This window comes from Rana temporaria, chromosome 3 (genome assembly GCF_905171775.1).
Source record: "Rana temporaria chromosome 3, aRanTem1.1, whole genome shotgun sequence".
Classification (NCBI taxonomy): Eukaryota; Metazoa; Chordata; class Amphibia; order Anura; family Ranidae; genus Rana; species Rana temporaria.
In genome coordinates, this window is record NC_053491.1 from 435,904,856 (window position 1) to 435,967,325 (window position 62,470).

A 62,470-nucleotide genomic window follows, 5' to 3' on the forward strand; every position below is an offset into this window, starting at 1 on the left:
AACCACAGTGTGATGCCATGTTGCTAAAGGAACCCTCAAGTTCACTTGGGAATATGGAGTCACACAGACATGTTTCAACCAATATTCAGAGGTTTATTTTTTCTTTCATTCATATATATGGACAGAAAGTTGGAGATGATCTTTAACCAATAAGATAATAGCATAAACAACATGGTTGTGCAATATGATTTTTTAACAAATATAATAATAATAATACTTGCAAAACTCATACATCTGGAATAATCACATTAGTCTAGACCAGGGGTAGGCAACCTCGGCCCACCAGCTGTGGTGAAACTACAAGTCCCATGAGACATTGCAAGACCCTGACAATCACAGGGCATATATTTTTGTATTTAAAGTTTTTCTGGTACATTGTACGAGTATACGATATCTCAATATAGAGTTAAAAAAAATAAGTGACTATATGGCCTGAGGCTGAAGGGTCCTACATATATTGGCCATTCCCTGTTACCTCCAGGAAAGCTGCTATTGGAAGATTAGAGAGAAGTGTGTCTACCTATTTTTGCTATTAATTGGTTTGGAGTATCCCGTGACCCTACATCTCACTCCTGTTAAAGTTTTTCCCAATAAATAATAAAAAGACATCCCCAAGACTGAGTCTCAATTGTTGGTTTGGCAGCCTCTTTACTACATTTGGAGACCTGGGTATATTCTCAGTGGCCCCTTTGGGGATAGTCAGTAGATAGACTTCTGTTCAACTACAGTGGTCACACATGGATTGAAACTTGGCCGTTCTTTACTGAACCAGACAAATTTCAATCCCCCTATGGCCACCTTTAGGCCTAGTGATCTCTGTAGTCAGCATACCATAGCTTTATCTGTAACACCCTTCTCTTTCTCTGTAAGAATATTTGTTATGAGGGGTATAGCCAAGTGTCAGCAAACCAGCCCCTTCAAAAACTTCTAAGGCCCCGTACACACGGTCGGTTTGGTCCGATGAGAATGAACCAAAGGACCGTGTGTATAGGCTATCGGTCTGGTTTCCTTCGGTCCAAAACTTCTAAACATGCTTCAAAACCGAACCGATGGACCGCTGCCCCATCGAAACAAACCGATGGTTAGTACAGAAAAGCATCGGTTCAAAACCCGCGCATGCTCAGAATCAAGTCGACGCATGCATGGAAGCATTGAACTTCGTTTTATTCAGCACGTCGTGTGTTTGACGTCACCGCATTCTGACCCGATCGGATTTTGGACTGATGGTGTGAACGCATATCAGGCCGTACGGCCACTTCAGAGGTGAACCGATGAAAACGGACCGACGGGCCAGTCTCATCAGTTTGGTCCGACCGTGTGTACAAGGCCTAAGACTGCTGATGTAGAACAACAGGCTCTAATATGTCTGTCCACTATATCTCTATGGGTATTATATGCCCTCCCTTCATTGGTCAGCATCGGGTTATCGAGGAGGAAGTGTTGCTGAAGAGGATTAAGGGAGATGTAGTTCCGCTGTATAGTGGTGGTATCACTCTAATGCTGGAAAAGACTACAGTTCACTGAAGGCCATGGTATCAGGGAGGAGTGGAGGAATTCATAGTGCACTGCCCAGGAATGTTTGGGGCAGTTGACGTCAGGACATGGAAAAGTACACACCTCCGGGGTAGTGTGCCCAGACAACCGTTGTCTCTGCTATAATTGCAGCCTGTGTAGCAGTACCGCCAGCAGTGAGAGAACATTTCTGCACCCACTACTCATCGGTTCAAGCACACTCCAGAGAAAGCAAGCAGATTTGGCGGTCATTATCACCATCACCAGCCTTCCTTGTGTGAGTTTGCCAGAGCTATGAGGGGCCCCTCTATCATAAGCATGAGAGGGTTCTTAACACACTGTATGGCAGAAACCGAGTCTCCAAACTGCCCGCCATTGCATACTTTCTCACTCCCTGGGTTAATGTCCACCATATGCAACCCATCATAGACTGACATCCCAACATCCACTCAGGATTACCCTACTTTTCTGAACTGACTCTATATTAGATTCTCGACCTCCCCTTTTTCTTGTTTACAGGAATATCTTGTTCAATTCACCACTACAAAGCACTACTGCTGCCTGCACCTTGTGGTACTTTGAACTGAATACTGGTTGTGTCCTCTATTTATCACCACTAGTACACCACCGTTAAAGGACCCCAATGATAGCCAGCAGAAGAAACCACCCAGAGACTGCCCCCTCCCCCATGGAATGCATTAAGGTGAAAAACCTTGAGGGTTTACAACCCCTTTAAGCCTGGTATCAGAGGACCCATCAAACTAGCGGATCCTTCGGGGTGGTGCTACACGAGTTTGACTGTTATTCAATCATGACAGCATATCTCCCAACTGTCCCTAATTTTAAAGGACTGTCCCTGTTTTGGAGCAATGTCCCTCTGTCCCTCATTCCACCTCATATCTATCAAAAAGTGTTTTTCAGGGCCAAACCTTTCATCTGATTTCTAAATTGCTGCATTTGTAAATTCCAAAAGCCAATATAAAGGAATAGTAGTGGTAAAAAAAGCTTTTGTGAGTTTAACCACTCTTGTTTTTTTGTACAATTATCCTTTAACGGGGCATGTCAAGGGGTGTGTCCTATGCCTGCATACTTTTGCTGATTCCCATTTAAAAAAGTTGGGAGGTATGTGACAGCACAAAACACTTGTGGGGAAAGCAAGAAGTGTCATTTTCACTTGAAAGAGAAAGGTATTTTAAGGTTTTATGCACGCAAAAAAACTATAAAAAAATGATGATATGACTATAAAGAGATTAAAAAAAGGTTTAAATTGAGCTTTACATTGTTGAGGGAATTAGATAGCTCTACCAACTAAACAAGTACAATAATAAGTAAAGATCGTGTTCCATGTTAGCCTCTACAAATATCTTCAAATATATATGCTTCAATCCTTACATTTTTGCGATAAAACCTATAGTGCATAGTAGTATTGGTATGACCCAGCACTAAGTGCTTTTATGTACAAAGATAAATTCCAAAATCAAGAGCAAACATCAGAAGAAACCACTACAAGAAGAGGAAGGGTGTATTCTAATAGGGAATTTGCCAATCATCTATTGTGTAATGTTCTTTATCTAGACTTTTCTGATAATACTTGGCATGCTGACTATATTTGTCAAATATACTTTCAGATCACCCTTTTCTAAATAATGGTTTAATCTCTGCTTATAAAAGTAGCACTCGCAGTCTTAATTTACACTCGACAGGAAATTGAGAAAGTAAGTTTTATTTTCCCTTTTCCAGAATTCATTTTCAAAGAACACTTTGACATATATTTTGAAGCTGAACTAATGAATCTATGCAGATTGAAAATGTATTATCTAATGCTGCTCTGTAACTATTAATATATTGTAAACATTTTTTTTGTTCAATGTAAGCTGTTTACAATTTTGAGTTTGACCTGATATCAGGTACTTACAGTCCCTGTGTAGCAGAGCTCAGAATGTGGGAGAAAGAAGCAGTATGAAAAGCCAATCAGTTCATGTGCTAACAAGGAGCATGCTGACTAGAGGAAGAAGAAGAGTGACAGAGAGATGAGCTAATCCCTGTGCTGCTTCTCTTTTCACTGCCCAGTCACAGGCTAGGGGCATGTGCAAGAAAACCTAGATGTAGGGAACATTCGCACCAGCAGGTGTGTTAGTATGCATGTGTGGTGTGAAGTTTGTTGTTTAGTTTTTTTGTTAGAACTTTTAAGATGCCACAAAGTTTTATGGGCATGAGCACTCTGCATTGTGGTGTATTGAGTTGCACCATGCTATGCTAAAAAAAGTACTGCATGCCATACTTTTTTAATGCAAACCATCCCAGCACAGTCTGGTAATGCTAAATACATAGGCCCGGATTCAGATAGGAGTTACGACGGAGTATCTCGTAACTCTGAGTTGCAGGGTCATATCTATGCGACTGATTCATAGAATCAGTTACACATTGATTTCCGTAAGATCCGACCGGCGTAAGTCTCTTACACCGTCGTATCTTAGGCTGCATATTTACGCTGGACGCTAGGTGGCGTTTCCGTAGATTTACGCAAGGAATATACAAATTAGGTAGATACGCCGATTCAAAAACGTACGTCCGCCCGGCACATTTTTTTACGTCATTTACGTTAGGCTTTTTCCGGCGTAAAGTTACCCCTGCTATATGATGGGTATCCTATGTTAAGTATGGACGTCGGGCCAGCGTCGTATTTTCCGTCGATTAAGTCGTTTGCGTAAGTCGTTCGCGAATAGGGCTGGGCGTAATTTACGTTCACGTTGAAAGCATTGGCTTTTTGCGGGTTAATTTGGAGCATGCGCACTGGGATACGTTCATGGACGGAGCATGCGCCGTTTGTAAAAAACGTCAAATACGTGGGATCACATGTAATTTCAATAAAACACACCCACATCATCCACATTTGAATTAGGACCACATACGTTACGCCGCCGTAACTTAAGGCGCTAGTTCTTTCTGAATACGGAACTTGCGCCCTAATTTACGGCGGCGTAACGTATCTGAGATATGTTACGCCCGCCGATAGATACACTATTTTATCTGAATTCGGGCCATATATTTTAAGCCTAGACCTCCATTTGGCATTGTGGTGGCGTAACACTATGCCGACTCCTTTGGTTCCTTTCTGAGGTTGAGTATACCGTGCCGTATATGCTGCTCTGTTAACTCCGTAGTATCTGGCTGATTCATGCTTCTGAGGACCACTCTGACTCGCATAGGTGGCTTTTGAAGATACACACAATTTGAGCATTTTTTATCTCTGATGTCAAACAAGATCAATAACTTCTGGTAAGAGGCTGATTGTCTTCATGGTGGTTGGACCACGTGACTTGCATACTGTTTGAATAATTCATGTGGACTTGGCACTTTATTATTTTGCATGTTATATTTGACACATATTTATTATATTGATTTCGTGACACATGAAATTATTATTTACACATACTTTATTGACACTTTCATAGAGGCATGAGTTACATATGCACAAGCAATTTAGAAATATGCATTGATATATAACTTATGCATGTTCCAGTAACTTATCGCATTATTTATGTTTGTTGGTATATTTTTGGCACTTGCACTTTTAGGTTTCATGCACACTGGCTTAAAAAACATGCCTGTGCTATTGGCAGAAAAAAAGACACATTTTGAGCATTTTTTGTACTAGTATTTGGGAGCGTTTAGCCATTCCAAAAACAAAACGCAAAACAAAATGTTTTTTTTTTTTTGCCTCTAAATGCTGAGCTTAAAATATGCCTCTAAATGACTCCACCTCACCCAGCCACCATCAATCCACATAAGTGCCTCACTATGTTTGATTCTACTATAAAATAATTCTTTCAGTTCATAAAATTTGCAAATAAATTTATAAATAATGCAATAATAATTTGCAGATTTTGAGATGATAAGTCATAAAAATGATATGGAGTTGTAGTAGATAATGAGTAAAAATGTAATTAAAATGAGTAAAAATCTAACCTTTGACTGCCGTCACCATCACTGGAGTCCCTAGTGGAACTTTTCACTTCTACTCCTGTGACAGTGACAACCATATCATTTGGAACTTCCCTTCACTGTTTTTAATAATGATCACTATAATGAACATGAATGATGAATCTTCCTAATGACAGCAATAAGAAATCATATAGAGGTTCTAACTCCTCTTTATTTAAAAATGTGAAAATATTCTTCATGAAATTCTACATTAAGAATACATATCTGCAATATAATCTGATTGTTTTTGTTTTTTTCGGTAAAAAATGCAATTGAATTTACAATGGATTGTTTTGCATATGTGTTAAAAAAAAAATCTATATAATATGCACGATATTTTTCTCCTGGTAAAAAAATAGGAACAATATGGGAGAAATCTGAAGATCAAACTGTACTGAAATTTAAAATTTAAAATTACCTTTCTAATTGCAAAATATTTAAAGTAATTGTTATGCCCTGTATACACGATCGGTCCATCCGATGAAAACGGACTGATGGATTTTTTCATCAGTTATCCGATAAGGCTGACTGATGATCAGTCGTGCCTACACACCATCGGTTAAAAAACTGATTGTGTCAGAACGCGGTCACGTAAACCACGTATGACGGCACTATAAAGGGGAAGTTCAAATCCAATGGCGCCACACTTGGGGCTGCTTTAGCTGATTTTGTGTTAGTAAAAGACGTTTCGCGCTTTTCTGTCTGTTACAGCGTGATGAATGTGCTATCTCCATAACGAACACTAGTTTTACCAGAACGAGCGCTCCCATCCCCGAATTTTGTCTGAGCACGTGTGGATTTTTAACCGATGGACGTGCCTACAGACGATCATTTTTTTCCTATTGGTTAGTTAACCATCAGATAATTTTAAAACAAGTTCCTATTTTTTTAACCGATGGATAAAAAAACGATGGGGCCCACTCACGATCGGTTAGTCTGATAAAAACGGTCCATCAGACTGTTTTCATCAGACAAACCGATCGTGTGTACGCGGCATAAAGGTAATACAATTTTTTTTTTAAATAGCAAACATGTTATACTTACCTTCTCTGTGTAATGGTTTCCAGTGCTGTTTCATCCTTTCCAAGTCTGAGGTCTTGTGTGCAGTGAATGAAAGAGGCTTATATCAAGTAAAATTCAGGCACTTGCACTTCTTGCATTTACAAAACTGCATTGAATGATAAAGTAATGAACACACAGCTGAATTAGCTTGTGTATTTTCTACCTGGCAGTTTTAAAAATAGATCTTTTTGATATTTGGTACATGGTATTATATGCATGGCCGATCCGCCCTATAGGCTCACTATGCAAGCCGCTTAGGGCCCCGCAAGCTGCGAAGGGCCCCCCAAATTACTAGAGGCCCCACCTGGTAAGAAGTCATTTTTGCCCCCTCACTCTGCTCCTCAACTCGCTGGCTGCATGGGAGAAGAGGTAAGAAGTCAGCACCCCCTGATTCTCAGTTTAATTTAAGATGTCATTTCCGACAGCAGAACACCCCATCCCCCCCGCTTCTCAACTTTCTTTAATGTGACATGTCACTGTCGTCAGCGCCCCCCGCTTCTCAATTTTAATGTGCCATGTCATTTTGCTGAGTGCCCCAGGGAGGTCAGGATCGGCACTGATATGCATGGAGTTATTAATACACAAAGACTTCTGATCAGATGAGATCTTTATTCCATCCCTTAATATTATCAAACAAGTTCATGCATTGTTTGGTTATTTTTCAGTGAGATCTCCATAGGCTGGGAAAAACAGGGCAGGTGTCTCATAGCACAAAACATAAATTTCCGTTTTGAATATTTTCTTTGTAATTTTTCGTCTATGGGGATATCATAAATACATTTTGCATATGTATTAAAGTGGAGTTCCACCCATAAATATAACATTACATCAGTAGTTTTAAAAAAATGTCATTAGTCCTTTACGAATTTTTTTTTTTTTTTTAGATGCCTTCAAAGTGTTGTTGCTAGGCAGAATAGTTAATCTTCCCACTTCCTGCACCTAGGTGCTTAATGCTTCCTAACCTACACCGCACAGACTCCTGGGAATGTAGTGGGTGTAACTTTCCAGGAGTCTGTGCACTCCCCAGTCTCAAAGAATCATGTGACTTGGACAGCACAGGTGCTGAAACCTGATCTGACACTGCTTGTGCAGCACTGAGCATGTGCGAGATCTGCAAGGCTGAAATCCAGGAAGTCATACAGTCTGGCTTCATGATGCCCACACTTAAGATGGCCCCAGTCAGTTTCTATTTTATAAAGTGTCTAAATGCTGTAACAACCTAACTAAATGGACCTTAGTTTACAGACTAACTTTACTAGAATACATTAAGCTTGTGTATTACAGGGGTATTTATATTTTAAAAGTGAAATTGTGGCCGGAACTCCGCTTTAACACAAAATAAAGCATAGGTTTTCTTAATTTATTTTTAATAAAATTAACTAGCATGCAGTTTGGAGTTCCAAGAAGACAGTATTGTTATTTTTCAGTTTTTTTTAATATGTTCTTGACAGTCATGTTACAATCTGTGTCTAGCGAATCTGCAGTCAAATGTGCCTAACCTAACTCCATTAGTCCAAGATTATTTGACATAGAGAGAAAAGATTTGACATTATAGAGACATGAAGATTCGACGAATCAGCTAAAAACATACGATCGCCACGAGCGGAAATTTATGGTCAAATGCTCCACCCATAGGCTATAGAATGATTCTAATGTTAGTTGACTAGTAATAATAATTAATAAATATAATTATTACTAGTCATTAGAGTTGAGCGGACACCTGGATGTTCGGGTTCGGACCCGGACTTTGAAAAAAAAGTTTGGGTTCGGGTTCGGGTTCGGGACCGAACTTTGACCCGGACCCGAACCCCATTGAAGTCAATGGGGACCCGGACTTTTGACTACAAAAATGTCTCTAAAAAACTAAGGGAAAGGGCTGGAGGGCTGCAAATGGCAGCAAAATGTCGGGAAGAGCATGGCAAGTACTGTGGAAATAAATGTGGATAGGGAAATAACTCAAAATAATAAAAAAAAAAAAAAAAAAAAATATATAATGATTTTGACCTTGGAGGACGAGGTCCATACAGTTTTGTTCAAAATTATTCAACCCCCCAATGCTGTAAAGGGTTTTAGGGAATTCAGTGTACATTTGTAATTTTATTCAAAATGAAATCCTACAATAGGGTGACCAGACATCCCCGGTTTCAGGGGACAGTCCCCGGATTGAGGACACTGTCCCCGGACAAAGTCTGTCCCCGGTTTTGTCCCCAAATCTCACTGAGTATGGAACTGTTACTTGACAGAAACTCAGTATATGACAGGTGAACAGTTGCTGTGGCAGGTCTGGTGTTATTGTAATATGCAGCCAGTTAGCTATAGATTGCAAACAGCCACTATAGATGAAGCAAATGCCTGAAGTATATAGCAGCACAGCAGATGTCAGAGGAATACAGTGCTTCTTGATATTTAAGAAACAAACTAAGACCTATAACTGTCCCTATGAGAATCAGCAGCAAGCAACCATCCCCTCACATAACTGAAGCAGCCAGATACGATAAGATGATGCAGATCTCAAATGAATAAAGTGTTCCCTCTTGAAATTTCTGGAGCAGTAATTAATCACAGCACACACCTAACACTCTCCCTAAAAAACAATCAGGAACCTTGCCCTCACATAAGTAGAATACAGCCAGATCACCTAACTTTCCCTAAGCAGCAGATTCCACCAGCCTTTCCCTATCTAGAGTAAAGCAGAGTGACGATCTGTGCCGTGTGCCTGTATCGTCACATGATGGGTCACATGCTGCACTGGCCAATCACAGCCATGCCATAAGTAGGCATGGCTGTGATCAGATTACAGTCACAGTTGTAAAAAGAAAGGCGATTGGCTGCCGTGCCGCGCGCCAAATATACCCGAACCCCGAACCCGAACCCGAACTTTTTCCAACTATTCGGGTTCGGGTCCGGGTTCGGGAAAAACCCAAAGTCCGTACCGAACCCGAATTTTACAGTTCGGGTTCGCTCAACCCTACTAGTCATACAACATTAGAATTCTACAATAGCTTGTGGGCGGAGCATTCGACCGGAAATGTACGATTGCGTCGTTGTACAGTTTAGCTGCTTCGTCGAATTTTCTTAAGACATTCGACGGACACCATAAGCCTTCAATTGACAGATTCGACCTTAATACGGATTTTCGGACGAATGAATTTTTTAACAAAACAAAATAAATAAAAACGAGTTTCGGGAGTAACTAAATACATTTATTTTCCGGACGAAAACAAAATTTTGAAACAAAATATTTCAGTGTGCACATGGCTAATGACCACTGCTCTAAGGGCTTGCAAGTCATAAGTAACAGAGACGTATTCAATTAGTGTCTACATTTTATTAGGGTTTGGGGTCCACCAAGATTTAGGTTAGTCTGATATCATGCCCTGTAGTAAGAGTAGATATTGGGCGCTCTCGTCCTTACTTTATTTGTAGGAAGTTAATTGGTGGTGGTCCTGACCCATATGTATCATTTGATAATCTCCTGATGTTTATCTCTCAAACCTTTCACCATTTTTGTGCTTCCCGATTGTGGACTTGTTCTATCTCATCAATATCTCAAGCAAAAATCATTTTTGTTATTTCCCTTTGCACATTCAAGTCCAGTATTCAAATTTAAAGCGGGAGTTCACCCATTTGTTAAATTTTTTTTTTTCTCCCCTTAGATTCCTGCTCGTTCGGTCTAGGGGAATCGGCTATTTGTATTAAAATATGAGCAGTACTTACCCGTTTTCGAGCTGCATCTTCTTCCGTCGCTTCCGGGTATGGGTCTTCGGGAGCGGGCGTTCCTTCTTGATTGACATTCTTCCGAGAGGCTTCCGACGGTCGCATCCATCGCGTCACTCGTAGCCGAAAGAAGCCGAACGTCGGTGCGGCTCTATACTGCGGCTGCGCACCGACGTTCGGCTTCTTTCGGAAAATCGGGACGCGATGGATGCGACCGTCGGAAGCCTCTCGGAAGACTGTCAATCAAGAAGGAACGCCCATTCCCGAAGCCCATACCCGGAAGCGACGGAGAGGATGCATCTCGTAAACGGGTAAGTACTGCACATATTTTAAAACAAATAGCCGATTCCCCTAGAGAAAACGAGCAGGAATCTAAGGGGGAAAAGTGCCCCCTAAGGGTGAACCCCCGCTTTAACTCAGCTTCACTGTAATTACTAATCAAAGTGAACATTCAATTTTGTAAGTAAACCGACCTCAATATCTAGTATATTATATTTTTGATGTTAAGATTTTAGTTTACTGACACTTGTTATTACTGTCTATATTTTTTTTCAGTTCCTCTTCAGCCAATTTTGCCATTTCTACTGATTAGCTCAGTCGAACAAGATGAAGCTTCTTTTGTTCCTTGCTGCTTGCCTTGGCTTGTATTACACCTCGGAGGGGATGGTTTATTCTCACTGCGAGTTGTACAGGATCTTTAAAGAGACTGGGCTGGATGGATACCATGGAATTAGCGCTGCTAACTGTATGTAAAACTGAAAAAAATAAATCTGTGATATGTAGTAGGATGTATACACAGTACAGGCGTTCCCCGGGTTACAAACATCTGACTTACAAACAGAGGCAGACAACAGGAAATGAGAGGAAATCTCCCCCTAGGAAGGGAAATTCACTCCTGTTAGGCCCCGTACACACGATAGAATCCATCCGCTGAAAAATCCCAGCAAATGGGTTTCAGCGGATAGATCCTATGGTGTGTACACTCCAGCGGATCTGTTTCCGCGGATATTTCTCCCCTGGGATGGATTCCAGCAGATCGAATATTTGCTGACATGCACAACAAATCCATCTGCTGGAATTCATCCCAACGGATGGATCCGCTGGTCTGTATAGACTCACCGGATCCATCCGTCCGAAGGATTCGACGCATGCGTGGAATTCCTTATATGACAGCGTCGCGCACGTCGCCGCGTCATAATCGCGGCGACGGCGCGACACGTCATCGCCAGAGGATTTCGGCGCGGATTTCAATGCGGTGGTGAGTACACTCCATCGCATTAAAATCTGCTGAAATCCTCGAGAGGATTTATCCGCGGAAACGGTCCGCTGGACCGTATCCGCGGATAAATCCTCCCGTGTGTATGGGGCCTAAGAGCTATCATGAGAAATAGGTGTCTTCACTGAAGCTTTATCACCAATCCTTGTTTCTACAACTTCCCAAAAATGTTCAAAATATAATTGTCATAGGGACAGAAAGTGAGGTGAAATCTTCTGAACAGGGGTACAGACAGCAAAACAAATGTTATAGGGGTGTTAACCCTTTCCTATGCTATCCAAAAACATTAAAAACATTTTTTTGGGCTGGAGCCACACTTAAAAAATTTACCTGTTCCGACTTACATACAAATTACAACAAATTACCTACAAATTCAACTTAACCACTTAACCCCCTGACCATATTGCTGGTCAAAGACCAGAGCACTTTTTGTGATTCGGCACTGCGTCGCTTTACCTGACAATTGCACGGTCGTGCGACGTGGCTCCCAAACAAAATTGGCGTCCTTTTTTCCCCTCAAATAGAGCTTTCTTTTGGTGGTATTTGATCACCTCTGCGGTTTTTTGTTTTTGCGCTATAAACAAAAATAGAGCGACAATTTTGAAAAAAAATAATATTTTTTACTTTTTGCTATAATAAATATCACCCAAAAATATATAAAAAAACATTTTTTTTCCTCAGTTTAGGCCAATACGTATTCTTCTACATATTTTTCGTAAAAAAAAATCGCAATAAAAGTTTATTGATTGGTTTGCGCAAAAGTTATAGCGTTTACAAAATAGGGGGTAGTTTTATGGCATTTTTATTAATATTTTTTTTTTACTAGTAATGGCGGCGATCAGCGATTTTTTTTCATTACTGCGACATTATGGCGGACACTTCGGACACTTTTGACACATTTTTGGGACCATTGGCATTTTTATAGCGATCAGTGCTATAAAAATGCATTGGATTAGGGGTTAACACTAGGGGGCGGCGAAGGGGTTAAGTATGTTCCCTGGGTGTGTTCTAACTGTAGGGGGGGTTGCCTCACTAGGGGAAATGGCTGATCGCTGTTCATACATTGTATGAACAGACGGTCAGGCATTTCCCCCCTAAAAGGACCAGGAGCTGTGTGTTTACACACACAGCTCCCGGTCCTCGCTCTGTAACGAGCAATCGCGGGTTCCCGGCGGCGAATGCGCCCGCCGGGCACGCACACGGGAGTCAGGGACGCCTAATGGCCGCTTAGAGAGCCGACGTAGAGCTACGGGCTCTCGCGCAGGAGAGCCGACCTGCCGCCGTAGAACTGCGATGGCTGGTCGGCAACCAGTTAACAACCTACAGAACCTATCTTGGTTGTAACCCAGGGACTGCCTGTATACAGAATACGCAAACATATGTGTTAACTGAGCTTAAAATGCACCTGTGCCCAAACTATGGACATTATAGACGTTACATATGCTTAATAGGAACAGGCAAAAGGAGTTTTAAAGCAAGCCATTCCCAATCTCTTTAGCTACAGGTTCGGTTAAGTAATTAATTTTTAAAGATCCTTAAAGATTTCCATAAAGGTACTAAGGACCCAATACAAACCAGGGCAGTCCATTCTGGTGTGTATTACACAGGTATTAATATTCGGTATATCACCTGTTTTAGTGAGTTGCATTAAGGTTGCCTATTAATTTAAATGGGCTGCCTAACACACCCCAACAGACAAAAACTGTTCCTGTATTATTTTCACTAGCAAGGCATGGTAGCATGTTACCACACATGTTCTGCAATGAAGATGAGTTGGGGTATCAGGGTGCCCTCCATTCTGAATAGAACACCTGTTGTTTATTTACATTAGAAAGCTGGAAGGCTAGCGAAATTCTGCTCCTCAGGGGAAAGAAGTTGTGATTTCAGTGCCTCAATTGTGAACTCTAAAGATAAACCTCTCAACAATACCGATAGTTACATAGGTGAATATGGGCTTGACTTAAAGTGGATGTAAACCGATCCATGAAATTTGAGCTGGGTACATACAGTATATCTGCAGTATTTTGTTATCTCTCTTCAAAGATCTAAGTCCCGTAGCTCTCTCCCTGACAAATTCTCAGAATTTTTAGACAAAATCACCCTGAATCTTTTGTCTGGGGAGGTTGGTAGATTAGCAGAGAGCAGGTCCTATTACAAAACACCTCTGAGAGTCTCTGCCTATGATGAGAGGGGTGTGTGTCTTTCCTCCAATCAGCAATGTTGGCTATCTTGGCTGTATGCCCAGACATCACACTCTGTGTTAACCAGGAAGAGAAAATCTCCTAACACAATCTCAACTTTCTAAACCGTATATAAATGTGAAGAGTTTACATCCACTTTAAAGTGTTTTTTTGTGCTTGTTAAGAATTTGTAAATCCCACCAGTATGAATACTCTGGGCACAAGTTCATTTTTAAAACAATTTCATCCAGGGCTTTCTGTCCAACCAACCCACCCCTCAGATCTACTGTCTTACACTTCTACTAGTCATCTTTTTTAGTCTTGTTATCACATTAATACCATCAGATGTAACAGTCCTACAGGGCAGGCCAAGGGTTGGGGCAGGGGCTGAAAGATACAGCTTGCCTGCTCTAGGTCAGTATAAGAGCCAACAACTACAACAACAAGAAAAATATCACTCAACTCTACTCACAGCCCATTTCTAATTCATAGCAGGTGAACTGTAATTACACAGTACATTATTTCGCCATTAAAAATACGCTAAGCATACAGGGACAGCAACGATGACAACCCAGCCATATTATATCGGCAGGCAGGGCAGCAGTCTTGAACCTTTTATTATACACATGTATGTGTTTCTGACAGTCAGCAACATAATATGTAGGTGGCTGTGTGCTGTCCCTGGCAATCCTTTTCCTCCAAGTCAGAGCCTATGTTGGCATTGCTGAAAAATTGCTTTAAATGCAATCTAATAGATATTGAACCCTCAACCCTGCCCATCGGGGCTTAACAATTTGGACCCAAGAAGTTATTGATATAGTGAGACCCCAAGTTGCGTGACATGTTAGTCAATGAGAGCTGTCCTAATTATCACTACTGAAGTCACTCCGACTTTAGAAAAGGTTCCTGTACTAATTCAAGGTGACTTCTATCTGACTTGTGCCCATAGACTTTAGTGGAAGTCACCTTCAAGTCATATCCTCATCTATATTGATGTGATTTGGATCTGACATTACAGGAAGATTACCCAGGAATATCCTGAAATTCGCTTCAAAGTCACATTGTCGTACTCAAGTCGCTAGCAAATCACCAGGAAGTCACCTGGCAAAATAGTGCCATACATTGTGTGACTTTCAGGTCGTAGCAGTGTGTTGTCAGAATGGTAAGTGATGGATGCTGTAGTCTGACCACTGACAGGCTCTATGGGTGGGTCACACATTGCCATACTTAGCAGTCGAGCAGCTTTAACCACTTGAGATCCGCGCTATGGTCGAAAGACGTCCACAGCGCGGCTCTCAAGTGCCGGGTGGACGTCCATGGACGTCCTGCTGTTGTTGTTCCCTGTGCGCGCCGCTGGGGGCGCGCATCGGGGAAACAACGTGCCCGGCGCATCGCTCGGGAGCCGATGCGAGTGCCTGGCGGCCGCGATGTCCGCCAGACACTCGCGATCGTCTGTAACACAGCAGGACGTTGAGCGCTGTGTGTAAACACAGAGCTCCACGTGCTGTGAGGGAGAGAGGAGACCGATCTGTGTCCCTTTACATAGGGACACAGCATCGGTCACCTCCCCCAGTCAGTCCCCTCCCCCCACACAGTAAGAACACAATGAGGGAATACATTTAACCCCTTCCTCACCCCCTAGTGTTAACCCCTTCAATGCCAGTCACATTTATACAGTAATTAGTGCATTTTTATAGCACTGATCGCTGTATAAATGTGAATGGTCCCAAAATTGTGTCTAAAGTGTCCGATACGTCCGTCGCAATATCGCAGCCCTTACAAAAAAATCGCAAATCGCCGCCATTACAAGTAAAAAAAAAAAAAACATAAATCTATTGCCCATTTTGTAGGCACTATAACTTTTGCGCAAACCAGTCGCTTATTGAGATTTTTTTTTTTTTTTACAAAAATACGTCGAAAAATACGTATCGGCCTTAACTGAGAAAAAAAATAGTTTTTTTAAAAAAAAATTGGGATATTTATTATAGCAACAAGTAAAAAATATATATATATTTTTTTAAATTGACGCTCTTTTTTTGTTTATAGCGCAAAAAATAAAAACCGCAGAGGTGATCAAATACCACCAAAATAAAGCTATATTTGTGGGGAAAAAAGGACGCCAATTTTGTTTGGGAGCCACGTCGCACGACCACGCAATTGTCAGTTAAAGCGACGCAGTGCTGGAAGCTGAAATTTCGCCTGGGCACGAAGGGGGTTTATGTGCCCAGTAAGCAAGTGGTTAATGCCGAACCTAGAAAGCCTGATGGAGTTCAAGCATATATTTTCCATAACTACTGTACCTTACACTGACAACCCTTAAGTTGGCCTGAGGTCCATTGTTCTACTCAAATTCAATCCAGATTTTAAATCTGCTCTTTGCACATCCACACGTATTTGGAAGATATACCTGTCGAAAATGTTTATTGTTATTATTAGCAGTAGATTATATTAAGATTATTATTGTTCTTGTTGCTGTTGTTTTTATGATTGTACTTTTTTTTATCAACTAACAGGGATATGTCTTGCCTATTATGAAAGTGGCTACAACACTGATGCTGTGAACAACAATGGGCCGAGCCGCGACTACGGAATATTTCAGATTAACAGCAAATGGTGGTGCAATGATGGGAAGACTGCTGGCGCTGTGAACGCTTGTAAAATTAGCTGTCAAAGTAAGTACTGTCCCTCTCCCAGCCTATGACTTGACAGTGAAGGGCATAAGACTCTCTGGGGTTGATTTACTACAGGCAAATAGAATGTGCATTTTGCAAAAGTTCAAAAGCTTAGTAAATGAAGTAAAGCTTCCCTTTGCAAAGAATACCGAATCACATGCAAGGAAAATGTAAAAAACTAAATTTTTGCTTGCACATGATTGGATAATGGAAGTCAGCAGAGCTTCTGCTCATTTATTAAACTCTGGAGCAATTGCTCCTGCAGAGTGCACAGTCTATTTGCCTTAAGTAAATCAACCCCTCTGTATCACTCCCCTCCTACTGTATCAGCAAGCTCCTTGCCTTGAAGCACAATTAGTCAGTCCCTTGTGCTTCTGTCTTATTCTCCCAGTCTATTGCCAATAGACTGATACCAACTCAGGATAGCAATAGACTGATACCAACTCAGGATAGCAATAGACTGATACCAACTCAGGATAGCAATAGACTGATACCAACTCAGGATAGCAATAGACTGATGCCAACTCAGGATAGCAATAGACTGATACCAACTCAGGGCCCATTCACACCACATTGAAAAGCCCTGAAGCACACGTTTTTTTGTGCCTTGAGGTGAGTTGCGTAAAGTAACAAAAATTGAAATTGAAATGCCACACCACTTCTAAAGGGTCTGCATACAACTTTATTCCGATAAAAGTCAAGGGGATATCCCAAAAGTAGCCAACGCATTTCAGGGGTCCAAAAGTGCCCCCTTCATCAGGGGTAGAAAGGACATAGGAACAAATCAATCCAATATCAATACAATGAACATATCAATCCAATAGCAATACAATAATAATATTAGTATTAAATATCATATTAAAAGCCAAATAGGCAATAGTATTTGACAAAAAAAAACACTGCATTAGACACCTAACACAACAATGCATCTCAATGCATGAAAAAGTAGGTTCTGCATACTTGTTCAGGATCAGTATGGAAACAAGAAGATCAGCATGCCTGCCAAGCAAGGAGCAATTTAAAAGGTCAGCAGTGGCAGCCTCCATGTTTCTCTAATAACAGGTTTCCATAGTCATTGGTGTTCTAGAGTAGGGATGAGCTTCGAGTTCGACTCGAATATTGCCTGTTCGCCTGTTCGGCGAACAACGAACAATTAGGGGTGTTCGGGGCATATTCTAAAAGCCGCGGAACACCCTGTTAAAGTCTATGGGAGAAATCTAAAGTGCTAATTTTAAAGGCTAATATGCAAGTTGATGTCCTAAAAAATGTTTGGGGACCTGGGTCCTGCCCCAGGGGACATGTATCAATGCAATTTTTTTTTTTTTAAAACGGCTGTTTTTTCGGGAGCAGTGAATTTAATAATGTTTAGAGTAAACAATGAAAGTGAAATATTCCTTTAAATTTCGTACCTGGGGGGGGTGTAAATTAAGCATGTGAAAAAGCGCATGTTTCCCGTACTTAGAACTGTCACTGCACAAAGTGTCATTTCTGAAAGAAAAAAAGTCATTTAAAACCGGACTCGTGGCCATAATGAATTGTCGGCTCCTGGCAATTCAGAGAGAATTCATTCATAAAAAAAAAAGCGTGGGGGTCCCCCCAAATTAAATTACCAGGCCCTTCAGGTCTGGTATGGATATTAAGGGGAACCTTGTCGTCAATTTAAAAAAAAAATTACGTGGGGTTCCCCCCAAATATCCATTCCAGACCCTTCAGGTCTGGTGTGGATTTTAAGGGGAACTCCACCACAATTTTTTTTTAAAAATGGCGTGAAGTTCCCCCAAAAATCCACACCAGACCCCTTATCCGAGCATGTTAACCTGGCCGCAGAAAAGAGGGGGGGAAAGAGTGCGGCCCCCCCTCTCCTGAACCGTACCAGGCCACATGCCCTCAACATGGGGAGGATGTCCCCATGTTGATGGGGACAAGGGCCTAATCCCCACAACCCTGGCCGGTGGTTGTGGGGGTCTGCGGGCGGGGGGCTTATCAGAATCTGGAAGACCCCTTTAACAAAGGGGGCCCCCAGATCCTGGCCCCCCCTATGTGAATTGGTAATGGGGTACTTTGTACCCCTACCATTTCACAAAGGAAGTGTAAATAGTTGTAAAAAACACACACATCATAGAAAAAAAGTCCTTTATTAATAAAAAAATAAAAAAATAAATCCCTGCTCCAACGTTGTCGGTATCCAGCGACGGGTGATCTCCTCTCCGGTCCAGCGATGAGAAGATCATCCGGGATCCAGAGCGCAGCATCGCCCGCCTCCTCTCTCCGCCGGACACAGCCCGGCGCATGACGCGGCTGAAGTTGTGACATTTCTTTTATTGGTGAGGTGGGGCCACCCATCACGTGACCCCGTCCCCCTCTGACACACCCTCTGCTACGTCACTGGGGAAGCCTGGCTTCCCCCTTGCGTCAGAGGGGGCGGGGTTATGTGACGGGTGGCCCCGCCTCTCCAATAAAATAAATGTCACAGCTTCAGCCACGTCATTCGCCGGGCTGTGTCCGGCGGAGAGAGGAGGCGGGCGATGCTGCGCTCTGGATCCCGGATGATCTTCTCATCTCTGGACCGGAGATCACCCGTCGCTGGATACCGACAATGTATAGCCCAGGCTATCCCCCGGGGCTCGAGACGCAGTCTTCATCCGTAGGTTTTTATTATCAAAACTTGCTGGCCACTCCTCATTGGACAGTCTACACTGGTAGACTTTGGCTACTCTATATGGATATAATTCCTATTGTGGCTCTGGCCCTCTCCTCTTGCCCCGGCTCACTATGGTTCTTTGGTTACTAATTAGAACCACTCCCGATAAAGGACATAATGCAACCGTGACCTCACATAGATGAAATCTTTTTCTTCTGTTTGGCACTCCAAACCCCCTCCTAAACTACGTATATAACCACTCAATGATTGATGTTGTATCTGCGATTATAAGCGATCTATGGTTGTTGTATCTGCGATTATAAGCGATCTGTGGTGCATTGGAAGGCTGACGGCCATCTTGATAAATGAATTATTTAATGTTCTACTGCTAAAATTCTCCTACTTCGTCCTGAGGAAGCCCAAAGGCGAAACGCGTAGACGAGAGGATAATTTCAACACTATTGCATATCCTATATGTTTTTTTTTTATATATCAATTGTATTTTTTGTAATAAATATATATTTTTTCTAATCCTGTTGTTCCCGTCTTGCCTCTAAAGTCCGCCCAATCACTGCCCTAAAGGCAGTAATTTCTCTCTATTCCTATATTTACGGATGTTGGCAAATGTGAGTGTTTTTTTGTTCCCCTTCTCCCCTAGTTTGATTCAGGGAGCCGGGACCGAGTGGATTACCACCGCTGGATTTTTTTTTTAAATTAATAAAGGACTTTTTTCTACGGTGTGTGTGTGTGTTTTTTACAACTATTTACACTTCCTTCGTGAAATGGTAGGGGTACAATGTACCCCATTAGCAATTCACATAGGGGGGGCCAGGATCTGGGGGTCCCCTTTGTTAAAGGGGTCTTCCAGATTTTGATAAGCCCCCCGCCCGCAGACCCCCACAACCACCGGCCAGAGTTGTGGGCATGAGGCCCTTGTCCCCATGTGGCCTGGTACGGTTTAGGAGAGGGGGGCCGCACTCTGTCCCCCTCTTTTCTGCGGCCGGCCAGGTTAACGTGCTCGGATAAGGGGTCTGGTGTGGATTTTTGGGGGAACTCCACGCCATTTTTTTAAAAAATTTGGGGTGGAGTTCCCCTTAAAATCCACACCAGACCTGAAGGGTCTGGAATGGATATTTGGGGGGAACCCCACGTAATTTTTTTTAAATTGACAGCGGGGTTCACCTTAATATCCATACCAGACCTGAAGGGCCTGGTAATTGAATTTGGGGGGACCCCCACGCTTTTTATTTATTTATTTTTTTATGAATGAATTCTCTCTAAATTGCCGGGAGCCGACAATTCATTATAGCCGTGAGTCCGGTTTTAAATTACTTTTTTTCCCCCAGAAATTACACTTTGTGCAGTGACAGTTCTAAGTACTGGAAACATGCGCTATTTCACATGCTTACTTTACACCCCCCCTAGGTACGAAATTTAAAGGAATATTTCACTTTTATTGTTTCACTCTAAGCATTATTAAATTCACTGCTCCTGAAAAAACTGCAGTTTTTAAAACTTTTTTTTGCATTGATACATGTCCCCTGGGGCAGGACCCGGGTCCCCAAACACTTTTTAGGACAATAACTTGCATATTAGCCTTTAAAATTAACACTTTAGATTTCAAATTTTCGAGTCCCATAGACTTTAACGGGGTTCTAAAGTTCACTCGAACATTTGGTGTGTTCGCAGGTTCTGGTGCGAACCGAACAGGGGAGTGTTCGGCTCATCCCTATTCTAGAGGTGATTTCTGATATACACTTTATTATTTCATTACAGGTCTTCTCAATAGTAACATCTATGATGACATTGAATGTGCCAAGAGAGTTGTGAGAGATCCTGATGGCATCTCGGCTTGGTAAGTGTTGGTAGAGCAGCTATTTTACTTAACATACTATTATATTAAAGTGTTTATTATTAAAAATATTATAACAGAAGAAACGTCAGAATTTTTTTTTTCACTGTGGAAGGTTAAATTATCTTTCTTTAACTATTGCCCAGGTACCAGAGGTCAGAAACTATAGCTGGGGAATAAACTTTCATCTAAAGCATCCCCATTCCCTTAAATTGGATGTAAACCCAATTCATGAATTTTGAGCTGGGCACATATATCTGCAGTATTGTTTTTATCTCTCTTCAGTGAGCTAAGTCCTATAGCTCTCTCATGAACTGTTCATCTGTTATCAGCCTGATAACTTCTGACAAATTCTCTGACACTTTATATAAAATCAGCCCGAAATTTCTGTCAGGGGAGGTTGCTAAAATAGATTAACAGGGAGCTGGCCCTGTTACAAAACACCTCTGAGAGTCTCTGCCTATGATGAGAGGGGGTGTGTGCCTTTCCTCCAATCACCAACTTTAGCTATCTTGGCTGTATGCCCAGACATCACACTCCATGTTAAACAGGAAGAGAAAATGTTCTAACACAATCTGAACTTTCTAAACAGTATATAATTGTGAAGACAGCAGATATGGATGTAAAACCTATGTAGGGAGATTTGATTCATCCCTGTGTATCATCTGAGGCTGTTCACTTCACTGGGTGTATGAAGGGTTTACATCCACTTTAAGGAGCACAAGCTTGCTAATATTCGGTTGCTCCAATTTATACTCAATGGGACTGAGTGAAGGTAAAGGAAGAGAGTACCTGTGGGTCTCAGCAGTATCAGACGTGGACCATCCTACAGCTGAAAGGCATACCATATGGAAGCCCAGCGGCTGGTAGTGGTCAGGGCAGGCGGCAGATGATAAGCTTGATCCAGATATGGTCTGAGCTTGAGGCAGGCAGCAGACAAGCATAATCCGTAGCTCAACAAAGGGGTCAGTAACAGGAGATTACAAAGACAAGGCAGGCAGGAACACACATGGCAAGATGAGGGTACAGATGCAAGGTAGCTTAATGCTATGACAAGCTCAGAGTCCTGAGCTTATGAACCTCAATAGAGTGTCACAGGGCAGCCAATCAGAGCAGAGCAGGTGGAACAGGCAGCACCAAGCTTTCATCTAGCAATAGGACTCTGCATGAAGTTAGTGCCCTCACTGGCAACGAGGAGTATAGTAGATGCAGTGTTTCAAGTGGGACCTATTGCTCAGCAGTGGAGACCCAAACTGGGCAGGAGAGAGTGGTCACCAGTGGCTAATGAGAGAAGAGAGGGTGTTGTCTATGTTGCCAACAGTGGCAGTGGTTGGGCAGATAGGCTGCAGAGTAGGAGTGGGATCCTGTCAGAAACCTATTGAGCTCATGGCTTCCTATGGACTCTACCTCAGCGCCACTGAAATCCCAAACAATGTTATCAGCCCTGCCCAGCCCTATAATTTTCAGATAAGGAGAGGTGGATGTGTTTTTTAGTCTTAACATGCTCCCTGTCCTAGGTGACAACATTGCTCCCCCGTACTGTATATACAGTACAGTGAGAGAGCGTTGTCATCTTAGGACCTACATAGTTACATAGTTAGTCCGGTTGAAAAAAAACAAGTCCATCCAGCTCAACCAATAAAAAAAATAATAATACTACAATCCCATATACACAATCCTATACCAACAGTTGATCCAGAGGAAGGCATAAAATCCCAGCAAAGCATGATTCAATATGCTACAGCAGGGGAAAAAATTCCTTCCTGATCCCCCGAACGGCAATAGGACTTTCCCTAGATTAACTTACGTATAAATGTTAGTACCCAGTTATATTATGTACATTAAAGCAGAGTTCCACCCTTTTAATAAACAGACACTCACCTGTCCCACGATTCAGCGATGTGGGCGCCTGAATCCTCGCTCCCCTCCTCCTCCTCTCCATGGTGCCGGCATTCTAACTGTGGGCGCCTGGCTGTGGCTTCCCACGCAAGATTGCAGGGAGGAAGGGGGGGAAAGGTGAACTTCCGACACCACTGCACCAGGAGAGGATATTGGAGCTGGGTGCCTGTCAAAACTAAGTACCCGCTCCCCCAATGACATGCAAAATGTGTCATGTCAGGGGGTTACCAGTACTTAAAGCGGAAGTTCCATTTTTGTGTGGAACTCCGCTTTAAGGAAATAATCCAGGCCTTTTTTAAAAGGAATCTACTGAGCTGGCCAGAATCACCTCTGGAGGGAGTCTATCCTACATTTTCACAGCTCTTAATGTGAAGAAACCTTTCTGTATTTGGAGATTAAATCTTTTTACCATTTGAGGTTGGCAGGATCACCAGGTGAGAATAAAGGAAAGAAAAGAAAAAAAACAAAACAACATAGCCAACACCGCTAGGGACCTCTAAGCTGCAACATCTGACATTTTTATTCATGGGTGTAGATACATTTTACAATGTGACCCTTTGTGCTGAATACCGACACCCCCCCCCCCCCCCCCCCCCCCCCAATGACAGCACTTGGTTGCTCATATGCAAAGCAATGCATCATGGGATGAAGGGGAATGGTCACATATTCCCTCATATGTGGGAATCCAACTGAACAGGGCGAAAAGGAAGCACAGGGAGGAGTAATAAGTCGGAGGAGATGGACCTTTTACTTTGCCCTATCTATGGTAATAGTAAAGGTGACATAAAAGAAATAATGACACACATTGTTAAAAAAGACAATTTCATGGTGATATTTTTTTTATGACTTACAGGGTTGCCTGGAGGAATCATTGCAGAGGGAAGGATTTGAGCAGATTTACCGCTGGATGTTAAAAGTGAAACCAATACTCAGGCAGCAAACAACAGCATCTTGCGAAGAAGCGGCTTTCTTAAAAGAAGAACAGCTAAAGAAATCAACTTATATTCAGTATCAGAAATAAATGATACAATTTGCTACAGCAGAAATCAATATCTTTGCCTTCTTTTGCATGTTTTTTTGCTTCATACTGTACATGTAGGAGCTTTCCTAATAAAAGATCAAAATTAATACATCACATCAGGGCCGATCCTAGGGTCACAGGCGCCTGGGTGCAGAAATATTTCTGGTGCCCCCACATGGGCGTGGTCTATTTACTAACGCCTCCCATTTACAAATGTTTCTATGGCAATGACTCAACCACAGAGATGCTCCCCCACAAAGTCTTCATTACCCTGGGATCCTTACATGATCTCTTAACAATAAACAAAATACAGGAAGAGAAGCAGAGTACTTTATTGGGACCTGGAGGGGGAGGGGGGGCTCTCTGATGGACACAGAGAGGGCTTCTGTTAGAGAGTCTGTTAGAAAGACCCCCAGACATACTACAGACATGATACAGGAGATGATCAGAGACTGCAGACTTAGTACAGGAGATGATCAGAGACTGCAGACATAGTACAGGAGATGATCAGAGACTGCAGACATAGTACAGGAGATGGTCAGAGACACATCAGTTCTGGACGGACACACACCTATGCTCAGAACACTAGTTCTGGATGGACACAAACAAGAAGAGAAGGAGGGAGAGGAGAACTCTGCCACTTTGGCGCCCCCCACCTCTGCAGGCGCCTGGGTGCAGGGCCGATCCGCCTAGGATCGGCCCTGCATCACATCTTCTTTTTGGGTGGGAAGCATGTTAGTTTACTTTTGAATTTTTTGGTGAAAAGGTGAAAGTGTTTGTAAAAGCATTATTATTATTTTTTTAATAACAAGTGTAGCAGAATCTCTAATCTCTTCCAGTCTAATGAGAACTTTTGAGGCCATGGATCGCTGACATCCTTCAATATATGGTGGATTGTGAGGCTTAGTGGGTGTAAAGATGGTAAAAGTCATAGGGCGCCAGACACTTCTTGGATGCAAAAGGTTTTATTTCTTTTAACAGTCCTTTTTTATATTTTGAAAGGGAAAGAGGATTAGGACTAAAAAAAAAATTGATTAATCAAACACGAAAATTTTAATCAGTAACAGCCCTAATTTTTTTGCTTTTAACCACTTCCCGACCTCCTCATGTACATATACGTCAGCAGAATGGCACGGACAGGCACATGTACGTACCTGTACGTCCTCTGCTAGACGTGGGTGGGGGGTCCGATCGGGACCCCCCCCCGGTACATGCGGAGGTCGGGTCCGCTCGGGGAGCAATCCGGGACGACGGCGCGGCTATTTGTTTTTAGCCGCGCCGTCGCGATCGCTCCCCGGAGCTGAAGAACGGGGAGAGCCGCGTGTACACGCGGCTTCCGCGTGCTTCACTGTGTCGGCGCATCGATCGCGTCATTCCTTTTATAGGGAAGACACGATCGATGACGTCATTCCTACAGCCACACCCCCCTACACTAGTAAACACACACAAAGTAAACCCTAACTCCTACAGCGCCCCCTGTGGTTAACTCCCAAACTGCAACTGTCATTTTCACAATAAAGAATGCAATTTAAATGCATTTTTTGCTGTGAAAATGACAATTGTCCCAAAAATGTGTCAAAATTGTCCGAAGTGTCCGCCATAATGTCGCAGTCACGAAAAAAATCGCTGATCGCCGCCATTAGTAGTAAAAAAAATAAAATAAATAAAAATGCAAAAAAACTATCCCCTATTTTGTAAACGCTATAAATTTTGCGCAAACCAACCGATAAACGATTTTTGCGATTTTTTTACCAAAAATAGGTAGAAGAATACGTATCGGCCTAAACTGAGGGAAAAAAAATGTTATATATGTTTTTGGGGGATATTTATTACAGCAAAAAGTAAAAAATATTGCATTTTTTTCAAAATTGTCGCTCTATTTTTGTTTATAGCGCAAAAAATAAAAACCGCAGAGGTGATCAAATACCACCAAAAGAAAGCTCTATTTGTGGGGAAAAAAGGACGCCAATTTTGTTTGGGAGCCACGTCGCACGACCGCGCAAATTGTCTGTTAAAGCGACGCAGTCCCGAACTGTAAAAACCCCTTGGGTCTTTAGGCAGCAATATGGTCCGGGGCTTAAGTGGTTAAAGAAACGCTGTTAAAAGCAACTGTCTAAAAACAACTTTAAACGAGACTGTGTACATGGTCACATAAGATAACATTGAATGAGTTCAGGGGCAGTTGAAAAAAAGCATCCAACTGCCTCTGAACGTCCATTTAACAGCAGCAGTGTACATAGGGCCTAATTCACATTCATGTTTACCAAGTAAACAAGCCACACTTTCCTATGAATACTATTCCTTTCAAGTCTGATCAGACAAATTTACATTTTACAATCCCCTTTAGGTAACTGCTTTGGCCCTTTTAATATGTAAAGTGCAACTTGTTTGCCAGATGTGTTAAGCCCTGTACACACCTATGTACACATTAAAAAACTGTGTAGACAATCCCACGTAAATCAGCCAATACCCCCCACCCCCCTCCTTCTACCTAGAAGAAAGGAATGAGCTTGTTCAGATCCTAGTATGCACCCACCTGAACTATCCCACCGGAAAGTTATCACCAATCTTAAAGCGGAACTTTACCCATAACAACTTGATAAAAAATAATGTTCTTTAGCAAGGAACAAACATTGTACATTAATGATTATGCTACCAGTGTGCTGTAAATTGCCTCCAGCATTATTCCTGTTTCTTCTTGCTGAAGGCGGCCATTTTGCCGAAGCCCAGAGCCCCAGCTGTAAATCATAAAGCAGAACTAAACCCATCGATTTACTATTTTCAAAAAATAGTTCGATTTTTTTGTGTTCTCAGCCAAACTGTCAAACCATCATATTGCTGGAGTCATAACGGATCACATGTGCAACACCATGGCAGTTGCAGTTCAAACAGAAGCAGTGTCCTTGACTGTAAAGGATAGGAGGTTTTAATTCTGCACTAAGGCTGCATTCACACCTTAGCGCGGCGTTTTGTACCGCGATTTGCCGCGACAAATTGCAGCGTTTTTTACCACGATTTGCCAAGACAAAACGCGACGTTTTTTACAGCGGTTTTCGCTGGAGGGGTGATTTACACATTGTCAGCTATGCCGAACACCGAAGCCGCCTGAAAAAAAGGGTCAGGGACTTGTTTTGAGCTTCAGGCGTTCGGCGTGGAGATGTGAACCATCTCCATAGAGAACAATGTTAAATCACCCCTCCAGCGTATTTCAGGCTGCAATAGCGTCGGGCTTCAGGCCTTAAAACGCCTAGGTGTGAATGGAGCCTAAGGCTGTAAGCCAGTGGTCTCCAAACTTTTAAAAGCTTATTGTCCTTCAGACTTTTCGGGGGCCGGACTGTGGCCAACAGAAGTGGAAATTTTCCTGGCATCAATGGAAATAAACATTGCCACATTTGGTATTAGTGGGAGGAATAGTGCCCCATTGTTGGTATCATTGGAAAGAAGAGTGCCCCACCGTTGGTTTCAGTGGGAGAAATGGTGCACTACTGTTGATGTCAGTTGGCAGAATAGTGTCTCATATCAATGGGAGGGATATGCTTCAAGGGCCAGATAAAGGCAAGCAAAGGGCTACATTCGGCCCCCGGTCTGCAGTTTGGACACCACTGCTGTAAGCAGATCAGCCTCTACAATGAGTGAGTGAGTGAGTGAGTGAGTGAGTGAGTGACTTGTATAGCGCAGCAAATGCGAACTTAATCGCCTCAAGGCGGGTGGGTCTTTAGTTTTTTCCTAAATGCCCGATGGTTTTCCTCTAAGCGGATGGTGATGGGTAGAGCATTCCAGAGCCGTGGTCCTTGGACCGAAAATCTTCGTTCTCCCTTCGATTTGTAGCGGGATTTAGGAATTTGGAGAAGGTTTTGGTTGGTTGACCGGAGCACGCGCTTGGTGACGTACGGTTTTATTTTCTCGCTTAAGTATTGGGGAGGCAATCTCATCAGTGTCTAAAAATGGAGAACAAGCTGAGCATGTGCAGAGCAGGGTGAGACAGTGTAGCACCCTCTAGATAATTTGGTTCTAGAGTGAGGATTTTTTTCTAGCTGAGTAGGAAAATTTAGGCAGCTAGGTCTGCTTGTTTTCATTCTGGGCTGGGAATGGATCAGGGTAGGGCTGGATGACTCACAGGCAGTGGCAGCTGGTGCTCAAAATTTTTGGGGTCGGCGCAAACAAACTGAAAAAATTCTGAAAAATACTGAAACAAAAACATCAATTGCAGCAACTGTGCCATCGTATGCAGCCACTCTGCCCATCATATGGAGCCACTGTGCCCATCATATGCAGACTCTGTACCCAGCAAAAGCAGCCACCTGTACCCATCATATGCAGCCAACTATGCCCATAATATGCAGAAAATTGTGCCCATTATATGCAGCCACTGTGCCTATCAAATGCAGCCACTGTGCCCAGCAAATACAGCCACTGTGCCCATCATCTACAGCCAACTGTGTCCGTCATGTGCACACTGTGGGCCAGATTCAGAAAGAATGGCCTAACTTTCGGCGGGCGTAGCGCATCTCATATACGCTACGCAGCCGTAACTTAGAGAGGCAAGTACCGTATTCAGATAGAACTTGCGCCCTAAGTTACTGCGGCGTAGCGTAAATGGGCTGGCGTAAGCCCACCTAATTCAAATTATCAAGGCAGTGGGCGTGTTGTATTACAATGAGCCGTGACCCCATGTAAATGAGGGGCCGATCGAACGTCGCAAATACTCCCTAAGATACGTCGGCTCAATGCTTTGTCGACGTGAACGTAACATACGCCCAGCCCTATTTACGTACGACTTACGCAAACAACGTAAAATACGACGCTGTTCCGACGTCCATACCTTAACATGATTTACCCCTGCTTTATGAGGGGTAAACTTACGCCGGACCGACGCGTTACATAAACGGCGTAGCTAAATCAGACGGGCGCAAGTACGTTTCTGAATCAGCGTATCTAGCTCATTTGCATATTCTATGCGTAAATCTACGGAAGCGCCCCTAGCGGCCAGCGTAAATATGCACCCAAGATACGACGGCGTAAGAGACTTACGTCAGTCGTATCTTGGACAAATTCTGGCGTATCTGAATCTTTGAATCAGGTGCATAGATACAACGCCTCACATTCGGACTTACGACTGCGTATCTGGAGATATGCCGTCGTAAGTTCTTTGTGAATCTGGGCCTATGTGCGCATCATATGCAGCCTCTGTGCTCATCAAATGTAGCTAACTGTGCCCATTCAATTTCAGCCTCTGTGCCCATAATATGCAGCCACTGTGCCCCGCAAATGCAACCAACTCTGCTCCATCAATTGCAGCTTTTGTGCCCATAATATGCAGCCACTGTGCCCCCCTGCTCTCCCGCTGTCTGCCTGACACTTACCCCATCGTGGTGGTGGGTCAGGCAGCGTGACAGGCAGCAAGCTGTGGGACGTGTAGCACGGCGATGGATGCAGGACCTTTGTGCGTGTCTTCTTCCTGTTCTGCATGGCGGCCAATGGGCTCGCCTCTACCTTCAGCCAATCAGGTGTCCGGTATTAAATCTGGGCCTCCTGATTGGCTGAGAGGCGGTTCTGTGTTAGCAAACCAAATATTTATTTGCTTCACTAACACACCTGGGTGCACTGCCGCATCCGTGCTGTCTATCAGTGCCCATAAATTCTGCCTATCATTGCCGATCAGTGTTTTAAGTGTAGCACTACCCCGAAGGAGCTGCTGGTTTGTTTTGGGTGGCATGTTACCTCATGGCTCCTCCGCCGTCTAGGGGTGTGTGGTGAATGTAGTAGTAACGGAATGTCCACGACAGGTGTCTTTCTGTGCTCTTTATTACCCAGCCGGGTAAAAACAAAAAAACTTGTGGTGAAAGGTAGAGTTGAAAGTAGAAGGAGAACAGCTGATTCAGGCGTAGTAATAGGGAAACAGTCCTGATCCCATGTGTAACACTTCTTGTGCCACTCCTGCCTGAGTGGACTTAGTGTACCTGGACGGGCCTCTCTCACTGACCCGGCAGCCAGAGTATCACTCGGAACTTAGAGGAAAAGTCTCTGCCACAGACCCTCCTAAGAATTAAGATAGCGGAGGTGATCCTGCTTAATAGACTTTAGCCTGGATTTCCTTCAGATAGTTTACAGGTTCCCGACTGATAGGTGACCAACGTCCAGGATTTCAGTAACCAGTTACCTTGATCCCCAGTGGATTGTCAAGACTCTATTGGATCGCCAGCCTCTCTTGGCTCTCCTCAGATGGACTCCACACTGAGCAGCTTCCTCACAAGGGAACAATGCTTGGGGATCTTCTTAACCACTTGAGATCCGCGCTATAGACGAAATACGTCCGCAGCGCGGCTCTCAAGTGCCAAGTGGCCGTTTAAACACGGCCTTTTATGTGCATTACCCGCGCGCGCCACTGGGTGGCGCGCGGCGGGTAAAAACTGTCCCAGCGCATCGCCGAAGACCCGATGCGTGTACCTGGCGGCCGCGATGTCCGCCGGGTACACGCGATCGTCGGTGACACGGCAGGTGACAGCAGGGACGTGGAGCTCTGTGTGTAAACACAGAGCTCCACGTCCTGTCAGGGAGAGAGGAGACCGATCTGTGTCTCTTGTACATAGAGACACAGCATCGGTCCCCTCCCCCAGTCACCCCCCTCCCCCCACACAGTTATAACACACCCAGGCTACACAGTTAACCCCTTCCTCACCCCCTAGTGTTAACCCCTTCACTGCCAGTCACATTTATACAGTAATTCGTGCATTTTTATAGCACTGATCGCTGTATAAATGTGAATGGCGCCAAATTTGTGTCAAAAGTGTCCGATACGTCCGCCGCAATATCCCAGTCCCAATAAAAATCGCAGATCGCCGCCATTACTAGTAAAAAAAAAAATAATAAAAAAAATCATAATTCTGTTCCCCATTTTGTAGGCGCTATAACTTTTGCGCAAACCAGTCGCTTATTGCGATTTTTTTTTTTTTTTTTACAAAAATACGTCGAAAAATACGTATCGGCCTTAACTGAGAAAAAAAATAGTTTTTTAAAAAAAAAATTGGGATATTTATTATAGCAACAAGTAAAACAAATATATATTTTTTTTAAATTGTTGCTCTTTTTTTGTTTATAGCGCAAAAAATAAAAACCGCAGAGGTGATCAAATGCCACCAAAAGAAAGCTCTATTTGTGGGGAAAAAAGGACGCCAATTTCGTTTGGGAGCCACATCGCACGACCGCGCAATTGTCAGTTAAAGCGACGCAGTGCCGGACGCTGAGATTTCGCCTGGGAACGAAGCGGGTTTATGTGCCCAGTAAGCAAGTGGTTAATAATAGGGACCCAGTCACCATTTTCTCTTGGTGTCAGGAAAGCTTGTCAGAAGTGACTCATGCTGATAGCAGAGGAATGAAACAGCAGACAGAAATCACACTTAGTGCCCACCATTGCCATCTATCAGTGCCCATCAGTACCACAATCGGTGCCCACCAGTGCCACCTTTCGGTGCCCACCAGTGCCACCTTTCAGTGCCCATCAGTGCCGCTTATTAGTGCCCATCAGTTCCACCTATCAGCGTCACCTATCAGTGCCTATCAGTACCACCTCTCCATGTCGCCTATCAGTGCCCATCAGTGCCACCCATCAGTGAAAGAGAAAAATTACCTGTTTGCAACATTTTATAACAAAATATGGAAAGCCTTTTGTTTTGTTTTTTCAAAATTTTCGTGATTTTCTTGTTTGTATAGCAAACAATAAAAAATCCAGAAGTGATTAAATACCACCAAAAGAAAGCTCTATTTGTGTGAAAAAAATTATAAAACTTTCATATGGATACAGCGTTGCATGACCGCGCAATTGTCATTCAAAGTGTGACAGCGCTGAAAGCTTAAAAGTGGCCTGGGCAGGACGGGGGTGTAATTTGCCCAGTAGGCAAGTGGTTAACAAAGAATCGCAGGAATGGATATTTTATAGTTCCATTTATCTGCATTACCAACGTAATGCAAAGCACTGCCATATATGGTCCTTCCCCATAACTTCCTTATTATGCCAATGTCTTTTTGTGGGGGTGGCCATCTTGGTGGAGGTGGGGCTTTGCTTCCTCATGTCAGAATACTGCTTATTTTTTTCATTTTTTTAAAGAAGTTACCTGTACCATTTTTAGTCCAGGTACTTTTCAGTTTCTAGTAATTTATGCGAGTATTATAAAAGTGACGCCCGAACAGGGACTTGAACCCTGGACCCTCAGATTAAAAGTCTGATGCTCTACCGACTGAGCTATCCGGGCTCTGGATAAGTCTGCCTTTTTGTAATTACCAGAAATCACATTCCTCAGTGAATTGTAGTTTGCTTCCATTCCTTTGGACAAATGTCCGCATTCTTTCATGAGACCTAATCTGTGGAAGAGGTCACATAGTATCTGGTTAGCACTATGAGGCCTCGTACACACGACGGGACATGTCCGATGAAAACGGTCCGCGGACCGTTTTCATCGGACATGTCCGCTGGCGGATTTTGGTCTGATGGCTGTACACACCATCAGACCAAATTTCCAGCGGACAGCGAACGCGGTGACGTGGCCGCGCCGTCACCGCGACGATGACGCGGCGATGTGCGCGACCCTGGAAGGTCAATGCTTTCACGCATGCGCATGCGTCGCAGACGACCGAACATGTCCGACGGACAGGCTTCCAGCGGACATGTTTCTTAGCATGCTAAGAAACATTTGTCCGCTGGAAACCTGTCCGATCCGCCGGACAATTGTCCCGTCGGCCGTACAGACGACCGAACATGTCCGCGGAAACTGGTCCGCCGGACCGGTTTCAGCGGACATGTTCGGTCGTCTGTACGAGGCCTGAGTGTTACATCATGAGTATTTTTAGCCTCTAAAGTCCTAATGTAGTAAATCAAATGACACCACTTACCGCCCCAATATGTACCCTGTGATAAGCTAGCAAGTTAAAGGGTCACTAAAAACATGTTATACTTACCTCCACTGTGCAGCTCGTTTTGCACAGAGTGTCCCCTAACCCTGTCTTCTGGGGTCCCTCGGCGGCTGTCTCTGCTCGTCCTCGCAAAAGCTTTCTACCTTCATGCGAGCTTGCATGGTAGAAAGCTTTTATGAGCGTGCTCCCGTGATACAGCGGCGGGCATAGCCGCCAACTGTATCACTCGGCCCCACCCCCCAGCGCGCCGCGTCATCTGCTGTGATTGACAGCAGCGCCAGCCAATGGGATGTTTTTTCACCTTAATGCATAGGATGCATTAAGGTGAAAAAACATTTACCTTTACAACCCCTTTAAGTGAACGATCCAAAAATTAGGGGTGCAATGGATCAAAAACTCACGGTTCGGATCGTTCCTCAGATCAGAGTCACAGATCGGATCATTTTTTGGATCACCACCATATATGATGCAGTCACCCTGAAGGTGGGTGCCGCACTCGAAGAAGAACCCAGACCAATGGCGTCTGTCCCATAAATACCCTCCCCCAGCAGGCACAGCAAGGAAACACCCTCCTGATTGGCTGCTGGGGAAAAGCACCCAAACCTCGACTCCACTGCTACCACCTATCGTCCTGGGGTGGGAACAGCACCCCAGAAGCAATAGAATGAGCCCACAGCACAGCACAGCTGAGACAGAGACCCAAATTAAACAGATTAACTGGATCAGAGGCAATTAACTCTCTGATCCCCCTCTTAATTTAAACTAGCACAGGTACTTTGAAGTAATCAGGCGCTACACACTCCCCCCATTTGAATAGACACTGTCCTCAGTGTCCCAACAAAAAGGTGTTCAAGCCTGAATGCCTGACCTGAATCTGCTTTAACAGTAAAGAGAAGAAATAGAAAGATAGAACAATATAACAATATAAAACATTACTTTGTACAATCTTCACACTGATACATTATGACATTAAACATTCCTGACTATCTATCCTGCCCCATTCCCCGACAGTCTTGATAGAAGATCAACAACCTGCAAAATAAAAACGGAAGAACACACACAAAAATATACATTAATATACATTTATAGTCTCTGCCAACTAAGGTGAAGCCTCCTTACCTCCCAAAGAGACACATTCAGAAATAAGTGCTGAGATTTTCTCAAACTGCAAGGGCCTAGGAGAAAATATATACAAGTTAGTCTTTCTGCGGTGGTAGAAGCTGCAGAACACTGCCCCTAGTGGTCAGTGCGCTGGTACTACCAACTAGACATGTGCAGACTGGAATATTTTGTTTCGTTTTTTCGTTTTCGTTTGGAAAATAAATGTATTTAGTTACTCCCGAAAATCGTTTGATTTATTTCGTTTTTCGTTGGGGAATAGCTTTCGTCCGAAAATCCAATAATACTTGGTTTCTGTCGAATGGTCAAAAGAATATTCGCCGGAACGTCGAATCTTTGTTGGTTTCTGTCTAATGGGCAAAAAAATATTCGTCGGAACGTCAAATCTTTACGTCGAATCGTATGTTTCCGTTCGAATATTCCGCCTACAAGAATTCTAATGTTGTATGACTAGTAATAATGTCGAATCTATTCTCTATAATGTCGAATCTATTTTCTCATAAATCGAAATCTATTCTCTGTAATGTCGAATCTATTATTTCTATAGTGTCGAATCTTTTTTATCTATAATGTGGAATCTTTTCTCTATGATGTCGAATCTTTTCCCTATAATGTCGAATCTCTCTATATCAAATTTTTACCGCAACGAAAACGAAAATAAAGCATTTTTTATGTCGGATCTTTCGGTTTTCATCACTTGCACAGATTTTCGGACGAAAATGCATTCTAACGAAAACGAATGCACATGTCTACTACCAACATAAGGCAATCCAAGCTCAAATATAGAGTCATCAGAGAGAAAAGAAAAAAAAATGTTTCTTCTTCTTTTCTTTTTTTTTCTCTTTGCTGTGATGAAATCCGTGGGACCCTAATATTACTAACTTATCATTATACCGCCCCGAAATTCTTCACATCACCACCAAATGTGGATCCGGAGGAAGAATGAAAACAAAAACTAAAAAAGGGGTGATCATTCCCGTCCATGACTTCTTCAAAAAGCAGCAAACAAAGTGACACTGTAGGCATTGTTCCTACAGGTAGAATCTGGGATCCGGCAAAGTAATCACGTCCCCTTGGTCATTCATTGTGGTAATTGAATAAACCTGGTCCACTTTTCCGGGACTGTTAAGGACCACTCTGTTGCTGTAAATGTACCGGCAAGGGCTCCATTCCTTCAAGCAGCCTTCAAACCGGTGGCCAGTGCAGATGAAAGCATACTCGGTGCTGCGATCGGCGTTTGGTACTTCCAGGTATTCCCAAATTGCATCTTTGCACCACTCCTCTCTCATTTCCTCAATCAGTGTCATGAGATCTGGGGGTAAGTAGGGAAATTCCCACCCGAAGTCCTGTGCCACCCTCTTCATTACTATGCGCTGAAGGCGAGACAGTTTCGGTAGTGTACAGGGGTGTCCAAGTCTTGACATGACAATGGCGTCAGGTGCTCTTCTCACTACAGGCAATGCAGCTGGTATTGGAGCAGTCTCTTTAGTAACACTGGCGCTTGTCACTGTAACTCTCCAAGTTAACTGCGGAACATCCGCCCGTGGCACGGTGTCCCTGGAACGTCTCTTGGGTTTGCGGGGTTTGGAAGCACGGAAGTTTCTGCCCCACTGTGATTCAGGCAGCTCTGGCTCAAACCATTGATCATCCCCCACATTGGAGGAAGAGTCAAGTTCAGAAGTATTATACTCCTCAGCAGACAAACAGATACGTTCTTTAACAAGTGTACTGACCTTGTCATGTCCATGCATAGGCAGGCCTCGACCACAGCCGTGGGAGACCTTGACGGGGCCCAATTTTCCAGAAGTGAGCCAGGCAGGGACCACCACCATGCATACTGTCTCAGTAGCAGCGTCCACCTTCACAGCAAGCATATCCTCTTTATTTTCCGTGTCACTTACTTCCAACGACACAATTGGGGTAGCAGCCGATGGCATGGTGAGTGTAAAAGAAACAGTCATGACATTGGGATCAGCAATTGTAGTGGTAGAAGCGGGTGCAGGCCATGGGACCTCTTCTTCCGCGATCACCGTTCCGGCAACCCAATCCACTCGATACTCACGAGGAGACTCAGTTGGTTGCTCCACATAGAACAAATATTCTCGGCACCTCTTGCACCGAGCAAGGGCAGGATCTGGACAGCTAGCTCCGCACAGCGGGGGCAGGACAATCCAAAGGCCTCAAAAAAACATGGCAGTTTTCCAGACGGGAAAAATGAGGCATAAGAAAGAACCACTATACTATGCAGTGTTTTAATTAATTAAAAACTTTCAAAACCAACAGCAAAAAGAGTCAACCGCCCAACGTGGGGCTCGAACCCACGACCCTGAGATTAAGAGTCTCATGCTCTACCGACTGAGCTAGCCGGGCAGATGAAAAAGCTGCACCTGCAAAGAACTATATATATATATACATACACACAAAAATGAGAATCCAAATGTAGCATTTGTATTTTGTAAGGGGGTCTCAATCTCTCAAACGGCGTTGGGAGCACAGACATGCTTGCACGACTCTCTCTCTCGTGGGCAGGCAATCACTCTGTCCTTTGGCGCCAAACTCACCCTATGTCTCACGCAGGGGTGGGTAACTCCTCCCACTTTGAGTTCTTTCTCTTGCACGTTGCAGGCACACTTCACTCCGCTGCACGTGCGCCCAAAATTTTAATGGTGACGTTAACTCTTTCCTCACCAGCACAGTGCAACACCACAACAACTCCTGACTTCAATGGTGGAATAAAACTTCTCAATTTGGTTGTCTAAGGTAAAAGCCTATCCCGGACGAGCCCCCACGTGTAGCACTATCCCCGAAAGAGCTGCTGTTTTTTTTTAGGTGGCATGTTACCTCATGGCTCCTCCGCCGAATGTAATGGTGAATGTAATAGTAACGGAATGTCCACGACAGGTGTCTTTTTCTGTGCTCTTTATTACCCAGCCGGGTAAAAACAATAAAACTTGTGGTGAAAGGTAGAGTTGAAAGTAGAAGGAGAACAGCAGATTCAGGCGTAGTAATAGGGAAACAGTCCTGCTCCCACGTATAACACTTCTTGCGCCACTCCTGCCTGAGTGGACTTAGTGTACCTGGACGGGCCTCTCTCACTGACCTGGCAGCCAGAGTATCACTCGGAACTTAGAGGAAAAGTCTCTGCCACAGACCCTCCTTGGAATTGAGATAGCGGAGGTGATCCTGCTTAATAGACTTTAGCCTGGATCTCCTTCAGATAGTTTACAGGTTCCCGACTGATAGGTGACCAATGTCCAGCCTTTAAGTAACCGGTTACCTTGATCCCCGGTGGATTGTCGAGACCCTATTGGATCGCCAGCCTCTCTTGGCTCTCCTCAGATGGACTCCCCACCGAACAGTTTCCTCACAAGGGAACAATGCTTGGGGATCTTCTTAAGAATAGGGACCCAGTCGATTACTGGGGCCCAGCCACAGCTCAAATGTTCCGGACCACCATGGTCCCAGAACCAGAAATACCGCGTGGCACGTGCACCCCGGCCCGGAAGGCCATTTTGCCGGGGCGCCGCGATGCAGTCAACCTGAAGGGGGGTGTCACACTTGAAAAAGAACCCAGACCAATGGCGCCTGTCCCATAAATACCCTCCTGATTGCACAGCGAGGAAACACCCTCCTAATTGACTGCTGGGGAAAAGCACCCAAAACTTGACTCCACTGCTGCCACCTATCGTCTTGGGGTGGGAACAGCACCCCAGAAGCAATAGAATGAGCCCACAGCACAGCCAAGCTGAGACAGAGACCCAATTAGAACAGTTTAACTGGATCAGAGCCAATTTACTCTGTGATCCCCCTCTAAATCTAAACTAGCACCGGTACTTTGAAGTAACCAGGCGCTACACAAGTAATTTTTTTTATACTTTAAAGTGGAGGTTCACCCTAAAAACGATTTTTTAACATTAGAGCCAGCATAGTAAGGGCATATACTTTTGGCAGTTTTTTTTTTTTTCTCCGTACTTAACTTATATTCTGATTTGGTCCAGGGCTTCCGCGTCCTGATCACTCCGGGACTGGGCGTTCCTATCCCTGCCTCAGGGTTCCGATGACTGCGGGACTGGGCGTTCCTATCCTTCGGTTCGATGATTGACGGCTTGTGAAACAGGTGACCTGTCGCACAACGCGCGTCACCATATTGCCGGAAATAGCCGAGCTGCGAGTCGGCACTATACGGCGCCTGCGCCCGCTGTGTAGAGCTGACTGCGCAGGCGCCGTATAGTGCCGACTTGCAGCTCGGCTATTTCCCGACATCTGGTGACGCGCGTTGTGCGACAGGTCACCTCTTTCAGAAGCCGTCACTCATCCAACGGAAGGATAGGAACGCCCAGTCTCGCAGTCATCGGAACCTGGAAGCCCTGGACAAAAACAGAATATAAAGGTATGTACAGAGAAGGAAAAAAAAAAAGACTCCGAAAGTAAATACCCTTACTATGCTGGCTCTAATGTGAGTAATATTAAAAAAAAAAAAATTGGGGTGAAGCCCCGCTTTAATTTGTATAAAAAACACTCGCCCGAACAGGGACTTGAACCCTGGACCCTCAGATTAAAAGTCTGATGCTCTACCGACTGAGCTATCCGGGCTCATGGAGATGTTGTCTTTACAGTTTAAAATGTTATATATAAATAGTTGTAAAAGTCTTTAGTTTAGTTTTTTTCTACTTTTTTTTTTTTAATCAGTCAGTATAACCATATAGATAATGGTAAGAAGGGATTTCTTTATTAGCACGTTCTAATGCCTAGTACACACGATCGGTTTTCCCGACGGTCAAAAGACCGCCGGAAAAACCGAGGGGAAAACCGGGAACCGGCTCGGTCCCTTTTGCCCTGTACACACGGCTGATTTTCCTGACAGGAAAACTGCCAGGAGAACTTTGGTCGGGAAAACCGGCCGTGTGTATGCTCCCTCGCAGTGTTTCCCATAGGAAAACTGCGGGGAAAAAAAACGCTGCGATTAGCGGCGAGAAATAAGAGAACATGTTCTCATTTCTTAAATCGCAGTTTTCCTGTCGGGAAGGAGCATGCACATGTCCGATTTTTCCCGGCCAAAGGAAAACACGCCAGTTTTCCAGACGGGAAAAATTAGGCATAAGAAAGAACCACTTTACTATGCAGTGTTTTAATCAATTAAAAACGTTCAAAACCAACAGCAAAAAGAGGCAACCGCCCAACGTGGGGCTCGAACCCACGACCCTGAGATTAAGAGTCTCATGCTCTACCGACTGAGCTAGCCGGGCAGATGAAAAAGCTGCACCTGCAAAGAACTATATATATATACATACACACAAAAATGAGAATCCAAATGTAGCATTTGTATTTTGTAAGATTTAACAGCTTAGTGTTTAACTCGTTTTTTCAGAGACATATCTATTAACTAATTTTATATATTTTCTGATCTACAGAAAACAATGTACAACTTTGAATCACGTCTTAGGCAACAGTGACACCATGTGGCCATTGAAAGAAATAACACTAGCAAGCCTTAAAGTGTAACTAAAGGCAAAACTTTCTTTCTAAATTGGTATAAAGTGGAAAGGGATTAAAACAACAGTTTTTTTTAAAGCTGTCTATGCCCCCATTAGGGAGATTTGCCCTCTTTTTTTGTCCTGTTTACTGTTATGAGGAGTGAATGTGAAAGAAATTCCTTTACTTTGGGTTGACACCAGAACAGTAATACAGTGGAACCTTGGATTATGAGCATAATCCGTCCCAGGAGAATTCTCGTAATCCAAAGCACTCACATATCAAAGTGAGTTTCCCCATAGAAGTCAATGGAAAAGAAAATAATTTGTTACGCTTTGACTTCAATGGCATACAATATTGCATGTGGCCAGAGGTGGGGGGGGCGTCGGAGAGCCTCTGAAATGATCGGGGACAGCTTGGCTGACCTCAGAAACCCTAGGAAAGACTCAGAAACACCCGGGAATGGAGTACATCCGAGTATTTCCAAACGGCTCCGAACGGCTCCGGCGCCCTTGCACCCTAGGCCAAATGTGGTACTGCACACCCCAGAAAGTGATGCGCTAACATGAACTTTCAAGTAAAAACAAATTCAAATACAGATATAAATAAAAGTATTCAAATGTGAATATTTGTTTAAATATGTAACAGTCCTAAAGAGATGATGCCCCGGAAAAAGTTCTTTGATGACGAAACACGTAGGGCAGGGAGGTTTATCTACGTCATTGTGTTACCCGTAAGTGACGACGGGTGCCATTTTTACCTGCCGGATGTTTGTGGAGACGTGCGCATGTACATTTTATCTATGCAAGTGACACTCTATTTAATAAATCGATGCTTTTAAGGTTTTACACTATCTAGTGTTTCATTTATATACATTACACGTCTGGAAGATCTGGATTTCCACTGTGAAGTACACCCTGAGGCAGCATCTTTATTCGTTCCATGACCTGTACTGGAGTATAGTTTTAAAGGGGAAGTCCCCAAAGCTTGCCAAACCTGCCTGTGACCAGGGGTTCCTGGCATTTTGGTAAGAGTACATCTTGTCCATGTGTTAGTGATACACAGAGAGGAAATAAACCCTCCTACATACGTTGTACCTGTTTATTTGCAGACATTTGTACTCAACATTGTTGCAAAATTTAGAGATGAAAGCGATTTTTTTACAGACTCAAAAAGCAAGGAGAGCTACAGTTACACACTGTAAAAGCACTCTGAGATCTGATTGGAGGCAAGAGACACACACTCTTTTACGCAGCACACAGGAACAGAGCTGAGGCTGTCAATCAGATCAAGATCCCTCCTATCACCATTTTCTCTTGGTGTCAGGAAAGCTTGTCAGAAGTGACTCATGCTGATAGCAGAGGAATGAAACAGCAGACAGAAATGACACTTAGTGCCCATCAGTGCCATCTATCAGTGCCCATCAGTACCACTAATCGGTGCCCACCAGTGCCACCTCTCAGTGCCGCTTATTAGTGCTGCCACCCATCGCCCATTAGTGCCACCTATCAGTGCCCATCAGTTCCACCTATCAGCGTCACCTATCAGTGCCTATCAGTACCACCTCTCCATGTCGCCTATCAGTGCCCATCAGTGCCACCCATCAGTGAAAGAGAAAAATTACCTGTTTGCAACATTTTATAACAAAATATGGACGCCTTTTGTTTTTTCAAAATTTTCGGTGTTTTTCTTGTTTGTTAAGCAAACAATAAAAAATACAGAAGTGATTAAATACCACCAAAAGAAAGCTCTATTTGTGTGAAAAAAATTATAAAACTTTCATATGGATACAGCGTTGCATGACCGCACAATTGTCATTCAAAGTGTGACAGCGCTGAAAGCTTAAAAGTGGCCTGGGCAGGACGGGGGTGTAATTGCCCAGGAGGCAAGTGGTTAACGAAGAATCGCAGGAATGGATATTTTAGGCCCCGTACTCACGACCAAACATGTCTGCTGAAACTGGTCCGCAGGCCAGTTTCAGCAGACATGTTTGGTCGTGTGTGGGCGCGAGCGGGCCGAATTCCAGCAAACATTTGCCCGCCGGGCCTTTTCCCAGCAGACAAATATTCCTGGACTTGTTTTAAAACAGTCCGCTGGAATTCTGCCCGCTCGGACATGTACGGTCGTCAGTACAGACCTACCGTACATGTCCAGGCGCCCGCCGTCCCTCGCATGCGTCGAATGACTTCGACGCATGCGTGGAAGCATTTTAAAGGCGGGCCGCCCACGTCGCCGCGTCATTGTCGCGGCGACACCGCGTCATCGCGGACACGCCCCGTGTATTGTTTACGCGCGGACTTCTGTACGATGGTGTGTACAACCATCGTACAGAAGCCCTCTGGCAGACATGTATGGTGAAAACGGTCCGACGGACCGCTTTCACCATACATGTTTGGTCGTGAGTACCCGGCCTTATAGTTACATGTATCTGGTTTGGCGCAATGTAACGCAAAGCACAACTGCCTTATTATGCCAATGTCTTTGTGTGGGGGTGGCCATCTTGGTGGAGGCGGGGCTTTGCTTCCTCATGTCAGAATACTGCTTATTTTTTTCATTTTTTTAAAGAAGTTACCTGTACCATTTTTAGTTCAGGTACTTTTCAGTTTATAGCAAACTATGTGAGTATTATAAAATGGAACGCCCGAACAGGGACTTGAACCCTGGACCCTCAGATTAAAAGTCTGATGCTCTACCGACTGAGCTATCCGGGCTCTGCTTGCTCAGGGATAGGTCAGCCTTTTTGTAATTACCAGAAACTACATTCCTCAGTGAATTGTAGTTTGCTTCCATTCCTTTGGACAAATGTCTGCATTCTTTCATGAGACCTAATCTGTGGACGAGGTCACATAGTATCTGGTTAGCACTATGAGTGTTACATCATGAGTATTTTCAGCCTCTCAAGTCCTAATGTAGTAAATCAAATGACACCACTTACCGCGCCAATATGTACCCCGTGATAAGCTAACAAGTTAAGTGAACGATCCAAAAATTAGGGGTGTAATGGATCAAAAAACACACGGGGCTAGATTCACAAAGATTAGCGGATCTTTAGATCCGCGTAATCTATGTGATTTACGATCCGCCGGCGCACTTTTGCGAGGCTAGTGCAGTATTCACAAAGCACTTACCTCCAAACTTGCGCCGGCGGATCGTAACTCCCCCGGCGGAATTCAAATTCCGCGGCTAGGGGGAGTGTACAATTTAAATCAGGCGCGTTCCCACGCCGATTTAACTGCGCATGCGTCGCCGGCGATATTTCCCAGTGCGCATGCTCCAAATGACGTCGCTAGTAGACATGTGCACAGCAAAAATTTTCGTTTATTTCTGTTTCGTTTCTGTTCGTTTATCGTGATTCGTAACGAGTCGTAATTTCCTAAGACGTTAGTTATCGTATTCGTACTCTTTAGTATTTTCGTAACACTCTTTTTTCCGTTTCCGTTTTTTTTTCTGTTAGTTTATTTTTCGTTGAATCGAGATTCGTATTTTCGTTATATTTTGTATTCTGCCGCGTTCGTATTTTTAAAATGATTTTTTCGTTCCTTCGTTTTTACATTAGTTTAATTTTCGTTGTTTTGTTATTCGTATTTACATTATATTTTCCATCATGCCGCATTCGTATTTTCGTAAAGAAATATATTTTCGTTGCTTTATGATCATTCGTATTTTCATGTCTAATTTCCTTTGATTGTAAAAACGCACTTTTGTAGATTTTATTGCATTCGTAATTCTGTTAGAATACATTTTACGTTTATTCGACACACTACTCGTCGTAATTTTGTAATTCGGATTTTACTGTGATTGACTTGACTGTCTTAGTTAGCACACACACCCTGTCTAGAATGAAGTCTGACGTAGAAGAAAACTAAAATATGTCAGATATTACAAATACAAATCTAGAAATTAGATGCACTGCAGTCTAACACAGAAAAAGACACAAGGAGCCAGGAGGTAATGAGAAAGAAGCTCATTGGGGGAAGGAACAAACCTCTTCAGAGGAAAGGGACAGCGCTCAGTGGCTATTGGTCAATGTCCAGAAATATTTCAGTACTAACGAAAGCTAATTTACATTATTTTGTATTTTCGTTGTTTTCATTTCAGTTTTCCGAAGATCCGTAATTTATTTTTCGTTAGTTTTGATTTTCGTTTTTTAGTCTTTGTTCGGCATTTCGTTTTCTTTTCGGTCTTCGAATATTAGTAAGTTTGCATTTTCGTTCATTTTGTTTTTCGTAATTATTTATATTTTTTGGGTTCGGTATTTTCGTTGTTTCTATGTTTTCGTTTCTTTCTTCTTTCGTATCTTCGTTGTTTTTCATATTCGTTTTTTTTGAAAATATCGTTATTCGTTATTAATTGCTCTAAACCATTCGTTCATTCGTATGTTAACGAATCAACTAAAATAACGAAAAATGACGGAAAACGTATTCGTAACTTAAAAAATTGCACATGCCTAGTCGCTAGGACGTCATTGTCTTCGGCGGCAACGTAAATTCCGGCCATCCGTATTCCCGACCTACTTACGCAAACGACGTAAAAATTTGAAACTCGGGGCGGGAACGACGGCCATACTTAACATTAGCTATCCCTCATATAGCAGGGGTAACTATCCGCCGGAAAAAGTCGAACGTAAACGACGTAAAAAAAAAGCGACGGGTGGGCGTTCGTTTCTGAATCGGCGTATCTCCTCATTTGCATATTCGTCGCGAGTAAAACACGAAACGCCACCTAGCGGACAGCGGAAGATTGCAGCCTAAGATCCGACGGTGTAAGTCACTTACACCTGTCTTATGAATCAGTCGCATAGATCCGACCGTCGGATCTCAGAGATACAACGGCGTATCAGGAGATCCGCCGGCGTATCTCTTTGTGAATCTGGCCCACGGTTCGCATTGTCTTCTGCAGCATATCCCCAGCCAAAAATGTACCATGTCCACACTCTCTGACCCACATTTCCTCCTTTAGGTCTGCAGTTTATGACAGTCCCCTCAAGCATTTCATATATGGAAAATTATGTGCAGCCGTTTGGTGATGTCAGGGGCTGAATTTGCAGCCCCCTTTTAGCGCACACGTTTACAACCACTGCCATAGCTAATCTTTCCCCAGGGGAAAGGGGTGGCCATCTTGGTGGAGGCAGGGCTGCTTTAGTACACTTAAAGCAGAGTTCCACCCAAAAATGGAACTTCCGTTTTAAGCACTCATGACCCCCTGACATGCCACATTTGTCATGTAATTTTTTTTTGGGGGGGGGGGGGTGGGTACCTGGTTTTGAGAGATACCCAGCTCCCATGTCTTCTCCAGCGCCGAGCAGAAGTTCACCTCAACCCCCGCCCCCCCACTACAATCTTCTGAGACACATCATAGGTCCCAGAATATTGCCCGGCCATTCAAGACAGCGCAGCGCGACTCGAGCATGCGCTGTACACGTCAAAGGAGGGGGAGAGGAGTGAGGCTTCGTGCACCCGCATCGCTGGACAGGTCTGTTTAATAGAAGTCAGCAGCTACACTTTTTATAACTGCTGACTTTTAAATGGGTGAAACTTCACTTTAATATTTCTAGATGTTTCTATACCATTTAAAGCGGAGGTCCACCCTAAAAAAATAAAAAATAAATAACCAAAAAGGCTAAAAAAAAAATTGAAAAAAAATAATAATTTTTTTTTTTTTTTTTTTATACTAATCACAAGTGGCTGTTACTAGGCAGATTGTCCCAATCTGCCACTTCCTCGTCGGCGGTGGTCTTCTTTCTTTTCTTTCTCGCGCTGCCTCCTGGGAAATGGGGGACCTTGTGTGTGTCCCAGGAGACATCCGCCCATTCACATAGCGCCACGCGATTCGCGCCTGCGCAGTAGGGAACCGGGAAGTGAAGCCGCAACGCTTTACTTCCTGATTCTCTCACCGAGGATGGCGACATCGCGATTGCTCAGCTTCGGCTACCGACATCGCGGGCACCCTTGACAGGGAAGTGTCCTTATTAAAAGTCAGCAGCTACAGTGTGTTTTTTTTAAATGCTGGACCTCCGCTTTAAATGTTCACTTTTGGAGTTCAAGTACTTTTCAGTTTAAACTTTAAAGTAATTTATGCGAGTATTATAAAATGGAGCGCCCGAACAGGGACTTGAACCCTGGACCCTCAGATTAAAAGTCTGATGCTCTACCGACTGAGCTATCCGGGCTCTGCTTGCTCAGGGATAGGTCAGCCTTTTTGTAATCACTAGAAATCATGTCCACATTCTTCAGTCAATGAGTTTGTAGTTTGTTCCAATACATTTGGACAAATGTCTGCATTCTTTCATGAGACCTAATCTGTGGAAAAGGTGACATAGCATTTGGTCATCATTATGGGCGTTACATAGAAACAGCAGAGAGCATTTTGAGCCTCTGTCACCTCTAGAATTCTGTTGAATAAAGAGGATCACCAAGGCACAACCATTGAACAACATTAACCATCAACTAACCCCGGTCTAGTTGAATTTTCCTACAAGTGATGCAAAAAATGGGGGTCCTGTGGACACCAGCAGTGTCCCACAGTATCCCTTAAAGTGGAACTTCAGTCATTTTTTCATGTTTCCATCTATTCCATCTATTTAGCAACCTCTAGCAACCAATTAGTGAGCGGTAAGGATGTCCAGTAACCTCTAGCAACCAATCAGTGAGCAGTATTGATGTACAGTAATCTCTAGCAAGCAATCACTAAGCAGAAGTCATGTGCTGTAACCTCTAGCAGCCAATTAGTGAGCGGTAATGATACACTGTAACCTCTGACAATCAATCGCAATCGCTGCCTGATCTGATGCAGTAAACTTATTTTGAGTGTAGCTGCTATTGGAGAGTGAAATTGCCTGGAGGAGGGGCCCAAAAAAAAGTTTGCCCAGGGCCCAATCAATATTAAAGGAGGCCCTGGTGTAGGCTATATTACTGTTGCTACAGACAACTCTATATATATATATATATATTATATCTTAATCAGCCAACCAGCCATGGAATGGGTGACTGGTGTAGGGTGACAGCTACTGTGGTAGTGAAGGGGTGTTGAACCCTGAGAGAGTGAGCATGTAGTTACAGAGTGTGTTAAATTTCCGGCATCCACTGGTAACTGTGGATATGTCACTGGGAGGGAGATGACAGGTATTGCTGGGTTGGTGGATACCGGTGCAAGCTCTGTGCACCTGTGAGTTGGTGTTCTCTATAGGGATAAGCTTCATATTCGAGTCGAACTCATGTTCGACTCGAACATTGTATGTCCATTCGTTCGTCGAAATACGAACGTTTTGGGCCATTCGCGACAAATTCCAGTGGCGTGTCACGGCCCATAATTCACTGCGGCATCGCAGTGCATTGCTGGCTGATGATTGGCCAAGCATGCACTATGACTTGCATGCTTGGCCAATCACAGCTTGCAAAAAACGGAGAGCCATATTTGGCCAAAGCCACAGTGGCTTTGGCCAATTATGGCTCAGGGGGTTTAGTACACGCCCCACACTATAAAAGGCCGCCTGCAGGTCGGCCTTGTGTAGTGTGTTGCGCTGGTTAAGAGAGAGAAGACACAGAGAGAGATAGAGTGTCATTTTTTGTAGGTAGATAGAGCAGGCAGGCAGGCAGGCTAGTTAGTTAAAGTTACAGTGTGTAGAGGATATATATGCATCCCAGGTGTTGTATAATTATGTAGCGCTACCCCCGCAGGAGCCGCTGATTTGTTTTTGGGATCGGCATATTGAGTTACCTTGATATGGCCCAGGGGTGCAGTTGTAGAGACAAACAGTGAGCGAAGGTCCAGACAGTGAATAAAGGTTTATTCCAATGCTTTATTTTTCCAGGCCAACACAGCCAACATCAACATAAATTGGGAAGGACAAGGTTGATGAAGAGAGAGAGAGAACCTTGCAGTATCAGGCCTGGACAGGGCCGGTGCAAGAATTTTTGCCAACTAAGGCGAAGGTGCATTTTGCCGCCCCCCCCCCCCCCCCCCCGCATGCACACACACACCATACATTATATCTGTGCTCCATTAAGCTTTAATGGTTATATAACGTTATATAATGTACTATTGCTGGGATTTGTAGTCCTCTGTAACTGCTGGTATTCTGCATTGCGCATGCACACACACACCATACATTATATCTGTGCTCCATTAAGCTTTAATGGTTATATAACGTTATATAATGTACTATTGCTGGGATTTGTAGTCCTCTGTAACTGCTGGTATTCTGCATTGCTTTGTATATAATGTACTATTGCTGGGATTATACTGCGCAATACAGATTACCACTGACCAGTTATAGAGGAACTACAAATCCCAGCAATAATACATTATACAGCGCAATGGAGAATACCAGCAGCTTTAGAGGAACAACAAATCCCAGCAATACATTATATAAAACGCAATGCAGAATACCAGCAGTTACAGAGGACTACAAATCACAAGGGCCTGCATAACTGCTGGGTCTCTGTACACCATTTCACCCTGCATCTCTCTCATCAGAGTTCATGGGTTAAGGCTTATATTTTGTTCCAAAAGATTGAGTTTGAAGGAAGGGTTTTGGTTAATAATGTTCTTAGTGATATGTGGGGGTGGCATTCACTTGCAATTTTATTCCATTATAAATTGTAAATAGTAATCTTCTATTTAATTGACAATTAACTGGCTACTTTCTTTAAAGAAAGCAAGCTATAGGTCACCAATGCAAAAGGAGCACATTTGAATGCAGACCATCAGTGTTAATGGTACACTAGGTATACAAACGGCTACTGGCAATTAGTGTTAAAAAGGTTACTGCTGGCAATTAGTGTTACATTATTATGATCTCCCTTTATATGCTTAAATACGCCCAAGTTCTGTGCCACAGCAATGAATGCAGAACAACATTGGCCACAATCTCACAGGCCTTTCTAGGTCTGCAGCAGACATCCCCTCCAGTCCAGCCCCCGCCCGCCCACTATTAGTACAAACAATCCCACCCGGGCGGCAGCTGAAGAGGACAGTGTGGAGCCGCGCCCAGGTGGAGAAGAAGATCAAGACACAGTGACTGGCTGGCGTAAGGCAAGCGCCATAGTTGCCTTGCGCCGGCCCTGGGCCTGGATATTAAATGGAGCAGTCAGTACTGCTCTGTATAGTACCAATTTTGTAACTCGTCGCCACTCCAACTGAGTGGGTAAAGTGCCCCCGGACAGACCCCCTTTTATGAGCCTGGCAGCCGAGATGTCACTTAGGATTTCTGGGCTGTCTCACAGGCCTGGCTCTAGGGCCTCCGCCACAGGCCAATTACAATGACTGAGCTAGGTAGATAAATGGAGCGAATCCTCCCAGTAGATTTTTGCATTGGTCACCAGATGACAGCAAACATACCTGTCAGTACTCTGGTCACCGGGTCCCCAATTGGTTTGTTCAGGCTCTGTTGGACAACCTGCCTCCGGGTCCTCCTCAAACCGACTCCCCAATCGTACGGCACCCAGCCTGGGATCCTTTCAATAGAACCGGGAACCCAGTGAGTCACTGGGGTCCCCTTGTACCTCCAGATGAGGTTCCAAGTAGTATGCAATTTCGGCCAGGTGGGCCACGCCGGCGGGGTCCATAGATGCGCGCACCCTGAAGGTGGATCCTGCACCTGGAACGGGGACCTCGCGAAGATTTTAGAACACATGACACCTGTGACAGATATACTCCTCTCCAGCACGCCCCGTGAGGGAAAAAGCTCCTCTGATTGGCTGCTGGAGAAACTTACTCCGCCAGAACCCCCCTGGCGCCAACTGCTGGCCAGGGATGGCACTGCATCCCTGGACCACAGACTGACCCAGTGGACATTTCTAGAATGACAGAAGTCCCAAAATTTTAAACAAACTGTGAATGGGAGCAAAGTAACTCTCCCATTCCCCATTAACTTTAGAGTAGTGCCCATACTGAAAGTAAGGGGGCGCTACATATATTTATACACTGTATAGTTTAGCTAGATCCGCTCTTCCTAATTTACTGACAGGCATGCAGGTGATTATGCTAGCTGCAGTATTCTCACGTGGTGTACTGCCTGTGTCCTCTGCAGTGTGCACCAAAAGCTACGTGGTGTGTACTGCCTTTGTCCTCTGCAGTGTGCACCTAAAGCTACATGGTGTGTACTGCCTGTGTCCTCTGCAGTGTGCACCTAAAGCTACATTGTGTGTGTGTACTGCCTGTGTCCTCTGCAGTGTGCACCTAAAGCTACATGGTGTGTGTACTGCCATTGTCCTCTGCAGTGTGCACCTAAAGCTACGTGGTGTGTACTGCCTGTGTCCTCTGCAGTGTGCACCTAAAGCTACGTGGTGTGTGTACTGTCTGTGTCTGTGCTATTTTTCTCAATGAATTTCATCCATATTGCAGGGACCAGACATTACATTAAAGCCGCAAGCAGTTTTAAATGACTTTTTTCTTATAGTAATCTCATTTTGTGCAGGGACAGTTTTAAACACGTGCCACTTCACAGGCATACCCAGCAGGTACGATATTTAAAGGAATTTTTCATTTATTTATTTTTTCACTTTAACCACTTGCTTACTGGGCACATATACCCCCCTCCAGCCCAGGCAAAATTTCAGCTTCCGGCACTGCGTTGCTTTAACTGACAATTGCGCAGTCGTGCGACGTGGTTCCCAAACAAAATTGATGTCCTTTTTTCCCCACCAATAGAGCTTTCTTTTGGTGGTATTTGATCACCTCTGCGGTTTTTATTTAACATTTAAATAAAAAAAAATGTTATGCTGAAATGACTGTTTACAGGGTATAGAGACATAATAGTTAACTGATTCCTTTTAAAAACGATTAAAAATAGGTAAAAATCAATCATATAATGTACCTGTAGTTTCTAGTTTTGTTTTTGCATGTTGTTTCCTGCCTCTCGGCTGTACAGAGCATACAGAGCCACAGAGCAGTGATGGTTTGGAAAACGAAACTGATCCAAAGGGGAGGTGCTGAGGGGTTTTAGACTCACAGTAATCACACCTCCTTGAAGTTAGTGACCACAGAGAGAAAGCTCCCAGTACTGTGGTTATCAGGAAACAGACAACCAGGAAGTGTGGAGATCAGAGAAGAATTACAGCAATTTGAGAGCAGAAACGAACAATGAGGACATTTAAACAGCACTGTATTAAGGTAAAGGAAGCTATTAAGATAAAAAAAAATGTTTCCTTTAATGGTATTATGCATATGAAGATACTGGTAGCTGAAAAAATGATACTATACAGAAGTTTAATGGGATGTGGCAGACCTGAATAACATTTAAAGATTCATCAAAGTTCTTGGAATTTTGTTAATTTCTAAGTTCATTTTTGTTGGAGTATACATGTATTTTTGTTTGTTTAAAATTTTTGAAAGTTGAAGAAAGATTATATAATTATATATGTTTTTTCCCCGCTTTTTCTTTACCCCCTTTTTTTCTTTCCCCTTTATTTCGCCCTGAATATAGAGGTTTTTTTTTGGAGAGCTGTGTTATTTTGTAAGTTAGTAATTATAAATTTAATGAACATCTCAGCTATTAAGGCTCCATGTACACGGGACGTTTTTACAACTGCTCCTAAATGATTAAACTTGACAGATAGTAACCCATGTTTAAAACTTACATTATGCCACGTTTACATGCCGCGTTTAGAAGCGTTGAAATTTTTTTTTTTTTTTTTAAATGGCCAAAAAATAAAAACGCCTATAAGCGAAATGCTGCTAAATGCGGGTTACCATGTTTAGCCGCTTTTAGTCGCGTTTGGTGTCTGAAACGTGGAAATCTGCGTCTGAACCCATTTTTTTGCTTTCAAAGTAACGCTGTTAAACGCAACTGCCTAACGGCAATAAACGAGACTGTGCACATGGTCACATAGGATAACATTGAATGAGTTCAGGAGCAGTTGAAAAAAGCTTCCAACTGCCTCTGAACGTACGCTTAGCAGCGTCCTGTGTACATGGGGCCTAACATGTATTCAGGATGGCAAATGAAAGGAAGAAAACTGGACAACCGCACTCCAAATCACTTAAAATAAGTGGTCTTTTATTTTTCAACTGTACATACAGTCACTGCAACCCACAACACACAGTATGGCCAATGTATTCAGGATGATTGTATTTGTTTGTGTATGGTTGCTTTGCTGTTGTTTGTGAAAATTTTAGAAAATTTAGAAAAACATATTGGAATAAGATTTTTGCCTAAATGATCCTATCACCCACTGTATATGTCAACATAATCTGTAACGATGAAACTGTGACACTGTATTTCTCTGTAAAAATTATACCATGTTTTGTACCACTATTTTGTACCTAAGAGCCGGTTCACACAGGGGCGACTTGGGATCCGACTCGAAGTTGCCCCAAGTCGCCCCAAGTCACGCTGTTGAGAAAAGCAATTAAAGTGAATGGAGCCGTCTTAATGTACACAACTGAAGTTGCTCCGACTTCAGAAAAGGTTTCTGTACTACTTCAATTCGACTTCTAGGCGACTTGTACCCATTGATTTCAATGGATGTCGCCTTAGAAGTCGGATCACTGTCTTAACTGGTAGCAACAATACAGGAAGAGAACATACATTTCTCAGGCAAACCCCTCCCTCCCACAGAGCTGATTCTTGTTTGATTGGCCACTGGAAAGACTCCTGTCCTGGAGGCGACTTGAGGTCGCCTTGTAAGTCACCCCATGTCGCGATGTGGTGCATGCTCAGGTCGTTTTCAGGTTGCCTCGCAAAGTCGCGGCCAGAGTTGTGTCGCCCCTGTGTGAACCGACTCTTATAAAAAAGTTTGTAAGCAAAAAAAAAAACACCCAGGCACTGGGAGAACATTCATGCATGGGATTGTGATATCTCTGGAAGTTTTTTAGTCAGACTTCAGTAGGTACGTACATTATCCCACTTTGGTCACAGCTGCACAGTTTGGGCTAGATTCAGCAAGAATTTACGTTGGCGTATCTATTGATACGCCGCGTAAATTCAAAGCTGCGCCGGCGTATCTTCTTTCTGTATTCAGAAAGCAAGATACGCCGAAATTAGGCTAAGATCCGACTGGCGTAAGTCTCTTACGCCGTCGTATCTTAGTTGCATATTTACGCTGGCCGCTAGGTGGCGCTTCCGTCGATTTCAGCGTAGAATATGCAAATGAGCTGGATACCCTGATTCAGAAACGTACGTGCGACCGGCGGATTTTTTTACGTCGTTTACGCCGTAAGGCTTTTTCCGGCGTAACGTTACTCCTGCTATATGAGGCATAGCCAATAATAAGTATGGACGTCGGGCCAGCGTCGAATTTTGCGTCGTTTACATCATTTGCGTAAGTCGTTCGCGAATAGGGCTTTGCGTAAATTACGTTCACGTCGAAAGCATTGACTATTTGCGACGTGATACCTTCACGGACGGCGCATGCGCTGTTCGTGAGAAACGTCATTTACGTGGGGTCATGTTTTATTTACATAAAACACGCCCACCTCTTGACAATTTGAATTCGGCGCGCTTACGCCGGCAGATTTACGCTACGCCGCCGCAAATTACGGAGCAAGTGCTTTGTGAATACTGCACTTGCCTCTCTAAATTGTGGCGGCGTGGCGTAAATAACATACGCTACGCCCGCACTTACGTCCCCCTACCTGAATCTAGCCCTTTATTTTTATCTATAGACAACCCTTACCTGCATAGGCAGCTTTTGGTAAAAGTGAACTATGTCTTAATTGCTTTATGAATGCGGCATAGCAGATTTACTGCTACAGGACGACCGCTCTGTGCAGAATCACGTACATATACACAATTCTGCACTTCCGGGTTTTGGGCGTGAGCGCACGCTGGTGGCGGCTTGCTCCCGCTGTGTAAAATTGGAAGCTTATCAGCGGGTCCCACGGGCCCCTAGGACCTGCCGATCATTCGTTACACAGACAGAATGCCAGTCTGTCTATGTAAACAAGGCAGACTGTCATTCTGTGAGTGCAGAGGACATGGATCCTGTGTTCCTGTAAAGCAGAAACACTGATCTATGTTTTCCACTAGTAAAAGTGTAATGGTGGAGAACCTCAAAGGGGTTCAAGATGGAATTCTACTGCTGTTCCAAATTGTAAAGTGTAGATATGCATGCACGCAGGGAGCAAGACACTGACATGTCTGTGCAGTCCAACTACTTCCTTATCTATTATTTATTACAGGCAGTGCCAACTCTCCTTCACAAAGCGCGATAAAGTATATGTCACTATTGTGTTAATTTGAGTCTAAAAAGGCACATCTGATTGGCTGAAATACAAGAGTACAAAAACTTGATGGTCAAAGCCAGGGGCGGACTGACCATTGGGACTCTCGGGCACTGCCCGAGGGCCCCATGCCACTAGGGGGCCCCATCAGGGTTGCCAGGCTCAATAAAACCAGGGACAGTATGTAAAAATCTGTGTTTTTTTACATCTGTCCCTGATATGTACGAAACAGACATGCTTTTGATGTGAAAATCCTGAGATTTTAGCTGCCCGGCCTCTGCACTGCCTCCAGGTGTGGTGGCCACCTGTAAGCTTGGGGGCCCCATAATCTTCTATTGCCCGGGGGCCCCATGAGTTGTCAGTCCACCCCTGGTCAAAGCTTGGTTGTCTTCTGGTCCCTCTTGGTCTTCCACATTCTTCCAATTGCATGGGTAGTAGGGGGCAGACGCCATATTTGTCTTCAGCCATCCTTGTCTTGTGGGAGGGGGTGTTCCTAGAGGCCATTTTGAGTAAGGACTAGTAAAGCAGTTGTGTACATACAAAAACAATATAGACTTTATAGTATAGAAAAGATGCATAGGGAATAGGCATTTTCTGGTTATCATTATGCTCATCACATTCCTTCACAAAAGTACCTCCCTACTACAGTGAAACATTAGCTAGGCACACATTTAACCCTTTTATCGCCCCTGATGTTAACTCCTTCCCAGACAGTCTCATCAGTACAGTGACAGTGTATATTTTTTTAGCACTGATCACTATATTAGTGTCACTGGTTCCCGAAAAGTGTCAAAAGTGTCAATTAGAAGATCGCAGTCCTGCTATCAGTCGCTGATTGCCACCATTACTAATACAATAAATAAATGAAAAGATCCCATAGTTTGTAGACGCTGTAACTTTTGCGCAAACCAATCAATATACGCTTATTGGGACTTTTTTTTTACCAAAGATATGTAGCAGAATACAAATTGGCCTAAATTGATGAAGAAATTACATTTTTTTTATTTGATATGTTTTATAGCAGAAAGTAAAAAATATTTGTTTGCTTTTTTAAATTGTCGGACTAGCTCTTTTCTAGTGCAAAAAATAAAAACCGCAGAGATGATCAAATACTACCAAAAGAAAGCTCTATTTGTGGGAAAAAGGACGTCAATTTTTTTGTGTACAGTGTGGCACGACCGCGTTATTGTCAGTTAAAGTAACGCAGTGCTGTATCGCAAAAAATGGCCTGGTCAGGAAGGGGGGTAACACCTTCCAAATGTGGTTAAAGTATAGGTCCGATAAATAAATAATTACAGTACAATCAAAGCAGCCTGCTGACTCCTGACATTTAACATTAGATAGGAAGTTACAGTGACACATGTAAGGAAACACTTTTTATTTATGGAATTAGTGATCGGATGAAAAGACAGGCGCAAATACAAGCGCGGGGTACTAAAAATACAGCCATTTGTATTGCTTGGCATCTTCTGGTAAAACACATTTGTACAGCCAAGCCTTAGTAGTTGAAATTTTGGAAGGAAAATACGGAATTCCTGTACAAGCCACAGAGTACAGACATAGAGGGAGCGTTCCTTTCCAGGCGTTAACCCTTTTTTACCAGTATACTAGTGCAGAGGGAAGTAGAAGTACAATTTTTTTTATCATCTGTATGTACATAGAACTATAGACATAGGGGTAGATTCACGTAGATCAGCGTTTATTTGTGCGGGCGTAACGTATCCTATTTACGTTACGCCTCCGCAACTTTTACAGGCAAGTGCCGTATTCTTAAAAGAAAGTTGCGGCGGCGTAGCGTAAATAGGCCGATGTAAGCCCGCCTTATTTTAAATAGTGAAGAGGTGGGTGTGTGTTATGTAAATTAGGCTTGACCTGACGTGATTGACGATTTTCCCGAACGGCGCATGCGCCGTCCGTGGAATCTCCCAGTGTGCATTGCTCCAAAGTACGCCGCAAGGACGTCATTGGTTTCAACGTGAACGTAAATGACGTCCAGCCCCATTCATGGACGAATTACGCAAACAACGTAAAAAATTCAAAATTCAACGCTGAACGACGACCATATTTAACATTGGTACGCCGCACTTACGCCACCATATAGCAGGGGTAACTATACGCCGGAAAAAAGCCTAATGTAAACGGCGTAAATGTACTGCGTCGGCCGTGCGTACGTTCGTATCTTGCTAATTTACATATTTTGACGCGTAAATCGGCATACACTCCCCTAGCGGTGAGCGGAAAAATGCAGTTACGATCCGACGGCGTAAGAGACTTACGCCGGTTGGATCTAATAGAAATCTATGCGTAACTGATTCTATGAATCAGGCGCATAGATACGACCGGCCGGACTCAGAGATACGACGGTGTATCTGGAGATACGCCGTCGTATCTTGTCTGTGAATCTACCCCATAGCTTTTTTTTCATTCTGAATGCAGTAAGGGAGGGTTATAAAGGAGCTTTTTAGCCATCTGTGTCCCATTGGGGAGATTTACCTTCACTTCCTGCCCCATAGCCAAAACAGGAAGTGAGAGAAAATCCCTGCAAATTAAGTAAATTCATTGGGCCCCTCCTAGATGACCAGAACTAGTGTCCTCACTGGAAGATTTCCCCTCTGTGACATTTTTTGGGGACAACCCACATTTTTTGATTTTCTTTCACTTTCAATGATAATGGTAAACAGGACAAATAGAGAGGATAAATCTCCCTAACGGGAGCGCAAACAGCAACAAAAACTGACAGGTGTTCTAATCCCTCTCCAATCTATCCAAAACTAAAAAAAGCTTTGCCTTAAGGCAGGGCTCAAAGTCCTGAGCTACTAGCCAGACCTTAACCACTTGACGACCGAGGATGTCCATCTACGTCCTCGACTTTGTGCGGTGATATCTGAATGATGCCTGCAGCTACAGGCATCATTCAGATATCACCGTCTTCAGACGCCGATTCTCTGCACGATAAGAATGATCAAAGCGGCAGTTCCGCTGCTTGATCGTTCTTATAGGCAGCGGGAGGGACAGCCGCCCCCCCCCCCCCTCCCGCCGCCATCCGGTGCTTCTCCGGGCTCTCCCGTGCCATCGGGGGCCCGGAGAGCGAATCGGCCGGCGCTCACTGGGAAGCATAGAGATGACTGGTGACCAGATGGTCACCAGTCATCTCTATGACCGTCGGAGCTCCGGGCGCGACGTTATGACGTCACGCCCGGTACCCGGAAGTAAACAAAGCCGCAATCGCGGCTGTCGGCATTAGATCGGTGAATTTTTTTCACGATCAAATGCTTGTAAGCCTGGAGGAGAGATGTGGGGTCTTATTGACCCCGCATCTCTCCATAAAGAGGACCTGTCACAGTGATTCCTATTACAAGGGATGTTTACATTCCTTGTAATAGGAATAAAAGTGATCAAAAAAATTAAAATTAAAAAAAAAGTGTAAAAATAAAAAAATGAAGTAAAATAAAAATAACTTTTTTTTTTAATGCCCCTGTCCCGGTAGCTCGCGCTCAGAAGTGAACATGCATGCAAGTCCCGCCCACATATGTAAACGCCGTTCAAACCCCACATGTGAGGTATTGTCGTGTGTGTTAGAGCATGTGCAACAATTCTAGCACTAGACCTCCTCTGTAACTCTAAACTGGTAACCTGTAAAAAAAAATTAAAGCGTCGCCTATGGAGATTTTTAAGTACTGAAGTTTGGCACCATTCCATGAGTGTGCGCAATTTTAAAGCGTGACATGTTAGGTATCTATTTACTCGGCGTAACATCATCTTTCACATTATACAAAAAAATTGGGCTAACTTTACAGTTTTTTCCCCAAAAAAGGCGTTTGAAAAATCATTGCGCAAATACCGTGCGAGAAAAAAAAATTGCAATGACCGCCATTTTATTCCCTAGGGCAGGGATATGCAATTAGTGGACCTCCAGCTGTTGCAGAACTACAAGTCCCATGAGGCATAGCAAGACTCTGACAGCCACAAGCATGACACCCAGAGGCAGAGGCATGATGGGAATTGTAGTTTTGCAACATCTGGAGGTCCGCTAATTGCATATCCCTGCCCTAGGGTGTCTGCTAAAAAAATATATATATAATGTTTGGGGGTTCTGATTAATTTTCTAGCAAAGAAATTGTGATTTTTACATGGAGAGAAGTGCCAAAATAGGCCCGATTGTCAAGTGGTTAAGAGTCACTCACCACCAGGAGCCACTTTAAAGAGATTTTTCAGTGTATGGCCATCTTACAGGAGATTGTACAATCTGATTGTACAGTGTATGGTCATCTGTAATCAGATTGGACAATGTACAACCGACCATCTGCTCTCTCTCCTCCTGTCAGCATGCAGCCTGGCATTACTCTGCAGATGTGGAACTACAAGTCCCAGCACTCTACAGGCAGGTAGGGGGTAGAAGCAAAGCTCCTGCACACTCTGATTGGACATTATTAGCAGTGAGCTACAACTCCCACCATACCTTGGCACTGCTACGAACGTATGGCTGTCTGGGACTTGCATTCTTCCCTCTCTCCGGCTGGTCTTACCCTCTGGTGGTGAGAATAGCTGTACCACCTCCTCCCAGTCTCTGCTCCCTGCCTCTCCTTTGGGCACACCGTCCAGGGCTCTGAGGCGGCAGCCAGCACTCATGCGATACCTCTGCACTCGGGCTGCCGCGTCCCCTTGCCGGTCCAGCTACCCCTGCGGTAGCCTGTAATTCATAAAAGGTGCCGCTGTGATGTCACCAACTATACACCCGGCTGTCGGCACGCTGTCTGAGCCTGGGCTGGCCTCAGCACTGCGCTTGCACAGTTCTAAAGCCTGCCCACAGGCATATTTTTTATGAGCAGCAGCTGTCTGTAAGGGACAGTTGACAACCCTGCTTCACGCTCGCCCTCAACTTATTTCAACTCGCCAAATGCGAGCAGGCGAGTTGAAATTTTAAGGGCTGCCCTAAGGTATTCAGTAATACCTCGGATTGCAAGCACAATTTGTTCCAGAAGCATGCTTGTAATCCAAAGCACTCGTATATCAACGCGAGTTTCCCCATAGGAAATAATGGCAACTCAGATAATCCGTTCCACAGCCACTGCTGGTATATTTGAAGTGAATTAACTCAAGCACTCATATGAAAAATTTCATTAGATAAGTTAAAAAATAATAAATGAATTCATCTGCAACTATTCAAATGTGCTCTGACACCACATAATAGTATTTAGTTAAAAGATTAATAGTGTGCTAAAAACAACCTGATAATAATGCACAGTGCTAATTGCTACACACACTTATAGGATGTTACTACAAATACATAATAAATGTCAGAAATAGCAAAAACTTTAGAATAATGAAAAGACCTTCCTCCGTGAAGATAGTAATATAATGTACAGAGTGCAGAGTTCAGAGGTTCACTACATACAGAGTGCAGAGTTCAGAGGTGCACTACCTACAGAGTTCAGAGGTGCACTGCGTACAGAGTTCAGAGGTGCACTACGTACAGGGTACAGAGTTCAGAGGTGCACTACGTACAGGGTACAGAGTTCAGAGGTGCACTGCGTACAGGGTGCAGAGTTCAGAGGTGCACTGCGTACAGGGTGCAGAGTTCAGAGGTGCACTGCGTACAGGGTGCAGAGTTCAGAGGTGCACTGCGTACAGTGTGCAGAGTTCAGAGGTGCACTACGTACAGGGTGCAGAGTTCAGAGGTGCACTGCGTACAATGTGCAGAGTTCAGAGGTGCACTGCGTACAGTGTGCAGAGTTCAGAGGTGCACTGCGTACAGTGTGCAGAGTTCAGAGGTGCACTGCGTACAGTGTGCAGAGTTCAGAGGTGCACTACATACAGAGTTCAGATGTGCACTACGTACAGGGTGCAGAGTTCAGAGGTGCACTACGTACAGGGTGCAGAGTTCAGAGGTGCACTGCGTACAGTGTGCAGAGTTCAGAGGTGCACTACATACAGAGTTCAGATGTGCACTACGTACAGTGTGCAGAGTTCAGAGGTGCACTGCGTACAGTGTGCAGATTTCAGAGGTGCACTGCGTACAGTGTGCAGAGTTCAGAGGTGCACTGCGTACAATGTGCAGAGTTCAGAGGTGCACTACGTACAGGGTGAAGAGTTCAGAGGTGCACTGCGTACAATGTGCAGAGTTCAGAGGTGCACTGCGTACAATGTGCAGAGTTCAGAGGTGCACTGCGTACAGTGTGCAGAGTTCAGAGGTGCACTGCGTACAGTGTGCAGAGTTCAGAGATTCACTGCGTACAGTGTGCAGAGTTCAGAGGTGCACTGCGTACAGTGTGCAGAGTTCAGAGGTGCACTACATACAGAGTTCAGAGGTGCACTACGTACAGGGTGCAGAGTTAAAAAAAAATCAGCACAAGGAACATTGTTTATGATCAATGCCATGTGTCCCTCCTACTTTATTAGATGTCCTTCTCCTCTGATTACCCCTTACCCCTGCTGCTACAATCTTACAGTGCAACGGGAGTTAATGGAGTTGACAGAGCTGTAACAGGCACTCATCAAGAGTGCCTAACTCTACCCGTCATTTCTGCCCAGCTTCTCCATTCATAAAAGCCAATACTACTGCTTCTAATGAAACAGGATCTATGAATGGAGGGGGTGGACCGATCAATTATCCTCCTGTTCTCCATTCATAGATTGTGTTTCATTCATGGAAGCTACAGAGGCACTGGAAGTGACGTTGGTGAGCTTGTCGCTCGTGGGTTTTTGAACTTACTGATACGTGAGTACCTGAATTTTTGCTATATATAATAAAGCACGTTTAAAAAACATGCTACGCTATCCGGAATCCCCTTCCTCTCCCCTATGAATCTTTGATATACATTTACTGCGGGAGTGATAGCGTTGCTGTGGGAGTGACAGCTTTGCTGCGTTTGGTCGTAAAGGAGCAGGCTTCTGCCACTACACTGAAAGTGTATGAATAGGAGTTTGATTACCATCAGGACACACAGAGGAAATACCCGTGATCTTTACATACACGTTGTTACCCTACAGCTGTGAGGTAGAAAGCCACCTATTAATGTAATGTGCCGAACGGAAGAGGAGAAATCACTCTGCAACTCAATTAGAATTTTTATGCACAGAAGCGCCGCCCCCTCTCGCTCCTGCACTGCCACTGAAAACAATACATGGATTCATGCATTGCATGAATCTATGTATTGTCGCCGGCGCCGCTGCCGCCCACAATTCAGATGGCCGGCCCCCTGGTGAGCGCCGGCCATCTGAATAACGGCAGCTGGTTGGCTGTGGAAGTGTCTATCAGAGCCAGTGGCTCTGATAGGCTTTCTGATTGCAGCTTGTGGGCTGTAATCGGCTTCCAAATAGTTAACCAGGGGATGCATTAACACTGACACGCATCTCAGCCAATCAGGTCTGGTTACCGATAACCTGATTGGCTGAAGCGTCATCGAGGGCGGGAGAAGACATCGAGGGATTGTGGAGGAGGGTGGCTGACCAAGAAAGGTAAGTACCGGGCGGGGGGGTAATCTGGTGGTATTTTGGGGCAATCTGGCGGCATTTTACGGGGGCAAACTGGCGGCAATTGATGGGCACAGTGGCGACAATGGCATAGCACAGTGGCTGCATTTGGCATGGCACAGTGGCGACAATTGATGGGCACAGTGGCGATAATGGCATGGCACAGTGGCAACAATTGATGGCACAGTGGCGACAATTGATGGCACAGTGGCTGCATTTGGCATGGCACAGTGGCGACAATTGATGGCACAGTGGCTGCGTTTGATGGGCACAGTGAGGCTGCAATTGATGTTTTTGTTTTTTTTCGTTTGTTTGCGCCCCCCCAAAAATTTTGAGCACCAGCCGCCAACCTCCCAGTGCTTTGCGGCAGTTATAGAGCCTATTTATCTAGTAAGATAGGGTATCAGAATTGGCGGCTTTTTCTTGTAAAGAGCCATACTTAGTTATTCATAAGCACAAGGTGGTGTTGCATCCTCACCCTACCTTTCTGCCTAAGGTAGTGTCAGGTTTTCATCTGAATCATAGAAAAAACAAATGCAGCGCCTTCTAAGCGTAGCAAGCTCGTTTATTAGTGGTAATATATGTAAAAAGCTATAAAAAGCCTACTCACAGACATGAATGAATATGGGCAAGGTGGTTGTAAACAATCATCCGCATAGTGTAGCCGGTGTGCGTACGGTGTCCTAATGCAGGCAGCGTGTTGATGTTGTTCTCTGAAAGGCAGCAGCTACAGGGGCCAAGACGCTCTCGGAACCTTCGCGCTGGTATCGGGTATCCACTGCGGACTGCACGTGACGTCACTTCCGGATGCGGGAGGTGCACGCGTTCAAGACTTTCGAGTCTCTTCCTCAGGCTGGGCTGTGGCCATTTTACTGAAGACCAGTATATGTAGTGGTGATACATAGGCCCGCCCCACATATAATCTAGCTAGATCGTATTTTACAACACCATAACAGGGCACATCTATGGCCACAAGAGGGCCTGCTTTTGCAATAACAACATTAATTGACAATACTATGCAGATAAATAATAAGAAAACAACAATTGACATGATATTGAGATGATATTAAAATAACTTCAAATAGATATAATTTAACTAAATAACGGAGTATTGTTATAATGGCCCTTAAGGGAACCTATGCTGGAAATACATTTTTAAGGTCTGACACAAATAAACCAATTAGAGATTAAAAGTTAATAATCTTCCATGGTAACAAACAATCATTAAAAACTGCAATAACGCCTTGGGTAATAACATAACCATCTAAGCTTATGATTAAAATGAACATGTATATAAAAATGTAAAAAATTGGAATATACTAATATATATATTTATTTATATATATTCCCTGTTTTATTTTGTATTTATACTATATACCAGAAGGAATTGATGATGTTGACGACGTCACCATTAGAATTTTTTCACATCAAGGGGATGTATCAGTAAGAAATCTCGTTGCCTTACATGTCCCTTTGTCAATCATAGACAAAAACAATTTACGTCCAAAGGCAAGACATAC

The 62,470-nt window shown here is 43.9% G+C and overlaps 1 protein-coding gene and 6 non-coding genes across 7 annotated transcripts; 1 reads left to right on the forward strand and 6 right to left on the reverse strand.

Moving 5' to 3' along the window:
* Positions 1-3,144: 3,144 nt before the first annotated feature.
* Positions 3,145-23,845, forward strand: LOC120933268 (lysozyme C-1-like). Its single transcript, XM_040346387.1, has 5 exons — positions 3,145-3,227; positions 10,831-11,020; positions 16,245-16,403; positions 20,821-20,899; positions 23,649-23,845. The coding sequence occupies exons 2-5, from the start codon at positions 10,882-10,884 to the stop codon at positions 23,707-23,709; spliced, it is 438 nt and encodes a 145-aa protein (XP_040202321.1). The 5' UTR covers positions 3,145-3,227; positions 10,831-10,881; the 3' UTR covers positions 23,710-23,845.
* An 8,147-nt stretch (positions 23,846-31,992) lies between these two features.
* On the reverse strand, positions 31,993-32,065 carry TRNAK-UUU. The gene has a single exon. It is a non-coding gene; the product is annotated as a tRNA-Lys (tRNA).
* A 4,074-nt stretch (positions 32,066-36,139) lies between these two features.
* Positions 36,140-36,212, reverse strand: TRNAK-CUU. The gene has a single exon. It is a non-coding gene; the product is annotated as a tRNA-Lys (tRNA).
* A 2,150-nt stretch (positions 36,213-38,362) lies between these two features.
* TRNAK-UUU lies at positions 38,363-38,435 on the reverse strand. The gene has a single exon. It is a non-coding gene; the product is annotated as a tRNA-Lys (tRNA).
* Positions 38,436-39,015: 580 nt separating this feature from the next.
* On the reverse strand, positions 39,016-39,088 carry TRNAK-CUU. The gene has a single exon. It is a non-coding gene; the product is annotated as a tRNA-Lys (tRNA).
* Positions 39,089-41,952: 2,864 nt separating this feature from the next.
* TRNAK-UUU lies at positions 41,953-42,025 on the reverse strand. Its single transcript has one exon. It is a non-coding gene; the product is annotated as a tRNA-Lys (tRNA).
* Positions 42,026-45,410: 3,385 nt separating this feature from the next.
* TRNAK-UUU lies at positions 45,411-45,483 on the reverse strand. The gene has a single exon. It is a non-coding gene; the product is annotated as a tRNA-Lys (tRNA).
* Between the last annotated feature and the right edge of the window lie 16,987 nt (positions 45,484-62,470).

Bases quoted from the DNA above. Each gene is read 5' to 3' on its own strand.
- LOC120933268 (XM_040346387.1), top strand. From the start codon at position 10,882: ATGAAGCTTCTTTTGTTCCTTGCTGCTTGCCTTGGCTTGTATTACACC. The intron at 11,021-16,244 runs GTATGTAAAACT...ATCAACTAACAG, and splicing joins TGGAATTAGCGCTGCTAACT to GGATATGTCTTGCCTATTAT. The intron at 16,404-20,820 runs GTAAGTACTGTC...ATTTCATTACAG, and splicing joins TTGTAAAATTAGCTGTCAAA to GTCTTCTCAATAGTAACATC.